At 50.7% G+C, this 61,169-nt stretch overlaps 1 protein-coding gene across 1 annotated transcript; it reads right to left on the bottom strand.

Annotated features, from left to right (window-relative positions):
• Positions 1 to 1,658: 1,658 nt before the first annotated feature.
• On the bottom strand, positions 1,659 to 56,073 carry slc2a2 (solute carrier family 2 member 2). Its single transcript, XM_038816589.1, has 11 exons — positions 55,891 to 56,073; positions 44,313 to 44,408; positions 40,230 to 40,423; positions 32,889 to 33,013; positions 31,451 to 31,566; positions 30,407 to 30,569; positions 17,021 to 17,208; positions 9,812 to 9,916; positions 7,206 to 7,307; positions 6,384 to 6,587; positions 1,659 to 3,366 (listed from the first exon to the last, which is right to left on the bottom strand). Exons 1-11 carry the CDS (start codon positions 55,924 to 55,926, stop codon positions 3,166 to 3,168), a joined length of 1,530 nt encoding a protein of 509 aa, XP_038672517.1. The 5' UTR covers positions 55,927 to 56,073; the 3' UTR covers positions 1,659 to 3,165.
• Positions 56,074 to 61,169: the final 5,096 nt, after the last annotated feature.

Raw genomic sequence — 61,169 nt, 5'->3', positions numbered from 1 at the left:
GCACCGACATGGAAAAAAACTAAAGGCCATCTAACCTACACTATGCCCTTATCATCCATATGCTTATCCAATAAACTTTTAAATGCCCTCAATGTTGGCGAGTTCACTACTGTTGCAGGTAGGGCATTCCACGGCCTCACCACTCTTTGCGTAAAAAACCCACCTCTGACCTCTGTCCTATATCTATTACCCCTCAATTTCAGGCTATGTCCCCTCGTGCTAGCCACCTCCATCCGCGGGAGAAGGCTCTCGCTGTCCACCCTATCTAACCCTCTGATCATTTTGTATGCCTCTATTAAGTCACCTCTTAACCTTCTTCTCTCTAACGAAAACAACCTCAAGTCCATCAGCCTTTCCTCATAAGATTTTCCCTCCATACCAGGCAACATCGTAAATCTCCTCTGCACCCGTGATGACTGATTAAAATACTTCCAAGAAGGTCTCACCTTTGTTACTGGGCAGGATCAAGTGTAACAAGTATTGAAATATCATGTATGTCACAATCTGTACAGATTCTAGCTGACAAAACACACAGCGATAAAAAAAAAGTGATTTAATGATAATGTCAACAATTTCATTTTTAAAAATTGTGCAGAGACCTGTTGATGGGATTTAAGTCCATCCTTGCATGATACAAATCAGCAGATGACATTGATTGGGAAGCAGGTAGTGACCAATATGTTCCTCTGTGGATTGGTTTCCATGAATTGTTTGTTTGCATTAATATTGGATCCCAGAATTCTCCGACCATTGTGATTCAAATTTTTTGCCGTCAGCGCACCTCCGCCCACGGCTTTCTCTGCGGCGAGCAGCGGCTTCAATGGGCATTTCCATTGACAAGCGACAGCAAGACAGAATCCCGCTGCCAGCGAATGGTGCGCCACTGGGAAACACACAGCTGGGGAACGGAGAATCCCGCCCTGGTCACAAGCGCCAAGGAACCCGGATCTAACTCTTTAAACACCCACCTTGCCATCCGTTCCCTAACCCAATTCCCTGCCACGTTCCCGACCAGTGTAGCTCTTGGGACTAGAAATGGGGAGTTGCCCAAATTAACCCGAAACCTCCCAAGATGGCTTTCAGAGTCAAAGAATTGGATGTGAGCAGTGACTGATAATTAACACAACCATCATCAATCAAGTCTCAATGAAATGCCTCTTTCATTCCTTCCATGCAACCTGGAATCCCAGGACGTCACTGGAGGGAAAATCCAATCAAATCCCCAATTTACCATTTGCAGTGTTTCAGCTGTCAGGCAAAAAAACCATTGCAAGAAAGTTTATTTAATTCAGAAATATCGCAAGAGTGATTCTCCACCATTGACCTCCTCCAGAAACGTGCTGTGTTCCATTCCCTCCCTTTCAAACCACAACAGCAGCAGCTGAATAATCTCAGGCGGGGGGGGGGGGGGGGGGGGGGGGGGGAGGGTCAGGTAGAAGCAGTTCAATGCTCAAAATGGCCCCCGCCAACGGTGAAGCAATGGTGCTCACCAAGGACCTCGAAGAAAACTGCTCACAAAGGTCCAGCAATATCTTTGACATGGATTTCCCCTTTCCCAACGTTAATTAAAAGTTGGCACTCAGTCTAAGGGATCATTTCGCACCCAGCAAAATGATATTATCAACCGGTGGTAAGCAACCAATAACATTGAAATATTCTCACAGAAAGCAAACCAGGAAGTTTAATGCACTGATTCTTTCACTTTTAAAAATATGATATTAAATTATATTAAAATATTACATTGAAAACTATGGAATTTTTATCATATGGAAACAAATGATCTTACACAAATATAAAACTAGTTTTCCAGGTTGTCCAGCAGTAGTTGTGACTTGCAACACTGTTAAAAATTCATTAACAAGTGTTATTTTCTTTGTCGGTTTGTAACATCATGATTACAGCTTAAAAAGTGCACCTTTCATCAATTCAGTGATTTCTAAAGATGACCATTCAGTGCGCCCTGTGGAGGAGCAGAGAATCACCGAAAGCAACTTCGAGAATTCCACCTTTAACTCTTGTGCATGAGCGAATGGTGGATGTTTGTGCCAGATCCATGGGTTAATGACACCATAAAAACCCCAAAGTTTCTGCCCGTGTGAATCATAGATTTTAGAACAATACTGTTGGGTAGATAATGTTGACTTTGAAATTATGTGGTAATAATGCGCGGAAGGGAATTAAATTCAATTTGGGTGACGGGGAGGGGCAAACAAGATTCGGATGGCAGTGAAACCTGTGCCCGTTCTACACGATGCCAGCATTAGCCAGTGCATGTAAATGAATGAAAAAATAAATCAGGTATATTGTTCAACAGATGCTAATGCTCATTTTTACACTCCCCTTCCCCAAAAGATGATTTCCATCCCAAAACCATTAACAGCGCATCTGAAATTATTCTTTTATTCCAGCAGTGATCCGTTCAACTTAAAGGGGTTAATTTCTCCTTTTCGTTCAATGGGATAATTAACTTGATTCAAACAAGTTAAATATTCATTCACTAATTCCGCACAGAGTAATCTCTCGGCTGTAGCTCATAAGCACCGTTAATATTACCTCCTCATTTCCTGAATGTTTGTCAGTAATGAATTGGTAACTGACTGGATTATTGACGACCGTCGCTCAGAAGGACGCATTGTTTTTTCCCACCCTCTCCACTGCCTTTAAGTGAAAGTGTTCAAAGAATACAGAAAAAAAAGAGGTTGATGATGTTCCTCCCAAACAATTCACAGTAATGAGCAGAAGATTATTCTTCGATTCCTGGAGACCCCAGAGCAATCATGGAAGATTGGCAAAATTTCCTCAGTCTTCCATCTCTGAGAATGTAGGATGGGACAAAAAAGGTAATCTAGACCACATCGGGATCCTGATTACACTGAGATCCAGCCCACACTGGGATCTAGCCCACACTGGGATCCAGCCCACACTGGGATCCAGCCCACAGCAGGATCTAGTCCATATTGGGACTCAGTCCATAACGGGATCCAGCCCACTTCGGGAAATCCCCCCCGTAAGTGAGGAACACAGGAAAGCGGTTTTCCAACAATGCATGTTCCCTTAGGTAGGTCATTACACATGGGTCCAGTTCCAGTCTTAGTTTGAATACTTTCACCTCAATATGCAAAGCAGCAGGGCTCAGCATCACCTCTTTCCCCCTCATCCCCCGAGTTACGCCTCTGTGGTACCCAAATATTCAAGTTCAGTAGCAGAGGCTTTCAGGGGCTGAGATGAGGACTTCTTGCTTCGGAACCCTTGCACAATCTGTTCGAACGTCTTGCCTTTTGTCTCGGGCACCTTGAAGTACGTGAACAAGGTGAATCCAAAGAGCAGCACGGCAAAAATGACAAAGACGTAAGGGCCGCACAATTCCTGTGGAATGAATGTGCAGAGAATGTCTTAAAAAGAAGGAGTGGTCAATCACCTCAATAGTATCAAGTCAAACACGATTCCAATTTTGTACTTCTGTCGCACACTCATAGGAGTTTCCAGCACAGTAGAGGCCATTTAGCTTATGTCTATCCCAACTCTTTGCTGGAGGAATCTACTATTAATCCCTCTGCCCATCCCTCTCCCCATAGCACTGCAACAATCCCCAACCATTGTCCCGAAACCCTTCTCACTCCATTGCCCCATATGTTAATGATTAACGATCTGGAAGAAGGAACTGAAGGCACTGTTGCTCAGTTTGCAGATGATACAAAGATCTGTAGAGGGTCAGATAGTATTGAGGATGTGGGGGGGAGGGGGGGGGGGGGGGGGCTGCAGAAGGATTTTGACAGGCTAGGATAGCGGGCAAAGAAGTGGCAGATGGAATGCAATGTGGAAAAGTGTGAGGTTATGCACTTTGGAAGAGGAATGGAGACATAAACTATTTCCAGAGGGGGTTCACAAGAATGATCCCTGAAATGAAGAGCTTGTCGTATGAGGAACGGTTGAGGAATCTGGGTCTGTACTGGTTGGTGTTTAAAAGGATGAGGGGGGATCTTACTAAAGTTTACAAGATACTGTGTGGCCTGGATAAAGTGGACATGGGGAGGATATTTCCATTTGTAGGAAAAACTAGAAACGGAGGACACAATCTCAGGCTAAAAGGACGATCCTTTAAAACAGAGATGAGGAGGAATTTCTTCAGCCAGACAGTGGTGAATCTGTGGAACTCTTTGCCGCAGAAGGCTGTGGAGGCCAAATCACTGAGTATTTTTGAGACAGAGATAGATAGGTTCTTGATTTATAAGAAGATCAGGGGTTATGGGGGAGAAGGCAGGAGAATGGGGATGAGAAAAATATCAGCCATGATTGAATGGCGGAGCAGACTCGATGGGCCGAGTGGCCTAATTCTGCTCCTATATCTTATGGTCTTAAATTCCTATGTTTCAAATATTAATCCAATTTTTCTTTAAAAGATGCAATAGTTTCTGCTTCAACCGCCTACTGTGGCACCTGAAGAGGAATATTTTCAGGGCCACAGGGTAAGGACAGGGGAGTGGGGTGAGCGGAGAGCTGGTTCAGGTTTGACGGGGCGAGAGGCCTTCTTCAATGCTGCAATCATTCCATGATTCTAAAGTTTTCCATGCTCCAAAAACTCTCTGTGTAACGAAATGTCTTAACTCCCGCCTCACACTGCGACAGAGAATTTAGAGTTGACGACCCCTGGCCGCTGAGGCTTTAACACAGAGAAGTGTTTTTTTAACCCTTTACAACCTGTGACAATCCTTTACCATTCTCAAAGATTCGCTTGCTTCCCCTGCCAACCCTCTGCTCCAGAGGAAATAATCCTACAGTCATAAGTCTTTTGACATTGCAAGTTTCCTATCAGTGGATCATTCCGTTAATCCTATGTTCTAGTTTTTAATTGGGTTCTAATTGATTTGTGATGATGGAGAGTCTAGAACCGGGGATTGGGATGGTTCCATCGTGGCCGATCACACCCATTTTCTCATTCATCAGAATTTCCTGCCCAATTGAGCTAAGATAGAACCATATTGTCCCTGTCCAATATGGATCAAAGTGATACGCTGGAATTCCCACATTTGGGATGAGTGATGTCTGCTGAAGGCCTTACAGACTCTTAGGGCATAATTTCCACTTAATGTTTCTGGTGGGTAAGCTGATAGAATTCGATGTACTAAAGAGTGTGTTTCCTTTCCACAGAACTGAGTGGAAAGTAAAACTCAATCTGATTGTGTCACACTCTAGCCCAGAAGATAGATTCAAATTGTGTCCTCACTAATCTCAGTCTTGGCAAATCTGGCCACTGTGGTTCTTGATTTTCACCCTGTCCCCATTTTCACCCTGTCCCCATTTTCACCCTGTCCCCATTTTCACCCTGTCCCCATTTTCACCCTGTCCCCATTTTCACCCTGTCCCCATTTTCACCCTGTCCCCATTTTCACCCTGTCCCCATTTTCACCCTGTCCCCATCAACTTATCCCCACCAATCTACTCTGGCTCCTTGATTTGAAAATTCTCATCTGACTTTTCCAATTCCTTCATGGTCTCTCTACTCCCTGCCTCTGTAACCTCCTCCAGTCCCATATCCCGCTCAGATAGCTTTGCTTTTCCGGTTCTGGCCTCTTGCCCATCCCTGATTTTAACGTCTTCAGCCACCTGGACCCTAAACTCTGAAGTTCCCTCTGTAAAGGTCTCTGCTTCTCCATCTCCTTAAGATGCTCCTCAAAGCTACCTCTCTGACTAAGTTTTGTACATCTGATCTAATATCTCCTTAAGTTGCTCATTTCAAATTATGGCGGCACAGTGGTTAGCACTGCTGCCTCACAGCGCCAGAGACCCGGGACGGCACGGTGGCACAGTGGTTAGCACTGCTGCCTCACAGCGCCAGGGTCCCGGGTTAAATTCCGGCCTTGAGTGACTGTCCGTACGGAGTCTGCACGTTCTCCCAGGATCTGCATGGGTTTCCTCCGGCTGCTCCGGTTTCCTCCCACAGTCCAAAAGATGTGCAGGCTAGGTGGATTGAGCATGCTAAATTGCCCCTTAGCATCCAGCGATGCGCAGGTTAGGTTACGGGGATAAGGCAGGGTGGGCCGGGAAGTGGATCTGGGTAAAATGCTCTTTCAGAGGGTCGGCGCAGACTCGATGGGCCGAATGGCCTCCTTCTGCACTGGAGTGATTCTATGATTCTAGTTCTAGTAGCACTTTGAAGCACTTTGGGACATTTTTGCTCTGTTTAAAGTGTTAAATAAATGAAAGTTGTGTTTGAGTTTAGAAGTGCCAGATTTTATCGTGGCCTTCAGTGTCTAAAAAGCCTGCTGTGTGGAAGTGATGATTGGAGAACCCACCCTGGTGGACAAAGGCACCTTAAGGTGCCAGTCTGGATTATTCTTTAGAAGATGACATTTGGTAAAATAGTGGGTTATAAATCCTCTTACCGCGATGTAAGGGAAGCACATTCCCACGATGAAGTTACAGCTCCAGTTGCAGAAGCCTGCAATGGTTATAGCAGCTGGTCGTGCTCCCTGACTGAATAATTCAGCTACGATGAACCAGGGGATTGGGCCCGGCCCAATCTCAAAGAAGGCTACGAAGAGAAATATGGCCGACATGCTCAGGTAGCTCATCCACGTGAATGAATGCTGAGGACAGAGATAAAGACACAGATTATTCAGGAGGTAATAAATGGTGCATCAAAATGAATCAAATCAGAACTGAGAGATTGAAATTCACTGGACAGACCGAACAGATTGAGCTCTTTTTTTCTCAAAAGGTAGAAGGCTGAGGTGCGATTACATCAAGATGCATGCCCGACAAGAGGCTGCATGGTAGCACAGTGGTTAGCACAGTTGCTTCACAGCTCCAGGGTCCCAGGTTTGATTCCCGGCTTGGGTCACTGGCTGTGCGGAGTCTGCACGTTCTCCCCGTGTCTGCGTGGGTTTCCTCCGGGTGCTCCGGTTTCCTCCCACAAGTCCCGAAAGATGTGCTGTTAGGTGAATTGGACATTCTGAATTCTCCCTCTGTGTACCCGAACAGGCGCCGGAGTGTGGCGACTGGGGCATTTCACAGTAACTTCATTACAGTGTTAATGTGACACTAATATAGGTTATTATTATCTCCTTACGTGATTTTACAAGCTTCGGGCCCGGCACGTACTAAAATTTTATACGGAGAATCCAGGCCAATGTTTTTGGCTGCCCGGCGTTGGGAAGTTTCTGTCTCACGTTGCCGGATGTCTTGTGTGCTCCAATCCCACTCACCTGGAAAGCCAGCCCGACCGTCATTACAACTGCACAGCAGCACATCCCTGCCAGACCCGTGATGTACAGGGACCGACGGCCAGTATGTTCTACCAGGAAGACCTAAAGAGACACACATGTCAGAGGAAGGAGAATACATCCAATCTACAAATCCCCAGAAATGTAGCTGCTTCTCTCACGCCACACCTCCAGCTACGTCTTGGCTGGTGAATGTGGATCCTCTTTGTCTACCTTGTCCATATAGCTTGCAGATTTCCTTCTTTTTCTCTTTTTCAGTCCCCTGGTCCCACTCAATCGATTGGTTCAAGCTGAGGGGTGTCCCCAGATAGACCAACATCTGATAAATCTGAGGGACATGGAAACAGTCGGAGCCCATTCGGCCCCTCAAACTCCGCTGTTCAATTATCCTGCCCAATCTATTCCTCAACTCCACTTCACTGCCTTTGCTCCATATCTCTGGGTAGCCAACAAAAATCCATCGGTCTCTGTCTTAAAATCTCCAATTTTCTCTCCACAGCCGCAGCCATTTTGGGTGACAGTTCCTGAATGCTGCTACTCTGTGTGTGAAGAGCTACTTCCTGATTTCACTGCTACACATTTTAATGTGACATTCACACATTCTTCATTTCCCGATCGGAGGCAAAGGTTTCTCTATCTACCCTTGAGGATCCTTTAACCCTTGACATGTGATGAGCCATCAATCGAACGCGAGACGAGTTGCTGTACAAAAGTTAGGCTTTAATAAGCTAGAAGTTAGCCCTGTGGTCGACTACAGTAAATGGACGACCGCCGGGCCTTCTGGGTATTTATACCTCGCTCTGAGGCGGGGTTAACTCTGCCTCTCGACCAATCGGGGAGCCGTCACATGACTGGTCTCAACCAATCGGTCGAGAGGCACATGACCGACCAGGGCCAATGGCAAGCCAGTGTTCTGCACCAATGGCAGACAGCTATGCAAATCATACCACCACATTATGCGAGTCCAGTTGGTTGATGTCAGCAAGCTTTTTATCTCTTTATCTATTCTTTGTACCTATTTTTTTTGTGATATGTCAGTGTTGCTGATAATTTCAGCCGTTATTATTCTTTAATAATTGTTCTTGAGAAGTTGGTGGTGAGCTGCCTTCTTGAAGCACTGCAGAAGCATCACAGCAGAACCAGCTGTTGGCTATATTTTCTAGAAGGGCTAGCCCTGTACCAAATAGGGATAAGGGCCCTGGCTGATGTTCCCTTTTCAGGTATCAGGGCTAATAATAATATTATTTCCATTTTAGATCTGTTGGACTGATGTTGTTGTAGAAATGCATGCACTTTTTCTCATTCCTCCTAATACTTCGAACTGTTGCTGACTGATTGTAAAAGACTGTTTGTTCAATTCAGCATTGACAAAGTGTTCCAATCTGAAACACTAAGTGATCAGAATAAACAAGCGATCGGAAATCATTAACTAGCTCCACCCTGGGAGCTGAAAACCGAATTGCAAAATACCACTGATGCTGCAAATTTGAAATGAAATGAGAAAATGCGGAGAAATGCTCAGAATGTTGGCGGCATCTGCAGAGAGGGGAGGGAGGTGGGTTAAATGTTTCAGTTCAAACTGGCTGCTGGTCTCATCCGATGTCCACTTTCTAAAAGGGGCCTTTGATCAGTGTTCACTGGAGAGAGCCTTGTCTGATTGTTTTCCTCAGGGTCACCGAGATTAGCTGTGGATAATCAACATTGCTCACACCAGTCACCTCTACAGTCACAAACAACGAAACCTTGGACATTCCTGACCTGTGCTGGCTCCCACAGAGCTTTTTGATGGTGTTTTTTGATGCACTAAGATATTGGCCCAATGAGGAGAGTCTGAGTCTGATGGATGGTTAATAAACTGGAATCCAAACAGACGATAGTTCAACTTATGGAAACTTCTAACATTTTCAGAGGGTTTGATAGGGAAGCTACAAAGAGCCCCTTTCCCCAGGCTGGAATGTTGAGAGCCCGCGGGGGAGGGGTGGGAGTGGGGGTCACAGCTTTAGGATAATGGGTCAGCCATTCCTGACTAAGTTGAGGAGAAATTTCTTCACGTGACAGGGTGCAAATTTGTGACAATTTCCCACCCCAGGCAGCTGCAGATGCTCAGTCGATGAGAAAGCTAGGCTGGTGCCCCAATGAAGTACCATAGGGGTGCTGCAGTATCAGAGGTGCTGTCTATCAGGTGGAATATGAAACCGAGGCCCCGGCCTATTTCAAAGAAGAGGGGAGTCATAGAACATAGAACAGTACAGCACAGAACAGGCCCTTCGGCCCTCAATGTTGTGCCGACCCATGATCACCCTACTCAAACCCACGTATCCACCCTATAAACCGTAACCCAACAACCCCCCCTTAACCTTACTTTTCCTCTAATATTAATCCCTCGATCAAAATCACAAAATACGGTTTATTTGGCTATTATCACATTGCTGTTGGTGGACGTTTTCTGCGCGCAAATTGCCTGTCACGTTTCCTACATTAACATGATGATGGCATTTCACAAGTACCTCACTAACCGTGAAGCCTTTGACGGTAATAAGAAATCCACATCTCTCTTTTATTCATCGAGAAAGATTCTGACTACTTACGGAGATCACAGTGAAGATAATGTTGACCACTCCAACGCCGATCGTGGCATAGACTGGCTCCGTTAGCCCAGCCTGTTTAAAAATCGCTGTGGAATAGTAGAATATCTAAAACAAAAAGAATAGAGAATGCTCATAATTGTGTAATGACAGCCCATCATGCCTGTACCTGCTCTCTAAAAGGCCTAACCGTTTAGTCCCACCTCCCTTTCCTTTCCCTGTAGTCCTGCAAACCTTTCCCTTTCAAATATCTATCTAATTCTCCTCTGAAAGTTACAGTCGAATCGCTTTCCTCCATCCTTTCAGGTAGTGTATTCTGGTTTATAACAACTTGGCAAAATAAAATCTCCTTCTTTGCCTGTTGGAACTATTGAGGAGATGCTGAGATAAGAGTTGTCTCAAAGAGCAAAGAACAATACAGCACAGGAACAGGCCCTTCGGCCCTCCAAGCCTGTATCGGTCATGATACCACCCTTGGCCTAAACCCTCAGCACCTCCTTGTGCCGTATCCCTCTATCCCCATCCTATCCATGTATTTGTCAAGATGCCTTTTGAACGCCGTTAATGTATCTGCTTCCACAACCTCCCCTGGCGCGCGGTCCAGGCACTCACCACCCTCTGCGTAAAATACCTGCCTCGCACATCTCCTCTAAACTTTGTCCCACCGAACTTAAACCTATGTCCCCTGGTGACTGACCTCTCCACCCTGGGAACGAGTGCCTGCCCATCCACTCTATCCATGCCCCTCTTAATAGAGTAGACCTCGGCTTTGACAGGGCCAGGGAAAGACACAGGTATGCAGGAATTAAACTGCTCCTATCTAACTGCGTCGATCCAATCCAATCCAATCAAGAAGCCCAAAAGGAGAATAAGAGAAAGCAAAATGTAATTCGGTCAAAAGTTTGACCAGGAAAGATTGATTGTGTGGATTGTTGTGCATTTAAATTAAAGTTGATAATAAACCAGACAGAGAAGGTGATGCTGACAGAGTATGATGGAATGGAGAAGGAGGTGATGAGATGAGCAGAAATAAAGTGTCATTTTAATAGAAAATATTAACTTCAGGCAACTTCAGGGGCTGATTTAGCTCACTGGGCTAAATCGCTGGCTTTTAAAGCAGGCCAGCAGCACGGTTCAATTCCCGTACCAGCCTCCCCGGACAGGCGCCGGAATGTGGCGACTAGGGGCTTCTCACAGTAACTTTTTTCATTTCATATTACTGTATTGAAAAAATATCCAAAATTTGACTAACTTCCATGTCACATTATTGCTTATTTCAACGTCAGTATGATTCAAGATGTGAGTTTCAGCCATGGTTCAGTCTTGCCTGAGAAAAACAGGCCACTCCCGAGATGTGATTCAGAATTCAGCTGATACACCTGGCGCATTACTGAGGACCGAGCATTTAATATGGCAGCTAGTTGCCTTCTTGAACCGCTGCAGTCCGCATGCAGAAACATCCACATTGTTGGGCCTAAATCAATGCTGGATGACCCGTCCACTTTTCATTTGTTGCTGCTTGCTGGGTCATTCCAAAGCAACCCACGTTGCTGGCGGCCTGAAGTCAGTTATCGGCCAGACCAAGTAAGCATAAAGGGCATCAGAGAATCTATCAGCACTGGTCTTCCGGTCACAATTTTAATTCCAGATTTATTAGAATAAATTCCACCAGCAGTGCCCAGGTGCCAGGTTACCCATTCTAGAGATCAGGCCCCGGGGGAGTGGGGGGTGAGGGGAGGCTTTCCCATTAGAGGTGGGGTGAGAGGGTATTGAGGATGCCGGAGGAGGTAGGTTGGATGAAGTCGGGTGGTCCTAGGGCTGTGGCGTGGGCGCAGAGGCGGGTGGGCGACAGGGGTGGAGCAACACCCGCTAAACGCGCCATTTAGTGGGCATTATCTCAAGTCTGCTGAACAGAACCCCATGATTGAAGAGTCGCGCACAGTCTGTGTGAGGAGCAGGCTTGAGGGAACCATTATAATAAAAGCAGAATATAGTGCCAGAAATCTTAAAAACCAAATGGTGGGAAACCTCAGCAGGTCTGACAGCATCTGGGGAGAGAGAAGCAGAGTTAACAATTGGAGCCCGACAAGCCTCCTCTTTGGAACAGCATTGATAACACAAACGCTCCTTTCTCATTGAAACCTTGTGAGTTTACATTGAGTCAGCAATAAATTGGATCAGGAATTCAGGAGAAACGTCTTCACAGAGAGAGTGGTGAGGATGTGGAATTAGTTATGACAGGCAGTAGTTGAGGTGAATAGTATCACCACATTGAGGGAGAATCTGTCTAAATGCCAGAAGGAGAACAGAAGGGATGAACAGAGCAGCAAGGAGAGTAGAGAGGATGAAGCTTGAATATCAGCCCTGGCCAGCAGAGCTAAATGGACTCTTATCGGTGCTGCAAATTCTATGTAATACTAGAAGACGGAAGCTGACATAACCAATGGGGTCAGGGAGACACACGTTTCTGTGGAATGGCCAATGGCTCAAATGTTAATTGTGCCAGACAGGCATGGCAGCTGTGAGACAGTGTAATGGCCCCAGTACAAGACTGAATTGTGGGCATCAGAGGCAATTTCTACACTGCTCAGTCACACACAGCGACAATCACTGATCCCTGCTTCAAATCAACAGGTGGGTTTTGCGACAAAATAAAGAAAGGTAACGTCAGTGTGCATGCACAGCTATTATAGACATCAACAATCAGGTTGAATCGAGTAGCAATCGTTAACACATTAGGGCGCAAGGTATCATTTGTCCTTTTCATTACAAAAGCAAGACTAAAGGAAGAGTATTAATGCACCAGTAATCCAGGAGTGTAGTGGTTATATTACTGGACCAGTAATCCAGGAAGATACAGGAGTGTAGTGGTTTGTTTTTTGTCTGTATTCATTGATAAGATATGGTCTTTAATCTGTATCTAACCCCGTGCTGTACCTGTCCTAGGAGTGTTTAATGGGGATAGTGTAGAGTGAGCTTTAATCTGTATCTAACCCCGTGCTGTACCTGTCCTGGGAGTGTTTGATGGGGACAGTGTAGAGGGAGCTTTACTCTGCATCTAATCCAGTGCTGTACCTGTCCTGGGAGTGTTTGATGGGGACAGTGTATAGAGAGCTTTACTCTGTACCTAACCCCGTGCTGTACCTGTCCTGGGAGTGTTTGATGTGGACAGTGTAGAGGGAGCTTTACTCTGTATCTAACCCCGTGCTGTACCTGTCCTGGGAGTGTTTGATGTGGACAGTGTAGAGGGAGCTTTACTCTGCATCTAATCCCGTGCTGTACCTGTCCTGGGAGTGTTTGATGGGGACAGTGTAGAGGGAGCTTTACTCTGTATCAAATCCCGTGCTGTACCTGTCCTGGGAGTGTTTGATGGGGACAGTGTATAGAGAGCTTTACTCTGTACCTAACCCCGTGCTGTACCTGTCCTGGGAGTGTTTGATGTGGACAGTGTAGAGGGAGCTTTACTCTGTATCTAACCCCGTGCTGTACCTGTCCTGGGAGTGTTGATATGGACAGTGTAGAGTGAGCTTTACTCTGAATCTAACCCCGTGCTGTACCTGTCCTGGGGGTGTTTGATGGGGACACTGTGGCGGGAGCTTTACTCTGTATTTAACCCCATGCTGTACCTGTCCTGGGAGTGTTTGATGGGGAACGTGTAGAGGGAGCTTTACACTGCATCTAACCCCGTGCTGTACCTGTCCTGGGAGTGTTCCATGGGGACAGTGTAGAGCAAGTTTTACTCTGTATCTAACCCCGTGCTGTACCTGTCCTGGGAGTGTTTGATGTGGACAGCGTAGAGGGAGCTTTACTCTGTATCTAACCCCATGCTGTACCTGTCCTGGGAGAGTTTGATGGGGACAGTGTAGAGGGAGCTTTACCCTGTATCTAACCCCGTGCTGTACCTGTCCTGGGAGTGTTTGATGGGGACAGTGTACAGGGAGCTTTACTCTGTATCTAACCCCGTGCTGTACCTGTCCTGGGAGTGTTTGATGGGGACAGTGTAGAGGGAGCTTTACTCTGTATCTAACCCCATGATGTCCTGTCCTGGTAGTGTTTGATGGGGACAGTGTAGAGACAGCTTTACTCTGTACCTAACCCCGTGCTGTACCTGTCCTGGGAGTGTTTGATAGGGACAGTGTAGAGGGAGCTTTACTATGTATCTAACCCCGTGTTGTACCTGTCCTGGGAGTGTTTGATGGGGACAGTGTAGAGGGAGCTTTACTCTGTACCTAACCCCGTGCTGTACCTGTCCTGGGAGTGTTTGATGGTGATAGGGTAGAGGGAGCTTTACTCTGTATCTAATCCCATGCTGTACCTGTCCTGGGAGTGTTTGATGGGGACAGTGTAGAGGGAGCTTTACTCTGTATCTAACCCCGTGCTGTACCTGTCCTGGGAGTGTTGATATGGACAGTGTAGAGTGAGCTTTATACTGAATCTAACCCCGTGCTGTACCTGTCCTGGGGTTGTCTGATGGGGACACTGTGGCGGGAGCTTTACTCTGTATTTAACCCCATGCTGTACCTGTCCTGGGAGTGTTTGATGGGGAACGTGTAGAGGGAGCTTTACTCTGTTCTAACCCCGTGCTGTACCTGTCCTGGGAGTGTTTGATGGTGATAGTGTATAGAGAGCTTTACTCTGTATCTAATCCCGTGCTGTACCTGTCCTGGGAGTGTTTGATGGGGACAGTGTAGAGGGAGCTTTACTCTGTATCTAACCCCGTGCTGTACCTGTCCTGGGAGTGTTTGATGGGGAGAGTGTATAGAGAGCTTTACTCTGTACCTAACCCCGTGCTGTACCTGTCCTGGGAGTATTTGATGTGGACAGTGGAGAGGGAGCTTTACTCTGTATCTAACCCCGTGCTGTACCTGTCCTGGGAGTGTTGATATGGACAGTGTAGAGTGAGCTTTACTCTGAATCTAACCCCGTGCTGTACCTGTCCTGGGGGTGTTTGATGGGGACACTGTGGCGGGAGCTTTACTATGTATTTAACCCCATGCTGTACCTGTCCTGGGAGTGTTTGATGGGGAACGTGTAGAGGGAGCTTTACTCTGCATCTAACCCCGTGCTGTACCTGTCCTGGGAGTGTTCCATGGGGACAGTGTAGAGGGAGCTTTACTCTGTATCTAACCCCGTGCTGTACCTGTCCTGGGAGTGTTTGATGGGGACAGTGTAGAGCAAGTTTTACTCTGTATCTAACCCCGTGCTGTACCTGTCCTGGGAGTGTTTGATGGGGACAGTGTAGAGGGAGCTTTACTCTGTATCTATCCCGGTGCTATACCTGTCCTGGGAGAGTTTGATGGGGACAGTGTAGAGGGAGCTTTACCCTGTATCTAACCCCGTGCTGTACCTGTCCTGGGAGTGTTTGATGGGGACAGCGTACAGGGAGCTTTACTCTGTATCTAACCCCGTGCTGTACCTGTCCTGGGAGTGTTTGATGGGGACAGTGTAGAGGGAGCTTTACTCTGTATCTAACCCCATGATGTCCTGTCCTGGTAGTGTTTGATGGGGACAGTGTAGAGAGAGCTTTACTCTGTACCTAACCCCGTGTTGTACCTGTCCTGGGAGTGTTTGATGGGGACAGTGTAGAGGGAGCTTTACTATGTATCTAACCCCGTGTTGTACCTGTCCTGGGAGTGTTTGATGTTGATAGTGTAGAGGGAGCTTTACTCTGTATCTAACCCCGTGCTGTATCTGTCCTGGGAGTGTTTGATGGGGACAGTGTAGAGGGAGCTTTACTCTGTATCTAACCCCGTGCTGTACCTGTCCTGGGAGTGTTTGATGGGGACAGTGTGGATGGAGCTTTACTCTGTATCTAACCCCGTGCTGTACCTGTCCTGGGAGTGTTTGATGGGGACAGTGTGGATGGAGCTTTACTCTGTATCTATCCCTGTGCTGTACCTGTCCTGGGAGTGTTTGATGGGGACAGTGTAGAGGGAGCTTACTCTGTATCTAATCCCGTGCTGTAACTATCCTGGGAGTGTTTGATGGGGACAGTGTAGAGTGAGCATTACTCTGTATCTAATCCCGTGCTGTACCTGTCCTGGGAGTGTTTGATAGGGACAGTGTAGAGGGAGCTTTACTCTGTGTCTAACCCTGTGCTGTACCTGTCCTGGGAGTGTTTGATGGGGACAGTGTAGAGGGAGCTTTACTCTGTATCTAACACCGTGCTGTACCTGTCCTGAGAGTATTTGATGTGGACAGTGTAGAGGGAGCTTTACTCTGTATCTAACCCCGTGCTGTACCTGTCCTGGGAGTGTTGATATGGACAGTGTAGAGTGAGCTTTACTCTGTATCTAACCCCGTGCTGTACCTGTCCTGGGAGTGTTTGATGGGGACAGTGTAGAGAGAGCTTTACCCTGTATCTAACCCCGTGCTGTACCTGTCCTGGCAGTGTTTGATGGGGACAGTGTAGAGGGAGCTTTACTCTGTATCTAACCCCTTGTACCTGTCCTGGTAGAGTTTGATGTGGACAGTGTAGAGGGAGCTTTACTCTGTATCTAACCCCGTGCTATACCTGTCCTGGGAGTGTTTGATGGGGACAGTGTAGAGGGAGCTTTACTCTGTATCTAACCCCGTGCTGTACCTGTCCTGGGAGTGTTTGCTGGGGACAGTGTAGAGGGAGCTTTACTCTGTATCTAACCCCGTGCTGTACCTGTCCTGGGAGTGTTGATATGGACAGTGTAGAGTGAGCTTTACTCTGAATCTAACCCCGTAATGTATCTGTTCTGGGGGTGTTTGATGGGGACACTGTGGTGGGAGCTTTACTCTCTATCTAACCCCGTGCTGTACCTGTCCTGGGAGTGTTTGATGGGGACAGTGTGGATGGAGCTTTACTCTGTATCTATCCCCGTGCTGTACCTGTCCTGGGAGAGTTTGATGGGGACAGTGTAGAGAGAGCTTTACCCTGTATCTAACCCCGTGCTGTACCTGTCCTGGCAGTGTTTGATGGGGACAGTGTAGAGGGAGCTTTACTCTGTATCTAACTCCTTGTACCTGTCCTGGTAGAGTTTGATGTGGACAGTGTAGAGGGAGCTTTATTCTGTATCTAACCCCGTGCTGTACCTGTTCTGGGGGCGTTTGATAGGGACAGTGTAGACGGAGCTTTACTCTGTATCTAACCCCTGCCCTACTCTGCCCTTGGAGCAATATGTTTCAATCTTAGCTTCAATTTGAGAAGCTGCCATTTGCCCGCGGTGATGCTGCGTCACTCACTGCATTGATCCCGGAGAATTGCTGGGACAGGTGCATCATCAAGGCAATGATGATGGGCTGTCGGCAGCTGGGTGTGCGAAACAACTCCATCACAGTGATCTTCTTCTGTTTCTGGATATCCTCTTTCTCCTTCTTCATCTCTTCAATCTGTTGGTCCGTGTCAGATGTCCCTCGTAATCGTTCCAAACCTGATGAGAGCCAAATTAATTCATCAGCGAGATCATTGCAGAACAGACCTGCAAAACTATATTGGCCTGAGGGCAGCCCTCTGTTCTTACTCGGAAATGGCCTTGGGATCTTTACATCCAAATTTCTGGGTTGCTGGAACCTCTGATTAACATCTCTCCCTAAAAATGGCACCTTTGACAGTTTGCGTACTCTGGGTGTTGACATGGAGTGTGTCAGTCTAGATTGTGTGCTCAAGCATCTGGAGTGGGACCTGGACCCCAGGCCCTCTGGTTCCGAGTCAAGAGATAACATGACAGGGAGAAGAGTAGGGAAACTCCCTCCTGTGTCCTGAGCCTACCCTCACGTTAAACTGATGTTACCCGATCATGGTTACAGCACTGCTCGGGGGCGCTTGCTCTGTGCAAATTGGATGCTGTGTTTTTTTTTTGTTTTTTTTTTTACATAGAATTTACAGTGCAGAAGGAGGCCATTCGGCCCATCGAGTCTGCACCGGCTCTTGGAAAGAGCACCCTACCCAAGGTTAACACCTCCACCCTGTCCCCATAACCCAGTACCCCACCCAACACTAAGGGCAATTTTGGACACTAAGGGCTATTTATCATGTCCAATCCACCTAACCTGCACATCTTTGGACTGTGGGAGGAAACCGGAGCACCCGCAGGAAACCCACGCACACACGGGGAGGATGTGCAGACTCCACACAGACAGCGACCCAAGCCGGAATCGAACCTGGGACCCTGGAGCTGTGAAGCGATTGTGCTATCCACAATGTTAGAGGGACTATGCTTCAAATGTGGTTGAGTGGCTGCAACATGCACTGAGAGATGCTGGTCTTGTGCAAGGCACTATTGTAATGCAAGCCCCTCCATATTTTATTTTGTGACTCAAGGCTCAAGAAAGTGCCTCAATCAGAACTCAGATTCCATTTTATAACTGTTTTCCATGTTTTGATGTTTGAAGATGCTTCTAAGATGTTAGTCATGGAGCTAAGAAAGGGGGCGGGATCCTCTCACCCCGGGGCCGGACCGGAGAATCGGCGCGACCGGCGCGAATCGCGCCACTCCACCCCGACACCGGGACGCGATTCTCCGGAGTGCGGAGAATAGGAGCCGGCGCGGCGCCGGTAGGGGGCCGCTCTACGGGCCCCCCCCCCCAGCGATTCTCCGCCCGGGATGGGCCAAGCGGCCATACAAAACAAACACGAGTCCCGCGGAACCTCAGCGTGGAAGGATCCGGGGGTGGCCTGTGAGGGGGAGAGGGGTGTGATCCCGGAAGTGGGGCCTCTGCCGTGGCCTGGCCCGCGATCGGGGCCCACTGATTGGCCGGCTGGCCTCTCGGGCTGGGGGCCTCCTTTGTTCTGCGCCGGCCCCTGTAGCCCTAGGCCACGTTGTGTTGGGGGCCGGCGCGGAGAAGGGAGACACCGCGCATACGTGGAAATCACGCCCGGTCCCTCTGCACATGCGCAGACCCACGGCGCCCAGCTGACGCCTGGATTGGCAGCTGGAGCGGTGAGACTTGCTCCAGTGCCCTGCTGGCCCCCTGAAGGGGTTAGAATTGCTGCTCCTGAGGCCATGTTAATGCCATCGGGAAATGCGTCGGCGTTTACGACGGCGTCAACACTTAGCCTCAGGACCAGAGAATCCCGCACGGGATTTCTTCAGAGCTGTGGTACACCCACCCGTGACTTTGCTGAGGAGCTCAGTGAACCAAACTGTGGCTGTGTTTTGCCTCCTACGAAGTGAGTAGGTCATGAAAAAAGGTACAACTTGCTTCACACAAAGCTAACGTTGCACTGGCAGTAGTTTATTGTAGGCATCTACGTCAGAGTGACCCGCCTTGCTTGTTTAAATACAAATGAGGGTTGGTAACGCAGCATCTGGAAAGATAAAAACCAGGCAACGCTGTGTGACATTAGAAAAGTGCTACACACCCAAAAAAATGAAGCTCAGTTTTGGCTCGACGAGTGCCATTTCCTGCTTCTGAGTTAGCAAGCTTGGAATCCCTGATTAACATCGAGAGGAATAGTTGGCATGCAATGGATGCGGGTCAATCCCATCCCTCTCATTGTACAGGGTCCAGGAGTGCATACTACCCCCCCCGCGCCAACGCTCCCTGGGAGAAAGATGGTCTCGGTCATGGACAAAATATTCTGTTACCCACCCTCCCATTGCTTCCATCATCCTCGAAGGGGAGATGATCAAGGTGTGAATAGGCCCCAGTGAGAGTGTGCTGCGCATTCAGAGTTGCTGCCTCTAGGATGAGCTGTTAAAGCAAGGCCATATTTGAAGAGCAAGAAGTCTTACAACACCAGGTTAAAGTCCAACAGGTTTGATTCAAACACGAGCTTTCAGAGCGCAGCTCCTTCCTGAGGAAGGAGCTGCGCTCCGAAAGCTCGTGTTTGAATCAAACCTGTTGGACTTTAACCTGGTGTTGTAAGACTTCTTACTGTGCTCACCCCAGTCCAACGCCGGCATCTCCACATCATATTTGAAGAGCAGGAGAGTTCCCCTCAGCACCTTGATGGATATCTGTCCTCCAATCAGCACTCACAAAGAAACAGATGACCCGTTCATTATCCCATTGCTGTTCTAATGAGCTCGCTGTACACATACTGCCTGCTGCATTTGCTACATTCCAATCACTTCATTGATGGCAAAGTGCTCTTGGGCTATCCTGAGTTTACAAAAGATGTCATTATAATTACACGTTACGTTATCACAAATGCACAGGCCTGTGGGGGTGCACAAACATGCCAAAATCTGTCCACACACACAATAAAGCGAAACCAAATATCAGGAACACTCATTCGCCACACCCTCTGCTCTGCCTTTGACAAGCCTCCATGCTCAGCCAATCAGAGCTCAGAACACGTCGGTGACCAAACACTGACAGATTATCCTTAATAAACTCACTCAACCCGGATTTTTGTTAGCGCCATGGGAACCATTCGCAGCCCGGATATAAAGTCACAAAATAAAACTTGTTTCTGGAAGGATATCCTGAGTTTCTAGATTGCCATTAATCAATGCTCAGACAATGCACTGAGCTGTTTCTCGGTATATTCAAGGCCTCTTGTCCCCTCGCTCTGGCCCCAACCGGTTTGTTCCTCCCTCATCTCTCCTTTCTCTCGAGGCAGCTGACTCACAATGCCACAATTCTGTGGGAGGCTGCAGTGCTCTGTCACCTGACTGAAATACCTATTGTCAGGAAGCTCCGCAGGATATTCCACCATATGGGGCATCACATCGGAGTCAGACTCTAAATCACCCGCCCTCCCTCGTCGCCACCCACACCTAACATTCCTGCACCATTCCCACCCTTCCCAGCTTGACCGAGAGTGGGGAACCCTGCCTGAATTACCATTTCCCTATTCCCGATCCTGAAGCCAAGTATTTTACGCCCTCCATCATCAACAATATGAGGGCAGTTCTGGGGTTGGTAGCTGGGTGTGTCCTGCGCTACGTAACTGAGAGACTCCATTTAGTGAACCTAAACCCTGAGTCAGTGGGCAATTGGAATCCTCCACCTTCTGCTCTCTGCTTCGTCCCTCCTCCAATAAAATCACATCATGAAACCCCAGGCAATTCCACGAGAGTTGTGGACAGCCTGGATATGGATGCAAACTCTAAGCAACAACAACATCTTGCATTTACCCAGCGCCTTTAATGTAGCCAATCGTCCTCAAGCATTTCACAGACGTGAGATCAGAATCTGACACCAAACTACATAAGGAGATAAGGGGTAAAATTCTTAAAGGGGTGCAGCAGCAGAGGTACTTGGGCGTATCTGTGTGCAGACCATTGAAGGTGACAGGACAGGTGGAGAGAGCAGTTAATAAAGCAGAGAGTATCCTGGGATTTATTAATAGGGGATTTGAGTACAAGAATAAGGTTACTCTGCATGATATCAAGAAAGGACTGGAGACAGTGGATACTGCAAAGGCTCTGGGCCCTGACAATATTCCAGCACTAGTACTGAAGACCTGTGCCCCAGAACTTGCCGCCCCCCTAGCCAAACTGTTCCAGTACAGCTACAACACTGGCATCTACCCGGCAATGTGGCAAATTGCCCAGGTGGATCCTGTACACAAGGAGCAGGACAAATCCAACCCAGCCAATTACCACTCCTTCAGCCCACTCGCCATCATCAATAAAGTGATCGACGGGTTCGTCAAATGGCACGTAAACAGAAATAGCCTGCTTATGGACGCTCAATTTGGGTTCCGCCAGGGTCACTCAGCTCCTGACCTCATTACAGCCTTGAGGGGGAAAAGTTTAAGGGAGATATGCGTGAAAAGTTCTTTACGCAGAGGGTGGTGGATGCCTGGAACGCATTGCCGGCGGAGGTGGTAGAGGCGGGCACGATAGCGTCATTTAAGATGTATCACAGATACATGAATGGGCAGGGAGCAGAGGAACACAGATCCTTAGAAAATAGGCGACAGTTTTAGTTAGAGGATCTGGATCGGCGCAGGCTTGGAGGGTCGAAGGGCCTGTTCCTGTGCTGTAATTTTTTTGTCCTTTGTATGGACAAAGGAACTGAATGCCAGAGGTGAGGTGAGAGTGACTGCCCTTGACTGCCTTTGACCGCGTGTGGCATCCAGGAGCCATAGGAAAACTAGAGTTAATGGGAATCAGGGGGGAAACTCTCCGCTGGGTGGAGTCATACCCGGCACAGAGGAAGATGGTTGTGGTGGTTGGAGGTCATTCATCTCAGCTCCAGGACATCACTGCAGGAGTTCCTCAGGGTAGTGTCCTGGGCCTAACCATCTTCAGCTGCTTTATCAATGACCTTCCTTCCATCATAGGGTCAGAAGTGGAGATGTTTGCGGATGTGCCCCTGTTCAAAAAAGGGAATAGGGATAACCCTGGGAATTACAGGCCAGTTAGTCTTACTTCGGTGGTAGGCAAAGTAATGGAAAGGGTACTGAGGGATAGGATTTCTGAGCATCTGGAAAGGCATTGCTTGATTAGGGATAGTCAGCACGGATTTGTGAGGGGTAGGTCTTGCCTTACAAGTCTTATTGAATTCTTTGAGGAGGTGACCAAGCATGTGGATGAAGGTAAAGCAGTGGATGTAGTGTACATGGATTTTAGTAAGGCATTTGATAAGGTTCCCCATGGTAGGCTTATGCAGAAAGTAAGGAGGCATGGGATAGTGGGAAATTTGGCCAGTTGGATAACAAACTGGCTAACCGATAGAAGACAGAGAGTTGTGGTGGATGGCAAATATTCAGCCTGGAGCCCAGTTATCAGTGGCGTACCGCAGGGATCAGTTCTGGGTCCTCTGCTGTTTGTGATTTTCATTAACGACTTGGATGAGGGAGTTGAAGGGTGGGTCAGTAAATTTGCAGATGATACGAAGATTGGTGGAGTTGTGGATAGTGAGGAGGGCTGTTGTCGGCTTCAAAGAGACATAGATAGAATGCAGAGCTGGGCTGAGAAGTGGCAGATGGAGTTTAACCCTGACAAGTGTGAGGTTGTCCATTTTGGAAGGACAAATCTGAATGCGGAATACAGGGTTAATGGTAGGGTTCTTGGCAATGTGGAGGAGCAGAGAGATCTTGGGGTCTATGTTCATAGTTCTTTGAAAGTTGCCACTCAAGTGGATAGAGCTGTGAAGAAGGCCTATGGTGTACTAGCGTTCATTAGCAGAGGGATTGAATTTAAGAGCCGTGAGGTGATGATGCAGCTGTACAAAACCTTGGTCAGGCCACATTTGGAGTACTGTGTGCAGTTCTGGTCACCTCATTTTAGGAAGGATGTGGAAGCTTTGGAAAAGGTGCAAAGGAGATTTACCAGGATGTTGCCTGGAATGGAGAGTAGGTCATACGAGGAAAGGTTGAGGGTGCTAGGCCTTTTCTCATTAGAACGGAGAAGGATGAGGGGCGACTTGATAGAGGTTTATAAGATGATCAGGGGAATAGATAGAGTAGACAGTCAGAGACTTTTTCCCCGGGTGGAACACACCATTACAAGGGGACATAAATTTAAGATAAATGGTGGAAGATATAGAGGGGATGTCAGAGGTAGGTTCTTTACCCAGAGAGTAGTGGGGGCATGGAATGCACTGCCTGTGGTAGTAGTTGAGTCGGAAAATTTATGGACCTTCAAGCGGCTATTGGATAGGTACTTGGATTAGGGTAGAATAATGGAGTGTAGGTTAACTTCTTAAGGGCAGCACGGTAGCATTGTGGATAGCACAATTGCTTCACAGCTCCAGGGTCCCAAGTTCGATTTCGACTTGGGTCACTGTCTGTGTGGAGTCTGCACATCCTCCCCGTGACTGCGTGGGTTTCCTCCGGGTGCTCCGGTTTCCTCCCACAGTCCAAAGATGTGCAGGTTGGGTGGATTGGCCATGAAAAATTGTCCAAAATTCTATGATTAACCTAGGACAAAAGTTCGGCGCAACATCGTGGGCCGAAGGGCCTGTTCTGTGCTGTATTTCTCTATATGACTGCACAATGTTCAGCACCATTTATGACTGCTGAGCTTCTGGAACAGTCCATGTCCAAATGCAGCGAGTTCTGCACAATATCCAGGTTTGGGCTGACAAGTGGCAAGTTACATTCATGCTACACAAGTGCCAGGCAATGAACATCTCAGCGTCAGCCCATGACATTCAATTGCATTACCGTTGCTGAATTCCCCATAATCAACATCCTTGGGATTGCCATTGACCAGACACTGAACTGGACTAGCCATATAAACACTGTGGCTACCACAGCAGGTCAAAGGCTAGGAATCCTGCGGCAAGCAGCTCCCCGTCTGACTCCCCAAAGCCTGTCCATCATCTACAAGGCAATGGAATACTCTCCACTTGCCTGGATGATGCCTTAGGGGTGGTTTAGCACACGGCTAAATCGCTGGCTTTGAAAGCAGACCAAGGCAGGCCAGCAGCATGGTTCAATTCCCGTACCAGCCTCCCCGAACAGGGGCCGGAATGTGGCAACTAGGGGCTTTTCACAGTAACTTCATTTGAAGCCTACTTGTGACAATAAGCGGTTTTCATTGCATTTCATGAGTACAGCTCCAACAACACTCAAGAAGCTCAACACCATCCAGGTCAAAGCAGCCCGCAGGTGGTGCTGCCAGTGTGCCAAGCTGACATTGCCAGGCTGCCCAGGTGCCACCAGCAGCGCCAGGGAACCATCCTGCCCAAAGGGCATGCAATTGGGGGCCTCCAATCTCCTGGGAGACCCCCACAAGTGCCATTCCACCTGCTTCCCGTTCATGGGGACCACTGCTAAACAATGCTGGCCGAGATCTCCGAGGGGAAGGGGATGAATCCCAAAGCTTCAGGAACCTCGGGAATCAGCACATTACAATAAGGCTAGCTGTCTCACTCTAAGGTGATCCCGCCCACAATGGGTGCGATTTACATCGCAATGTCTCTCGAAATCCCGTTGGATCTGGCGACACGTGGCGAGCCGGGTAGATCCTGAGAGCGGGTTTCCCGGCTTTTACGTTTTTCAGGACTTGTGGGAGGAAACCGGAGCACCCAGAGGAAACCCACACAGACACGGGGAGAACGTGCAGACACAGGCACAGACAGTGACCCAAGCCGGGATTCTAACCAAGGATCCTGGAGCTACAGCGATTTGAAATCATTAGGAAAAGATCTGAAGGGAAGATTAGTAACTTATTTTCACTCAAGAATTGTGAGGTTATGGGAAACTCTGCCTAAAGCTAATTGAGGACGATTCCATAAATAATTTTCAAAGGTCAGGAAGTTGGGTATGTCAATGGACAAAGATCAAAGGGGGCAGCACGGTAGCATGGTGGTTAGCATAAATGCTTCACAGCTCCAGGGTCCCAGGTTCGATTCCCGGCTGGGTCACTGTCTGTGTGGAGTCTGCACGTCCTCCCCGTGTGTGCGTGGGTTTCCTCCGGGTGCTCCGGTTTCCTCCCACAGTCCAAAGATGTGCGGGTTAGGTGGATTGGCCGTGCTAAATTGCCCGTAGCGTCTTAAAAAGTAAGGTTAAGGGGGGGGGTTGTTGGGTTACGGGTATAGGGTGGATACGTGGGTTTGAGTAGGGTGATCATTGCTCGGCACAACATCGAGGGCCGAAGGGCCTGTTCTGTGCTGTACTGTTCTATGTTCTATGTGTGGTATTAAATTCAGCTGCTCTTTCAAAGGGCCAACACTGACACGAAGGGCCAAATGGTTTCCTTCTGTGCTGTACATTTTTACTTTACAAATCCAGACAGATTGAAAAACTCAGCCCATGCTTGTCTTTAATCCACACAGAATGTCCATCTGAATTACTGATCCATCATTAGAGGCTTCAAACTATGAATGCGGATTCATAAAGGAAAGATCAAGGGCCAACTTTGACATGACACCATAACCCGATGGAACTGGTGGAAACGCACTTTAGGATTGAGACCAGGGGTTGGCAGGAAACAAACAGACTCCCGCTTAGATCCCCCTCCCCCAGCACCCCCAGGCAACAGCTGCCTATGGTGGGTCAGCTGAGTTGGGGGTAATGGGGTAACCTCTGAACGCCACAACCATTCTATTCTAAGGATCGTTTTGTGCTATTAGTAAAACAAAAGTCTGATGTTGTCTGCACACACACAAATACTTTCACACAATAACCGGAACTAAATGCCAGATGAAACAGCTGTTGCCCCACCTCTGCCGTGCCTTTAGCAAGCTCCTGTGCTGAGGCATTCAGAGCCGGGAACATGGCTTGTCAAACATGTTGGTGTGAATTACAAACAATCCTTTTACTGTGACGCACAGTGAAAGCTTTACACTAACCCAATTTCAACCCGGAACCATGTCGTCACCAAAACAGATCTAAAGTTTCAAAGTTACACCCATTTGTAAAATATTTTGTGTTGGGGATTGATTTGTTAGGTGCTTGTTAGGTGAATTGGACATTCTAAATTCTCCCTCTGTGTAGTCAAACAGGTGCCGGAATGTGGTGACTAGGGGCTTTTCACAGTAACTTCATTGCAGTGTTAATGTAAGCCTACTTGTGACAATAATAAAGATTATTATTATTAGACTTTCATTAAGAAAGTCCCCTCACACTGGTCAGTTGGTGCTGTGACCTATTCCTCTGTGTGTTCAAGACCTCGGGTGGGATTCTCCCCTACCCGGCAGGGCGGGGGGTCCCGGCGGGATGGAGTGGCGTGAACCACTCCGGCATTGGGCCGCCCGAAAGGTGCGGATTTCTCCACGCCTTTAGGGGCCAAGCCCTAACCTTGAGGGGCTAGGCCCGCGCCGGAGTAGTTGGCGCCCCGCCGGCTGGCGGGAAAGGCCTTTGGCGCCACGCCAGCAGGGACCGAAGGGACTTCGCCGGCCGGCGGAGGTCCGCGCATGCGCCGGAGCGTCAGCGGCTGCTGACGTCATCCCCGCGCATGTGCAGGGGAGGGGGTCACTTCCGCATCGGCCATCGTGAAGGCTATGGCAGAAGGAAAAGAGTGCCCCCATGGCACAGGCCCGTCCGCCGATCGGTGGGCCTAGATCGTGGGCCAGGCCACCGTGGGGCACACCCCGGGGCCAGATCGCCCCACGCCCCCCCCCCCCCCCCCAGGACCCCAGAGCCCGCCCATGCTGCCAGTCCCGCCGGTAAGGGAGGTGATTTGATTCACGCCGGCGGGACCAGCATTACAGCAGCCGGACTTCGGCCCATCGCGGGTGGAGAATCGCCGGGGGGGGGGAGGGGGCCGCCGACAGACACAGCGCGGTTCCCACCCCCGCCGAATCTCTGGTGCCAGGGACTTCGGGAGATAGCGGGGCGGGATTCACACCGCCAACCCAGCGATTCTCTGACCCGGCGGGGGGTCGGAGAATCCAGCCCCTCCTGTTCCCTCTCACTGGTCAGTTTGTTCCTCCCCTCTCTCCTCCCCCCCCCCCCCCCCCCCCCCAGGGCCCTGACTCGCAATGCCAAACAATTCCAGCAGGCCTCTGCAACTCCACCCTGTGCTGGTTTAGCACATTGGGCTAAACAGCTGGCTTGCAATGCAGAACAATGCCAGCAGTGCGGGTTCGATTCCCGTCCCAGCCTCCCCGACAGGCGCCGGAATGTGGGGACTAGGGGCTTATCACAGTAACTTCATTGAAGCCTACTCGTGACAATGAGTGATTATTATCATTAAACAGCCAATTTTCTGATATCTTTAGAGAATACAGAAGCATCCTTCATATGCGGCATCGCATGAGAAACTGATTCTAAATCCTTCTCCCCCTTGCCCCTCCCACGCCTTCCAGCACTTTCCAGCAGGAACGTGATCAAATTCAATGCATTTAGATTGGGAAATGTCGCTTTTTTCTTCACTGGACATGCAATCCAGAGGCTCAGGTTAATGCCAGCGGGTGGAATTTAATTCAATTAACAAATCAGGAATGAGCCAAACTAGTCTGAGTAATGGTGACCATGAAACAGTGGCACTTGCTCAGCAATAACCCGTTTACTGACACTCAGCTTGGGTTCCTACAGGCCCACCCATCACAGCCTTGGTACAAACGTGGACAGTGTAGACTGGCTGCCCTTGGCATCAGGGCAGCATTTGATCAGGTATGGCATCAAGCAGCCCGAGCAAAACTGGAATCAATGAGGGTCAGTGGGAAAACTGGCCACTGGTTTGAGTTATATCTGGCACAAAGGATGAAGGTTGTGGTTAACGGAGGTCAGTCATCTCATTCCGAGGACATCCCTACAGGTGTCCCTCAGCGTTGTGTCCAAGAGCCAATCACCTTCAGCTGCTTCACTCAATGACTTTCCCTCCATCACAAGTCCGCTGATGATTGCGCAGTGTTCAGCACCAATCCTGAGCTTCTGGAACAGTCCATGTCCAAATGCAGCAAGACCTGGACAATATCCATGTTTGGGCTGATTACATTTGTGCCACACAAGTGCCAGGCAATGACCATCTCCAACAAGAAAGGATCTAACCATCTCCCCCTTGACATTCAACGGCATTACCGTCACTGAATTCCCCCATTATCAACACCCTGGGGGTTACCATTGACCAGCAGCTCAACTGGATTAGCCACATTAATACTGTGGCTACCAGAGCAGGTCAGAGGCTAGGAATCCTGAAGCGTGTTACTCACCTCCTGACTCCCAAAGCCTGTCCACCATCTACGAGGTACAAGGAAGGTGATGGAATACTCTCCACTTACTTGGATGAGTGCAGCTCCAACAACACTCAATAAGCTCAACATCATCCAGGACAAAGTAGCCCACTTGACTGGCACCAAATCTACAAATATTGGCGGGGGTTTTCTAAAAATGTGGCTAAATGTTGACGCCGGCGTAAACACTGGAGTGTTTCACACTGGCGTCAATGGGCCTCTTGGCCCAGCGATTCTGGAGCCCACAGGGGGCCAGCACGGCGCCGGAGTGCTCCGCGTTGCTCCAGCTGCCGTACACGGCCCTGCACTGCTCGCCGCGGGTCCGCGCATGCGCATGACGGCCGCTTCCGCGCCAGCGCCAAGCAGCATGGTGCAGCCTCACAGCGGGCCAGCGCGGAAGAAGGTAGGACCCCCCCAGATTGCGTGCGCCTGCCGATCAGTGGCCCCCGATCGCAGGCCTGGCCATTGTGCAGACCCCCCCCCCCCACCAGAGACTGATCCCCTGCCCCCACCAGGACGGCCACCTCTTTCAACGGCCCCCGACCAGCGCCGTTTCTCCTGTCTGCGTTGGACCCGATCACGGGTCTGAGGCCATGTTCTCCGCCCCCACGCAGAGCGCCATTTCAGCGGGGAGAATCCCGCCCATTGAATCCCTCCACAACATTCACTGCCGCTGGGTCAAATTTCCTCCCGAACAGTGGGTGTAACTACACCACATGGAGTGCAGCAGTGCAAGAAATCAGCTCACCACCACCTTCTCAAAGGCAAATAGATCCATAGATTGTACATTGCAGAAGGAGGCCATTCGGAAAGAACACCCTACCTAGGCTCACCCCCCCCCCACCCTATCGCCATAACCCAGCAACCCCACCTAACATGTTTAAACACTACAGGGCAATTTAGCACATCCAATCCACCTAACCCGCACATCTTTTAGGACTTGTGGGGGGAAACCGGAGCACCCGGAGGAAACCCACGCAGACACGGGGAGAACGTGCAGACTCCACACAGACAGTGACCCCAGCCGGGAATCGAACCCAAGTCCCTGCCACTGTGCAACTGTGCTAACCACTGTGCTGCTGTGTCGCCCAATTAGGGATGAGGAATAAATGCAGCCAAGACAAGTAAATTCCCGTAAAAGAATTAAAAAATAAAGCACCACCCGCCCATCCCCTACCAAAGCTATCTCATAATTCAAACACATAGTCTGATCATAAAAATCAACTGAAATGGTGGGGTCAAGTGTCCAGCATGGGTACGATGGGCTGAATGGCTTTCTTCAGGCATTGGAGATGGCACATGAGGTTGGTAGATGTGTACAAAATGGGAAAAAGAGTAACATACACTCTCAATACTGTTCCCGCAACAGTGTAATACGCAATCAGCACTGTCCCTCTGACAGTTCAGCGCTCCCTCAGTACTGACCCTCTGACAGTGCAGCACTCCCTCAGTACTGACCCTCTGACAGTGCAGCACTCCCTCAGTACTGACCCTCTGACAGTGCGGCACTCCCTCAGTACTGACCCTCTGATAGTGCGGCACTCCCTCAGTACTGACCCTCTGACAGTGCAGCACTCCCTCAGTACTGACCCTCTGACAGTGCGGCACTCCCTCAGTACTAACCCTCTGACAGTGCAGCACTCCCTCAGTACTGACCCTCTGACAGTGCAGCACTCCCTCAGTACGGACCCTCTGACAGTTTAGCACTCCCTCAGTACTGACCCTCTGACAGTGCAGCACTCCCTCAGTACTGACCCTCTGACAGTTTAGCACTCCCTCAGTACTGACCCTCTGACAGTGCGGCACTCCCTCAGTACTGACCCTCTGACAGTGCGGCACTCCCTCAGTACTGACCCTCTGACAGTGCAGCACTCCCTCAGTACTGACCCTCTGACAGTGCAGCACTCCCTCAGTACTGACCCTCTGACAGTGCAGCACTCCCTCAGTACTGACCCTCTGACAGTGCAGCACTCCCTCAGTACTGACCCTCTGACAGTGCAGCACTCCCTCAGTACTGACCCTCTAATAGTGCAGCACTCCCTCAGTACTGACCCTCTGACAGTGCGGCCCTCCCTCAGTACTGCCCTGTCCTTGCTGTTCACTCACTCTTCCTCGCAGCTTCTTCTCTGCCGAGTTTAATGTAGAGGTAACGAGGACTCTCAGGGCAGAAGGGCAGCAGGATGGTTTGTAGAATGGCCGGCAGGCCGGACACGCCCAGAATCACAGGCCACAATCGGTCATTCCCCAGCAGGAAATCCAAGCCAAGCACCTAGCAGAAGAAAAAGACAGAGAAGAAAAGAACTGTCATTTCCACTGCACCTTTCACAATCACAGGGTGTCTGAAAGTGTCTCACAGACGGTCAATTACTTACAAAGAACATAAGAATTAGGAGCTGGAAGAGGGCATTCAGCTTCTTGAACCTGCTCCACCCTTCCACACGATGATGGCTGATTTTCCAGCTCAACCCCAGCTCACTGTCGTATCCCGATGTCCCCTAATCTTAGAAAATAGACCCATCTCAGTCTTGAACATGCTCAATGACTGATATTCCCCAGGTCTCTGAGCTGGAGCATTCACAAACTTCCGAGTGAAAACTTCTCCTCTCAGCCCTCGAAGCTCGACCCATTACTCTGAGACTGACCCATTTCATTTCTGGTTCTGGTCTCCCAGGATACCCAGGTTTCTGTCGATTCTAGTCTCTCACCATTCAATCAAGTATTCTGCTCTTTGACTGTTCCTCCTAAAGTGGGCAACTTCACACTTTGCCGTACTGGGACATAACTTCCTTGGAGTGGCATTCAGCGGTGGAATCACATCCGGTACCGACGTACTTGCGCTAAAATTCCGAAGAGTCTGCCTCGCCCGACCGTTCTGATTCTGGCCGGGTGAGATTGCGTCTACGCAGTAATGGCCTCGACTCCACCATAGAGTGTAAAAGGAATGGAGTGAAGGAGGACGCGCCCCTTTTTATGGTACAAGCTATCAGAAAGCAGGTGAGTTTAAATGTCCCATTGAAAATAACTAGCCAGGGGGAAGCTTGAGGTTTCCAGCACCTGCCCGCACTTTATTTCTACGTAAACAATCTTGATGATGTTTGCTGCTCCTGTTCAAATCCCATTGTGGGCGCAAGATTTATTGCAATACTGTACCTGGCTAAGGAGGATGCCAATGACGATGGCTAATTGGTGCATGGAACCCAGTGCCCCTCGCAAACTGGTGGGTGAAATCTCCCCGACATACATGGGCACCAATCCTGTCGATATCCCTAGAAAGCGATTGAAAGAGAGCTTGGTTGGTTTGCCATGAAGCATTCAAAGAATAATTCAAATCCACAAGTTAAAGGATCCTTTTAATGAATCTCGTGCCAAAGTCGACATCAATGTGACGACAGGATCCAGTGTCAACTCATTGCCATAGCTGTAATATCCAAGCCAATTACATCGATAGATTGCCAAACGATGTTTAAGAGAAATTTACTCTTTTTATAAAGCTCTTTCATCCCCATTTCCCAGACCACACAATGAGGTATGTTTTCAATCTAATGGTCAGGATATAATCAGGCATTGCATCTCATCCCTCTACTCCCTGGATTTCATTTCTATTCAGGTAGAAAGAACTGAACTCCTGAGGTTTAGGAAAATGGGAAACATCCTGATGTACCATCAATTCGACTCAAGACACATTTAGGATCCGAACTGTGGCTTTTATCAGCTAGTTGTTAGCCCGGTGGTCGACTACAGAGAATGATCGACCGCCGGGAACTCTGGGTACTTATACCCCGCCGCCTACTTGCCTCTCGACCAATTGGAGAGCAGTCACATGACTAGTCCCAACCAATCGGACGAGAAGCACATGACCAGCCACGGCCAATGGGAAGCCAGTGCTCTGCACCAATGGCAGTGCTCATATCCATACCACCACACATCTCAGCTGGAATTCTCTGGCCATAGGGATTTTCTGTTGCCACTGGCAGTGGACCCCGACCAGTAGGTTTCCTGGCGATGTGGGGTGAATTCTATGGGATGTCCTGTTGAGAGTGGTGGGAACAGGGGCTGTTGCCGCCAGCGAATGGCCCGCCATCACACACGGCTAGGGGGGCGGAGATTCCAGCCGCACATTTCTTACTGAAGCAAATTGAATTTGCTTCTGTTATGGATGTAGATTGTTGTAATTGTGTGCCATGGTTCTTTGAGCCAGGCCGTAGCATCATCGGCTACTTCGCAGGCTTTTACCCTAAGTCTGGTACCGGCCTTTGTACTGGGAACATCCATCTCATAAACCTCTGTTGATTATTGCATTGACTTTATGCTGTCAGTACAAAGATACAACATTAATGTCCGCTAACCATCAGCCTCTGGGAACCAGAAGATGAGAACATTTCCTCTTCCACCTCCGTCTCACCCTACAGCCTCTGACACAGTTCATGCCCAATCTTGTCACCTTCATAAGTTTAAGATACAAAGCAACGTCACTGGACCCGCAGCAAGTTCTCTTGACGCCCAACTGGAATTGTGTGGAGATTAGAAGGAAACCTTCAAAGGTGGGGCTGAAGCTACTGGTCATGGAAGAGAAGTGTTTATACTTTACCACAATAAATGCCAGTGATGGCCCGCCCTGCGATGATGAAGATGTGCGATGGGCCCATTTTGGCCAGTCCCATCAGGAGGGCACCAACTATTGCAAAGATGTTTACAACTAACATGGCCCTCAGCCTGGGAAGAGAAACAAACGTTAAAGTTATTTCTTTCAATGTAATCCCATTCAAATAGCTCCTTTACAAAGAGAATATTACACTCCCATTAGAGTGATCGGATTGGGTTCCCTTGGTTTTTTTTTTAATTTGCAAAAGTGGGTGAAAGGTCAAGTTCAAATGCAAGTCACAAGTGAGGTTTGCCTGCCCCGAGGGGGTGGGATTCTCTGCCGGCGTGGTTCTCCGGTTTGCCTGCGCCCGGGGGTTACCTGCCTGCGTGGGCTAGGACCACAATGGGAAACCCCATTGGCCGGCCGGCGTAACGGAGAATCCCGCCAGTGGGTCAGGGCAGAAATGTGGTGTGGTGTGGCAGAGACGGGTTTTACATGGACCATGCTTGGCAGAAGGCGGCTGTTTGGTCCATTGTACCTTTGCAATGGGATTATTTCCAAACATCTTTGACAAAACCCTACAAAGCTTTCCCATTGAAACTGCTCACTGGCCATTCAGAAAGCGCATTCCAAATCAAAACAAGTCAACATACAAAAAAAACTGTTCAAATTCCCCCTTCCGTTTGCCTCTTATCGTTTTTTTAAACAGAGTTTTTTTTTAAATTTAGAGTACCCAATTCATTTTTTTTTCCAATTAAGGGGCAATTTAGCCTGGCCAATCCACCTACCCTGCACAGCTTTGGGTTGTGGGGGCGAAACCCACGCAGACATGGGGAGAATGTGCAAACTCCACACGGACAGTGACCCGGAGCCGGGATCGAACCTGGGACCTCGGCGCCGTAAGGCAGCAGTGCTAACCCACTGCGCCAACATGCTGCCCTACCTATTCTCTTAAACCTGTGTCTGCCGCTAACTCTCTTACCGATAGAAGCAGCACCATTAAAACCCTCATAATTTATTTCCTTTATTAATTTAGAATGCCCAATTCTTTTTTTCCAAATAAAGGGTAATTTAGCGTGGCTAATCCACCTACCCTGCACACCTTTGGGTTGTGGGGGCGAAACCCACGCAGACACGGGGAGAATGTGCAAACTCCACACGGACAGTGACCCAGAGCCGGGATCGAACCTGGGACCTCAGCGCCGTGAGGCTGCAGGGCTAACCCACTGCGCCACCGTGCTGCCCCGAATCTTCATAATTTTTTACACCTTTGCGAAATCTTTCTTCAGACAGCAACCAAAGGTTAGATAAGACAAGATAATAAGACAGGCTGAACAGGAACTAGCTGTGAGTTGACACCAACGGCCTGATTCTCCTGTCCCCTGGTGCGTATTTCTAGACAGCGCACCATTTACTGGCGGTAGCATCCTCTACTCCTGCCGCCTGCCAATGGGATTGTCCAGGGAGAGGCAAGAATAGTTTCTGAGGGTCTCAGGAGAAATATGAGGGAGATTTTCAGATCAGTGTTGGCCACCCTGATATCAAACAACAGAGAAAGGGGTCCTCAGGCGGATCGCAAACTCTGTGAGATGTTCCCCTTCTTGTTGCCTACATCCATTTCAGCCCCCCCCACACCCCACCTCACATGGGCAGGGAACCCCCAGGCCTGATCCCCTTCATGGGAAAAATGCCAGTCTGCTGCCATGCCAGTACCACCTGGACACCCTGACAGTGCCACCTGGGCACCCTGACAGTGCCACCTGGACATCACTGACAGTGCCACCTGGAACCCCTGGCAGTACCACCTGGGCACCCTGACAGTGCCACCTGGGCACCACTGACAGTGCCACCTGGACACCCTGACAGTGCCACCTGGGCACCCTGACAGTGCCACCTGGACACCCCTGACAGTACCACCTGGAACCCCTGACAGTGCCACCTGGACATCACTGACAGTGCCACCTGGAACCCCTGGCAGTACCACCTGGACACCCCTGGCAGTACCACCTGGAACCCTGACAGTGCCACCTGGAACCCCTGGCAGTGCCACCTGGACACCCTGACAGTGCCACCAGGACACCCTGACAGTGCCACCTGGACACCCTGACAGTGCCACCTGGACACCCTGGCAGTGCCACCTGGACATCACTGACAGTGCCACCTGGAACCCTGACAGTGCCACCTGGAACCCCTGACAGTGCCACCTGGGCACCCTGACAGTGCCACCTGGACACCCCTGACAGTGCCACCTGGAACCCCTGACAGTACCACCTGGGCACCCGGGCAGTGCCACCTGGACACTCCTGGCAGTGCCACCTGGGCACCCTGACAGTGCCACCTGGACACCCTGACAGTGCCACCTGGGCACCCTGACAGTGCCACCTGGGCACCCTGACAGTGCCACCTGGGCACCACTGACAGTGCCACCTGGACACCCTGACAGTGCCACCTGGACACCCCTGACAGTGCCACCTGGGCACCCTGACAGTGCCACCTGGGCACCCTGACAGTGCCACCTGGGCACCCTGACAGTGCCACCTGGACATCACTGACAGTGCCACCTGGGCACCCTGACAGTGCCACCTGGAACCCTGACAGTGCCACCTGGGCACCCTGACAGTGCCACCTGGAACCCTGACAGTGCCACCTGGAACCCCTGACAGTGCCACCTGGACACCACTGACAGTGCCACCTGGAACCCTGACAGTGCCACCTGGGTACCTGACAGTACCACCTGGGCACCCTGATAGTGCCACCTGGAACCCCTGACAGTGCCACCTGGAACCCCTGACAGTGCCACCTGGACACTCCTGGCAGTGCCACCTGGGCACCCTGACAGTGCCACTTGGGCATCACTGACAGTGCCACCTGGGCACCCTGACAGTGCCACCTGGACACCACTGACAGTGCCACCTGGGCATCGCTGACAGTGCCACCAGGACACTCCTGGCAGTGCCACCTGGACACCCTGACAGTGCCACCTGGACACTCCTGGCAGTGCCACCTGGACACCCTGACAGTGCCACCTGGACACCCTGACAGTACCACCTGGACACTCCTGGCAGTGCCACCTGGACACTCCTGGCAGTGCCACCTGGACACCCTGACAGTGCCACCTGGACACCCTGACAGTGCCACCTGGACACCCTGACAGTCCACCTGGACACCCCTGACAATGCCACCTGGACACCCTGACAGTGCCACCTGGGCATCGCTGACAGTGCCACCAGGACACTCCTGACAGTGCCACCTGGACACCCTGACAGTGCCACCTGGGCATCGCTGACAGTGCCACCTGGACACCCCTGACAATGCCACCTGGACACCCTGACAGTGCCACCTGGGCATCGCTGACAGTGCCACCAGGACACTCCTGACAGTGCCACCTGGACACCCCTGACAGTGCCACCTGGACATCACTGACAGTGCCACCTGGACACCCTGACAGTGCCACCTGGACACCCCTGACAGTGCCACCTGGGCATCGCTGACAGTGCCACCTGGGCACCCTGACAGTGCCACCAGGACACTCCTGGCAGTGCCACCTGGGCACCCTGACAGTGCCACCTGGGCACCCTGACAGTACCACCTGGACACCCTGACAGTGCCACCTGGACACCCTGACAGTGCCACCTGGACATCACTGACAGTGCCACCTGGACACCCTGACAGTACCACCTGGACACTCCTGGCAGTGCCACCTGGGCACAACTGACAGTGCCACCTGGACACCCTGACAGTGCCACCTGGACACCCTGACAGTGCCACCTGGACACCACTGACAGTGCCACCTGGACACACTGACAGTGCCACCAGGACACTCCTGGCAGTACCACCTGGACACTCCTGGCAGTGCCACCTGGGCATCGCTGACAGTGCCACCTGGGCACCCTGACAGTGCCACCTGGACACCCTGACAGTGCCACCTGGACACCCTGACAGTGCCACCTGGACACCACTGACAGTGCCACCTGGACACACTGACAGTGCCACCTGGGCACCCTGACAGTGCCACCTGGACACCACTGACAGTGCCACCTGGGCACCCTGACAGTACCACCTGGGCACCCTGACAGTGCCACCTGGACACCACTGACAGTGCCACCTGGACACACTGACAGTGCCACCTGGGCACCCTGGCAGTGCCACCTGGACACCCTGACAGTGCCACCTGGACACCCTGACAGTGCCACCTGGACACCACTGACAGTGCCACCTGGACACACTGACAGTGCCACCTGGGCACCCTGACAGTGCCACCTGGACACACTGACAGTGCCACCTGGGCACCCTGACAGTACCACCTGGGCACCCTGACAGTGCCACCTGGACACACCTGACAGTGCTACCTGGACACCCTGGCAGTGCCACCTGGGCACCCTGACAGTACCACCTGGGCACCCTGACAGTGCCACCTGGACACACTGACAGTGCCACCTGGGCACCCTGACAGTGCCACCTGGACACACTGACAGTGCCACCTGGGCACCCTGACAGTACCACCTGGGCACCCTGACAGTGCCACCTGGACACACCTGACAGTGCTACCTGGACACCCTGGCAGTGCCACCTGGGCACCCTGACAGTACCACCTGGGCACCCTGACAGTGCCACCTGGACACACCTGACAGTGCCACCTGGGCACCCTGACAGTACCACCTGGACACCCTGACAGTGCCACCTGGACACCCCTGGCAGTGCCACCTGGACACCCTGACAGTGCCACCTGGGCACCCTGACAGTGCCACCTGGGCACCCTGACAGTGCCACCTGGACACCCCTGGCAGTGCCACCTGGGCACCCTGACAGTGCCACCTGGGCACCCTGACAGTGCCACCTGGGCACCCTGACAGTGCCACCTGGACACCCCCTGGCAGTGCCACCTGGGCACCCTGACAGTGCCACCTGGACACCCCTGACAGTACCACCTGGACACCCCTGACAGTGCCATCTGGGCACCCTGGCAGTGCCGGGCTGGCACTCAGGCAGCACTGCTACGGTGCTGGTTGACAGTACCATGGTGCCAGTTGGCACCAGCCATGCCAGGGTGCCACCCTTCCCGGTGTTTGACACCCCGAGGGGCCTCCAATTACCTGGGAGACCCCCCTCACTGGCTTTTCACCTGGTCCCTGCTTGTGGCGGCCAGCAGAGAACGTCTCCTGGCTGGAGTCTCCTCAGCCAGGCTGGTAGATACCGAGTGGCCATTCGATGCGGTGTCAGCGCGGCCATTTGGGTTCTTAAACTGACTTAACCGTGTGAGTCTGAGTCCCACTAATTGTGGTCAATGCCACGTGAGATCTGGTTAGATCTCGCCAAGGAGAACGGCTGTCAGGAATCCTGAAGGGAGGTTTTTCCCTGGACCTAGCGGCCATATCGTGCCCCGATTCCGGCGGGATGCGGCGATAGAGCGCACCCAACATTTATCAGACATGGAGACAGAAGAGATGCTGAAGAAAAAGACTTTTGAAAGAAAGCATTTCTATAGCACCTTCCATGATAGAAATATTGGTGAAGGGGTAATCCCTGGAGAAGTCAGTGGATTAGTAATCCAGTAGCTCTGGGCCAAGGACATGGGTTCCAGCGGCAGTGGGAGGGATTTAGATTCAAGTAATTAATCCAAAGAATCCGGATTTAAAAGCAAGTCTCAGTAATGGTGGCCGTGAAACTATCATCGATTGAATAAAAACCCATCTGATTCACTACTGTCCATAAGGGAAGGAAATCTGCCATCCTTACCCGGCCTGATCTACAGGTGACTCCAGACCGATACAGTATAGGTATTTTTAACTGCCTCTGAAATGGCTCAGCGAGCACCTCAGTGGGCGTACCGGCACCACATGGACTACAGTGGGTCACGTAGATAGCTCAAAGGGCGGCATGTGGCGCAGTGGTTAGCACCGGGACTACGGCGCCGAGGACCCGGGTTCGAATCCCGGCCCTGGGTCACTGACGGTGTGGAGTTTGCACATTCTCCCCGTGTCTGCGTGCGTTTCGTCCCCACTAACCCAAAGGTTAGGTGGATTGGCCACGCTAAATTGCCGCTTAATTGGGGAAAAAAAAATAATTGGGTGCTCTAAATTTATTTTAAAAAAGGTACCTCAATATTATCTTCTCAAGGGGAGTTAGGGACGGGCACTAAATACCAGCTTAGCCAGCGACACCCATATTCCAAGTAACAATATTTTAACATTTTAGTGTGCCCCAATGTGCTTCACAGTCAATGGAGCCTCTTTAAAGTGGAATCACTGATGGAATGTCGGAAATAAAACATAAAAGTTGCAATCGCAAACTCCCCACACAGCACTGAAAACAATGGCAGACAGAATTACGAAGAAGGCCAGTCAGCCCATTGTCGCTTGGTCACCTTTTGGAAAGCATTCCATTCCAGTCCCTGCTGCCTTCTTGTGGCTCTGCAAAAGCTTCCTTTACTGCACAAGGCTCAGTGATGTTGGTTGAGCATAAACATTGGGCAGCACATCAGGAGAAATAATTCTGTGGGATCTCTTCCATTCACCAAGCAGGGCAGAGGGTTTAAGAGGCGACCCATGGCCCAGCATGTCTAATACTGTGGCTTTCCTGAGCCAGGAGTGCCGGCCTAGCTTGTGGGAGCAAACCCCGGGAGTGGGGCTTGAACCTACAACCCCTGACTCACTGGCAAAAGGTGCCATGAACTGAACCACATCGGAAACCCGAATATAATCAACCAAACTTGTTGGGGAGGCTTTAGTAGGCGTGGCTATCAGGCGCTGCCACTTGATATCTAACACTAGTGGTGCCCAATCCTGTGGGAACATTGATTGATCTCCACGCTATCTCGTTTGACACATATTGTGCCTTCAAGACCCATATGTACTTGTGTTGGCAGCTGTAATTTATGGCCGCAGCACTTTCTTTTCGGTGATCATTGATGTGGTGAAAAAGATTGAAAACAAATGTTTCCAACAGTCCACTTTTCATTCCCCTTTCTGTGACCTGGATCACGTTTCTCCTTCTTCTCTGCCAACCTCAGATTTTTCGCAGAGTAACCAAGGCAACGGCTGTCGGTTATTTAACCACAGAAGCATCCACCTAAATCCGACCTTTGACATGCTCACTTTCCAGAAGGAACTATGTCACCTCCCCCCCCCCCCCCCCCCCCCCCCTTACTCAGATGTACTCAGGACAATGAAAATCCACTTTGAAGTACACTAAATGGTTTTGAGTGATGCCATCTCTGGGGAGTAGTCAAGGGTCATTTCAGAAAGAGGGTCAAAATTATAATTAATTCAATCTGGTTCTGTTCTCCAAATTGACCTGATTTTCTTCTCTGCCTTTGTAGCTCAGTCCAATGGTGACTTGATTCCGTACCTTCCCAGCTTGTCCGCTAGATATGCAATAAAGAAAGAGGAAAACATTCCTCCGATGCAGAAGATGGAGACGGATAAAGTCCAGTAAACGGTGACGCTGCGATGTTTGGGTGGTTTGGTTGCTTGCGTGAGATTCCCAACCATTGTCTTGTTCTGGACAATATTGAGGACATGGCCATAATGATTCTCAATGACCTGGAGAGGATGACAAAGCCACATTGATATTGCCTTTTCCATTTACATCTCCTCTTTGCCTGTCTCATTACTTTTCTCTTCAACATCTCTGTGGTGAATGTAACTCCGTAATTCACACTGTATTGTATATACATGAGACCATGCATTTGTAAGCGCAGTTGCGTTGCCCGACCACTAGGGGGAGTAGCGCCGGGAATGCTTAGGAGTTTGTACAGGGCTCCACCCTTGGCTCCGCCCACGACTCCTCCCCCTGGACTGCTGTATAAATACCAATGCTCAGAGCCAGTCGTTCAGTTCATCGAGAGTTCAACGCGGAACAGGCTGGCTCTGTTGTAAGTAGATTAAAACCACTGTTCATATCTTAAAGCACGTGTCTAGTGAATTCATGGTTCCATCAATCTCCCTTTGTTTTGTGTCATCATTTAATCTCTCTTGCCTTCACCCTATCACATATCTGTGCTTTTCTCATTACCCCCCCCCCCCTCCCCCCTCCTTTTGTTTGCTTGAAATCTCTAACTTTACCCAGTTTGGACGGGAAATCGTCAACGTGAAACATTCGGCAGGATTTTCCGCATAATCCTCCCGGTGTTTCATGGCAGCGGATGCAGCCATTTGCCAGTGGTGGGACCTTGTAATTATCAACGGGGTTTCCCATTGAATGGACCGCTTGCCACCGCGAAACCCATGGGGAGGGTGCGCTGTCGATGGGCCGGACCAGAAGATCCCACTAACATGAGCGACTGAACAGTTCTGGCCATTAACTCTGCTTCTCTCTCCTCAGATATTTCCTGACCTACTGATGATTTCCAGAATGATCTGTTTATACCTTACCTGAAAGAGCCACAATTAACCTTTCGAGTACAGAGGGTTGGGATTCTCCGTATCGCCGCGCCAGATTTCTGGTTCAGCCCGCCGGCGGGATTCTCCGTTTCGCCGGGCGGTCAATGGGGTTTCCCATTGTCGGGCAGCCCCACGCTTTCGGGAAACCCCCGGGCTGCTGGCAGAACAGAGCATCCCTCCGGCGGAGAATCCAGACCAGAATCTCCTCAATCATCAGGTCTTCTTATTTTCTGATCTGATGGGGATATTTGTGCTATTTCTTTTCACAAAGTTATTTTGCTGATTTTCTTGATTGTATTTGCATCTTGATTAATGCAAACACTTTCTCAGGTACACCTCCCAAACCCACAACTTCCACTAACCCAGGTGGACAAATGGCATCGGAAATACCATCACTTCTAAGCTCCCCTCCAAACCAAACACGCCATTCCAATTTGGGCATTCTTGTCGATTCCTTCAGTGTCACTCAGTGAACATCGGGGAACTCCCTCGCTAGCAGAACTGTTCGAGATCCCCCCTACCCCAGGCAATCTCTTTCCACCCCAGCAAACTTCCCACCGTCCCACCCAATCTCCCCCCTCACCGCACCCTATCTCACTCCCCCTCCCCCCGCCCCTCCCAGCCAACTCGCCCCACTCCACACAACTCACCACCCGTCCGACTCCCACGCACAAACTGCAACGGTTCAGGTACTAGATCCACCACCGTTTCAGGAGAACCAGGATGGAGAACAATTGCTGGTCTTACAGGAAAAGCCGACATATCGAACAACCCTGCCGTTTTATTTTGGTTAGAGTGCGCTTTGTGTACCACAGACATAATTCAAGAAAGAAAGTATTTGTATTTATATCACGCCTTTTGCCACCTCACCACCTTACAGCCAGTGAATTGTGTTTGGAATGTGGTAGTGCAGGAAATGCAGCAGCTAATTTGTGCACAGCAAGCTCCCACAACCAGCAATAATCACCGGACAGTCAATGTTCTTGGTTTCTGTATTTGATTGAGCTTTGGGTACTGACCCAGGGCATCGAGATGATGCCCCCCCCCCCTCCCTCCCTCCCTCTTGCTCCTCCAAAGGGGTGGGCTCGTTTCAGCAAACCCTCCTGAATGTCTCACACTTTCACCCTCGGTTATTTCAGCATCAGTGACAAAGTATTGTTTCTCCCTGCGTGGTGTACCTTACACAATCTGAACAAGTGTAAATTCCTGTGGAAGAGCGGAGGTGCCACGTGTCACAGGAAGCTATCTGATTGCTCAATCTAATTTGAGCTACTTTGCTGCGAGCAATTAAACCCAACTCATTACTACTGCCCTTGTGTGAATCAGCTGGTGATTAAAGGAGTTTCTGACAACAATGGAGTGTCTTTCAGTAACTCCCAGCTCCTAGAACTGGAATGGCCAGTGGAAGAGGTGATATTGACGGAGGCTGAACAACATTTAAACTAATTACACTTACAAAAAATAACCCTGAATGAAATCCGTCAGCCACCTACAAAACTACCTTCCTTTTCACTGTACCTCACTACACACGAAAAATTAAATGAAAATCGCTTATTGTCACGAGTAGGCTTCAATGAAGTTACTGTGAAAAGCTCCTAGTTGCCACATTCCGGCGCCTGTTCGGGGAGGCTGGTACGGGAATTGAACCGTGCTACTGGCCTGCCTTGGTCTGCTTTAAAAGACAATAAACCAATCCAAATCTTTTATAATAATCTTCATTGTCACAGGTAGGCTTACATTAACACTGCAATGAAGTTACTGTGAAAAGCCCCTAGTCGCCACATTCCAGCGTCTGTTCGGTACACAGAGGGAGAATTCAGAATGTCCAATTCACCTCACAGCACGTCTTTCGGGACTTGTGGGAGGAAACCGGAGCACCCGGAGGAAACCCACACACACACGGGGAGGATGTGCAGACTCCACACAGGCAGTGACCCAGCCGGGAATCGAACCTGGGACCCTGGAGCTGTGAAGCATTTATGCTAACCACCATGCTACCTTGCTGCCCCATACTGCTCGAAGAGATTGAAGGACCTATCTCTGATCCAAATGCTTATGCTTTTCTTTCCTGCGTTTTCCCCATAGCCCCTTCAAGTATTTAGCCAATATGATTAATCAGTGGATAATTCAGCCCTGAATGAGGCCATTGGGCCCATTGTGGCTATGATGGTCAAGCCAGCATCCCCACCATTGTCCTGAGGGAGTGTTGAACTATCAGAGGTGCAGCCTTTCTGTTGAAATATGATAGTGAAAGCTCCCCTCTGCCCTCGCAGCGACTGTGCAAGATTCCACAAGACTGTTCAAAGGAGAACGAGGCAATGCCCCCAGTTTGGCAAGAGCCCAGCTCTGTAACCCCTGCCAGCCCAACAACCCTCCGAGGTCTAATAGAAGCGGAACTCTGTGGGTGCTGGAACTCTGGAATATAAAGTACTGGATGAGCACAACCAGTCTGGCCGCCTCTGTGGAAAGGAAGAGTTAACCTTCCGAGTCCGTGCGAGCCTGCCACAGAACCAGGTTGGTGTGCTCCTCCGCTTCTGCCCCTCTTCAACATCCCTCCATCTTAACCCCTCCACCAGCCACTCCTGTGTCTCCAGTTCCCTGTTCTTGAAGCTCTGGAATTCCTTTCCTGAACCTCTTCACAAGTCCAGCTGACCGGCTTTATCAAACTCCTTCAGACCTTCCACAGAGCCCAAACATTCTGTCCCCATACCTTCGCTTAGCCTCAAAAGTTTTACGATGTTAACGGCACTTTGTAAATTGTTGTTGTTTGCGTCCTGGTCAATATTTAGCCCTGAACGAAACTTTAAAAAGAGGCAGATTCCCTGGTCATGATCTCATTACTGTTTCTGGGATCCTGCTGTGCATGAATCGGCTGCCAAGATTCCTCCAGTACAAAAGGCCCATTTCACTGGCTGTAAAGTGCTCTGGGAGAGTCTGAGGTTTTGGAGAGTACTACAGGAATGCACGACTCTGTTTCTGTAAACCAATCGGCCGAGGAGGACATGGTGAGACCGTCATTATCGACAGTAGGTTTAAGTGATGATCTTACCTCCTGCGGTGCATTGATAACACCGAGCCCATAACCAAACTGTACGGAGCCGAGCACGGCTGTGAAGACAGAGAGGACCAGCAGCCCCGTCACTTCCTGGATAAAGAATACAGAAGGCCAGAAATTAGGCACCCCCTCTGCTGATGAGAATCCATCACCAACATTGGTGATCACTGAACACCCTCGTACAGGAGGCTGGCGAGGAGAGAGGAGGGGAAAGAGTGAGGAGGGAAATTGGGAAAGGAGGTCAGGCATGAGGGGAGGGATTGGGAGATGGGAAATCTGAGGTGGGATTGGGAAGTGCCGAATTCGAGGAGGGATTGGGAGAGGATGTGAGGCATTCAGTGAGAGGCAGAAATGGGAGAAAATGGGAAACGGGCAGGAGATGAAGGGAGTGGAGATGGGAATGGGGAGGCGATGGGAGGGAAAGGAAAGGGGTTGAGGGTGAAGAGTGGGTGACGGGTGTGGTTTTGGCGATAGGAGGTGGATGGAGAAGCTGGTCTCCAATGGAAATCAGCACGATGTCCCAGTCACTGGGAATAGACAGGCAGTGTCGCCAGTTAATCCCGGAAATTCCAACACGTGATGCAGTGCCAAATCCAAAAACAAGTCCTGTTATTTAGGCTGACTCCTTGACAGGCTACTGAGAGGGTACTGAGCTCCTTCCCGCTGGACATAACTTTTCCAATGACCCAATAAACATTCCTCCCTCTAGCAATACTGGGTTAATTGGTTCTGCCTCCCATGATGATAATAACATTTACAAGGCCCAAGGTGGATACACCTTCACACCATCACACCGGTGACTGACCTAGGAGGCCCAAGAAGGTAAGTAAACAGGGTAGCTTGTGTTCCACGAGTCCCATGGAGAGATCGATTAATGTATCTCCATGGGCCTAGTAAGCGTTATTACAATGAGCATTCATGGGAACTTGCCGTGCACTTCATTTCACAATGCAACAACAAACAGAAAAGTTACTGAAAAGTGCCGTGGGGCAGTTTGCTGGGTGAGCGGGGCAATATAAATGCATGTTGTTGTTGTTGTAGTGTGGCATTATCAAATTATTCCATATGGTTTCACCAAATAGCAGATGTGGCATCGATACTTCACGATACCAGCCTCTGTTGATATAAATCTGGTTAAGCAGGAAGCTGAATTTTTTGCCAATGGCCTAAATCAACAGTTAGATTACAGGAGGAGTATTGCCTGTCAGCAGAATCCATCCAGTACTTACTTTAAGTCCAGGAACACTGAGAAAGGTTCACCTGCAGTGTCTCACTCTAACTAACAGTGGGGTGATTGGCACAGCCACGGACCGCAGGAAGGGCCAAGGTGTTGAACTGACAGGATCTCAGGCAACACTTCCTCGCCACTGGGCCAGTGGAAATGATCAGACCTCCCTCAGCCACTGCACCCTGGCCCAAGCCGGGCCTGTGGTGACAGCGCAACCCAGCCAAATGAACCCTTCGCACCCCACTGCCCACCATTACTGTCCAGCTGGGTAAAGAATCATACAGGGTACTGCGAGGCCTGGATAGAGTGGATGTGAAGAGGATGTTTCCACTTGTAGGAAAAACTAGAAGCAGAGGACACTATCTCAGACTAAAGGGACGATCCTGTAAAACAGAGATGAGAAGGAATTTCTTCAGCTAGAGGGTGGTGAATCTGTGGAACCCTTTGCCGCAGAAGGCTGTGGAGGCCAAATCACTGAGTGTCTTTAAGACCGAGATAGATAGGTTCTTGATTAATAAGGGGATCAGGGGTTATGGGGAGAAGGCAGGAGAATGGGGATGAGAAAATATCAGCCATGATTGAATGGCGGAGCAGACTCGATGGGCCGAGTGGCCTAATTCTGCTCCTATGTCCTGTGGTCTTATGGATGGAGACTGGGACACTTAACAGAAAATTGGATGAGTACTAAAATAAATGAGCAAACTTTAAACCAGGACAATGACACCATGGACAGTTAACAATGAAGTCAGAAACATGGTGTAAAGTGAACAAATCCCAGGACCATCTGTAAACACTGACACACTCCCTGGGACCATCTGTAAACACTGACACACTCCCTGGGACCATCTGTAAACACTGACACACTCCCTGGACCCTCTGTAAATTCTGACACACTCCCTGGGACCCTCTTTAAATACTGACACACTCCCCGGACCCTCTGTGAACTCTGACACACTCCCCGGGATCCACCTGTAAATGCTGACACACTCCCCGAGACCCTCTTTAAATACTGACACTCTCCCCGGGACCGTCTTTAAATACTGACACACTCCCCGGGACCCTCTTTAAATACTGGCACACTCCCCGAGGACCCTCTTTAAATTATGACACACTCCCTGGGGACCCTTCTGTAAATACTGACACACTCCCTGGGGACCCCCTGTAAATACTGACACACTCCCCGGGGACCCCCTGTAAATACTGACACACTCCCCGGGGACCCCCTGTAAATACTGACACACTCCCCGGGGTCCCTCTGGAAATACTGACACACTCCCCGGGATCCTCTTTAAATACTGACACACTCCCTGGGGACCCCTCTGTAAATACTGACACACTCCCTGGGGACCCCCCTGTAAATACTGACACACTCCCCGGGGTCCCCCCTGTAAATACTGACACCATTCCCTGGGGACCCCTCTGTAAATACTGACACACTCCCTGGGGACCCCTCTGTAAATACTGACACACTCCCTGGGGACCCCTCTGTAAATACTGACACACTCCCTGGGGACCCCCCTGTAAATACTGACACAATCCCCGGGGTCTCCCTGTAAATACTGACACACTCCCTGGGGAGCCCCTGTAAATACTGACACACTCCCTGGGACCCTCTGTAAATACTGACACACTCCCTGGGGCCCCCCCTGTAAATACTGACACACTCCCCGGGGACCCCCTGTAAATACTGACACACTCCCTGGGACCCTCTGTAAAGACTGACACACTCCCCGGGGACCCCCTGTAAATACTGACACACTCCCCCGGGGACCTCCCTGTAAATACTGACACACTCCCCGGGACCCCCTGTAAATACCGACACACACCCCGGGACCCCCTGTAAATACTGACACACTCCCCGGGATCCCCCTGTAAATACTGACACACTCCCCGGGACCCCCTGTAAATACCGACACACACCCCGGGACCCCCTGTAAATACTGACACACTCCCCGGGACCCTCTGTAAATACTGACACACTCCCCGGGGACTCCCTGTAAATACTGACCCACTCCCCGGGACACCCTGTAAATACTGACACACTCCCCGGGGACCCCCTGTAAATACTGACACACTCCCCGGGACCCTCTGTAAATACTGACACACTCCCCGGGGACCCCCTGTAAATACTGACACACTCCCCGGGGACCCCCTGTAAATACTGACACACTACCCAGGGACCCCCTGTAAATACTGACACACTCCCCAGGGACCCCCTGTAAATACTGACACACTCCCCGGGATCCCCCTGTAAATACTGACACACTCCCCGGGACCCTCTTTAAAACTGACACACTCCCAGGGACCCTCTTCTAAATACTGACACACTCCCCGGGGTCCTCTTTAAATTATGACACACTCCCTGGGACCGTCTTTAAATACTGACACACTCCCCGGGATCCTCTTTAACTACTGACACACTCCCCGGGGACCCTCTGTAAATACTGACACACTCCCTGGGGAGCCCCTGTAAATACTGACACACTCCCCAGGGACCCTCTGTAAATACTGACACACACCCTGGGGAGCCCCTGTAAATACTGACACACTCCCCGGGGTCCCTCTGTAAATACTGACACACTCCCTGGGGACCCCCTGTAAATACTGACACACACCCTGGGGTCTCCCTGTAAATACTGACACACTCCCCGGGGACCATCCTGTAAATACTGACGCACTCCCCGGGGACCCCCTGTAAATACTGACACTCTCCCTGGGGACCCCCCTGTAAATACTGACACACTCCCCGGGGACCCTCTGTAAATACTGACACACTCCCTGGGGAGCCCCTGTAAATACTGACACACTCCCCAGGGACCCTCTGTAAATACTGACACACACCCTGGGGAGCCCCTGTAAATACTGACACACTCCCCGGGGTCCCTCTGTAAATACTGACACACTCCCTGGGGACCCCCTGTAAATACTGACACACACCCTGGGGTCTCCCTGTAAATACTGACACACTCCCCGGGGACCATCCTGTAAATACTGACGCACTCCCCGGGGACCCCCTGTAAATACTGACACTCTCCCTGGGGACCCCCTGTAAATACTGACACACTCCCCGGGGTCCCCCCTGTAAATACTGACACACTCCCTGGGGTCTCCCTGTAAATACTGACACACTCCCCGGGGACCATCCTGTAAATACTGACGCACTCCCCGGGGACCCTCCTGTAAATACTGACACACTCCCCGGGACCCTCTTTAAATACTGACACACTCCCCGGGGACCCCCTGTAAAATACTGACACACTCCCCGGGGACCCCCTGTAAATACTGACACACTCCCCGGGGACCATCCTGTAAATACTGACACACTCCCCGGGACCCTCTTTAAATACTGACACACTCCCTGGGGACCCCCCTGTAAATACAGACACACTCCCCGGGGACCCCGTGTAAATACTGACACACTCCCCGGGGACCCCGTGTAAATACTGACACACTCCCCCGGGGACACCCTGTAAATACTGACACACTCCCCGGGGACACCCTGTAAATACTGACACCCTCCCCGGGGACACCCTGTAAATACTGACACACTCCCCGGGGACCCCCTGTAAATACTGACACACTCCCCGGCGACCCCCTGTAAATACTGACACACTCCCCGGGGACCCCCTGTAAATACTGACACACTCCCCGGGGACCCCCTGTAAATACTGACACACTCCCTGGGACCCTCTGTAAATACTGACACACTCCCTGGGGCCCCCCCTGTAAATACTGACACACTCCCCGGGGACCCCCTGTAAATACTGACACACTCCCTGGGACCCTCTGCAAAGACTGACACACTCCCCGGGGACCCCCTGTAAATACTGACACACTCCCCCGGGGACCTCCCTGTAAATACTGACACACTCCCCGGGATCCCCCTGTAAATACTGACACACTCCCCGGGACCCCCTGTAAATACCGACACACACCCCGGGACCCCCTGTAAATACTGACACACTCCCCGGGACCCTCTGTAAATACTGACACACTCCCCGGGGACTCCCTGTAAATACTGACCCACTCCCCGGGACACCCTGTAAATACTGACACACTCCCCGGGGACCCCCTGTAAATACTGACACACTCCCCGGGACCCTCTGTAAATACTGACACACTCCCCGGGGACCCCCTGTAAATACTGACACACTCCCCGGGGACTCCCTGTAAATACTGACACACTACCCAGGGACCCCCTGTAAATACTGACACACTCCCCAGGGACCCCCTGTAAATACTGACACACTCCCCGGGATCCCCCTGTAAATACTGACACACTCCCCGGGACCCTCTTTAAAACTGACACACTCCCAGGGACCCTCTTCTAAATACTGACACACTCCCCGGGGTCCTCTTTAAATTATGACTCACTCCCTGGGACCGTCTTTAAATACTGACACACTCCCCGGGATCCTCTTTAACTACTGACACACTCCCCGGGGACCCTCTGTAAATACTGACACACTCCCTGGGGAGCCCCTGTAAATACTGACACACTCCCCAGGGACCCTCTGTAAATACTGACACACACCCTGGGGAGCCCCTGTAAATACTGACACACTCCCCGGGGTCCCTCTGTAAATACTGACACACTCCCTGGGGACCCCTTTAAATACTGGCACACTCCCCGGGGTCCCTCTGTAAATACAGACACACTCCCCGGGGTCCCCCCTGTAAATACTGACACACTCCCCGGGGTCCCTCTGTAAATACTGACACACTCCCCGGGGTCCCTCTGTAAATACTGACACACTCCCCGGGGACCCCCTGTAAATACTGACACACTCCCCCCGGGGACCCCCTGTAAATACTGACACACTCCCCGGGGACCCCCTGTAAATACTGACACACTCCCCGGGGTCCCTCTGTAAATACTGACACACTCCCTGGGACCCTCTGTAAATACTGACACACTCCCTGGGGCCCCCCCCTGTAAATACTGACACACTCCCCGGGGACCCCCTGTAAATACTGACACACTCCCTGGGACCCTCTGTAAAGACTGACACACTCCCCGGGGACCCCCTGTAAATACTGACACACTCCCCCGGGGACCTCCCTGTAAATACTGACACACTCCCCGGGATCCCCCTGTAAATACTGACACACTCCCCGGGACCCCCTGTAAATACCGACACACACCCCGGGACCCCCTGTAAATACTGACACACTCCCCGGGACCCTCTGTAAATACTGACACACTCCCCGGGGACTCCCTGTAAATACTGACCCACTCCCCGGGACACCCTGTAAATACTGACACACTCCCCGGGGACCCCCTGTAAATACTGACACACTCCCCGGGACCCTCTGTAAATACTGACACACTCCCCGGGGACCCCCTGTAAATACTGACACACTCCCCGGGGACTCCCTGTAAATACTGACACACTACCCAGGGACCCCCTGTAAATACTGACACACTCCCCAGGGACCCCCTGTAAATACTGACACACTCCCAGGGACCCCCTGTAAATACTGACACACTCCCCGGGATCCCCCTGTAAATACTGACACACTCCCCGGGACCCTCTTTAAAACTGACACACTCCCAGGGACCCTCTTCTAAATACTGACACACTCCCCGGGGTCCTCTTTAAATTATGACACACTCCCTGGGACCGTCTTTAAATACTGACACACTCCCCGGGATCCTCTTTAACTACTGACACACTCCCCGGGGACCCTCTGTAAATACTGACACACTCCCTGGGGAGCCCCTGTAAATACTGACACACTCCCCAGGGACCCTCTGTAAATACTGACACACACCCTGGGGAGCCCCTGTAAATACTGACACACTCCCCGGGGTCCCTCTGTAAATACTGACACACTCCCTGGGGACCCCCTTTAAATACTGACACACACCCTGGGGAGCCCCTGTAAATACTGACACACTCCCCGGGGACCCCCTGTAAATACTGACACACTCCCCGGGGTCCCCCCTGTAAATACTGACACACTCCCCGGGGTCCCTCTGTAAATACTGACACACTCCCCGGGGTCCCTCTGTAAATACTGACACACTCCCCGGGGACCCCCTGTAAATACTGACACACTCCCCGGGGTCCCCCCTGTAAATACTGACACACTCCCCGGGGTCCCTCTGTAAATACTGACACACTCCCCGGGGTCCCTCTGTAAATACTGACACACTCCCCGGGGTCCCTCTGTAAATACTGACACACTCCCCGGGGACCCTCTGTAAATACTGACACACTCCCCGGGGACCCTCTGTAAATACTGACACACTCCCCGGGGACCCTCTGTAAATACTGACACACTCCCCGGGGACCCCCCTGTAAATACTGACACACTCCCTGGGGTCTCCCTGTAAATACTGACACACTCCCCGGGGACCATCCTGTAAATACTGACGCACTCCCCGGGGACCCTCCTGTAAATACTGACACACTCCCCGGGACCCTCTTTAAATACTGACACACTCCCCGGGGACCCCCTGTAAAATACTGACACACTCCCCGGGGACCCTCTGTAAATACTGACACACTCCCCGGGGACCATCCTGTAAATACTGACACACTCCCTGGGGACCCCCCTGTAAATACTGACACACTCCCCGGGGTCTCCCTGTAAATACTGACACACTCCCCGGGGACCATCCTGTAAATACTGACACACTCCCCGGGACCCTCTTTAAATACTGACACACTCCCTGGGGACCCCCCCTGTAAATACAGACACACTCCCCGGGGACCCCGTGTAAATACTGACACACTCCCCGGGGACACCCTGTAAATACTGACACACTCCCCGGAGACCCCCCTGTAAATACTGACACACTCCCCGGGGTCTCCCTGTAAATACTGACACACTCCCCGGGGACCCCCTGTAAATACTGACACACTCCCCGGGGACCCCCTGTAAATACTGACACACTCCCCGGGGACCCCCTGTAAATACTGACACACTCCCTGGGACCCTCTGTAAATACTGACACACTCCCTGGGGCCCCCCCTGTAAATACTGACACACTCCCCGGGGACCCCCTGTAAATACTGACACACTCCCTGGGACCCTCTGTAAAGACTGACACACTCCCCGGGGACCCCCTGTAAATACTGACACACTCCCCCGGGGACCTCCCTGTAAATACTGACACACTCCCCGGGATCCCCCTGTAAATACTGACACACTCCCCGGGACCCCCTGTAAATACCGACACACACCCCGGGACCCCCTGTAAATACTGACACACTCCCCGGGACCCTCTGTAAATACTGACACACTCCCCGGGGACTCCCTGTAAATACTGACCCACTCCCCGGGACACCCTGTAAATACTGACACACTCCCCGGGGACCCCCTGTAAATACTGACACACTCCCCGGGACCCTCTGTAAATACTGACACACTCCCCGGGGACCCCCTGTAAATACTGACACACTCCCCGGGGACTCCCTGTAAATACTGACACACTACCCAGGGACCCCCTGTAAATACTGACACACTCCCCAGGGACCCCCTGTAAATACTGACACACTCCCCGGGACCCTCTTTAAAACTGACACACTCCCAGGGACCCTCTTCTAAATACTGACACACTCCCCGGGGTCCTCTTTAAATTATGACTCACTCCCTGGGACCGTCTTTAAATACTGACACACTCCCCGGGATCCTCTTTAACTACTGACACACTCCCCGGGGACCCTCTGTAAATACTGACACACTCCCTGGGGACCCCCTGTAAATACTGACACACACCCTGGGGAGCCCCTGTAAATACTGACACACTCCCCGGGGACCCCCTGTAAATACTGACACACTCCCCGGGGTCCCCCCTGTAAATACTGACACACTCCCCGGGGTCCCTCTGTAAATACTGACACACTCCCTGGGACCCTCTGTAAATACTGACACACTCCCTGGGGCCCCCCCTGTAAATACTGACACACTCCCCGGGGACCCCCTGTAAATACTGACACACTCCCTGGGACCCTCTGTAAAGACTGACACACTCCCCGGGGACCCCCTGTAAATACTGACACACTCCCCCGGGGACCTCCCTGTAAATACTGACACACTCCCCGGGATCCCCCTGTAAATACTGACACACTCCCCGGGACCCCCTGTAAATACCGACACACACCCGGGACCCCCTGTAAATACTGACACACTCCCCGGGACCCTCTGTAAATACTGACACACTCCCCGGGGACTCCCTGTAAATACTGACCCACTCCCCGGGACACCCTGTAAATACTGACACACTCCCCGGGGACCCCCTGTAAATACTGACACACTCCCCGGGACCCTCTGTAAATGCTGACACACTCCCCGGGGACCCCCTGTAAATACTGACACACTCCCCGGGGACTCCCTGTAAATACTGACACACTACCCAGGGACCCCCTGTAAATACTGACACACTCCCCAGGGACCCCCTGTAAATACTGACACACTCCCCGGGATCCCCCTGTAAATACTGACACACTCCCCGGGACCCTCTTTAAAACTGACACACTCCCAGGGACCCTCTTCTAAATACTGACACACTCCCCGGGGTCCTCTTTAAATTATGACACACTCCCTGGGACCGTCTTTAAATACTGACACACTCCCCGGGATCCTCTTTAACTACTGACACACTCCCCGGGGACCCTCTGTAAATACTGACACACTCCCTGGGGAGCCCCTGTAAATACTGACACACTCCCCAGGGACCCTCTGTAAATACTGACACACACCCTGGGGAGCCCCTGTAAATACTGACACACTCCCCGGGGTCCCTCTGTAAATACTGACACACTCCCTGGGGACCCCCTTTAAATACTGGCACACTCCCCGGGGTCCCTCTGTAAATACTGACACACTCCCCGGGGTCCCTCTGTAAATACTGACACACTCCCCGGGGACCCCCTGTAAATACTGACACACTCCCTGGGGACCCCCTGTAAATACTGACACACACCCTGGGGAGCCCCTGTAAATACTGACACACTCCCCGGGGACCCCCTGTAAATACTGACACACTCCCCGGGGTCCCCCCTGTAAATACTGACACACTCCCCGGGGTCCCTCTGTAAATACTGACACACTCCCCGGGGTCCCTCTGTAAATACTGACACACTCCCTGGGGACCCTCTGTAAATACTGACACACTCCCCGGGGTCCCTCTGTAAATACTGACACACTCCCCGGGGACCCCCTGTAAATACTGACACACTCCCTGGGGACCCCCTGTAAATACTGACACACTCCCCGGGGTCCCTCTGTAAATACTGACACACTCCCCGGGGACCCTCTGTAAATACTGACACACTCCCCGGGGACCCTCTGTAAATACTGACACACTCCCCGGGGACCCTCTGTAAATACTGACACACTCCCCGGGGACCCTCTGTAAATACTGACACACTCCCCGGGGACCCTCTGAAAATACTGACACACTCTCCGTGGACCCTCTGTAAATACTGATACACTGCACAGGGACCCTCTGGAATGGTCAGGAAGAAGTTAATATTTTCTGGGAACTATAAGAATTTGTCAATATTTACAAGTGATGCCCCGAGGCAAACTTGCCGAAATCCACTCGTCACGACCGGAATCTCCAAACCTCCCTTGATGAACATCCAAATGCAGGAAGGCTTTCCTTGTTGCGGTGGTGAAATGAAATGAAAATGTAAATCGCTTATTGTCACGAGTAGGCTTCAATGAAGCTAATGTGAAAAGCCCCTAGTCGCCACATTCCGGCGCCTGTCCGGGGAGGCTGGTGGGACTGGCTCAGGTTAGCAGTCTGGGCTCCAGGTTAAACCATTGAGGAACTCACAGGGAATAGCTGATTCTCTCTCTGTCTCTCTGCTAATCCATTCAGGATTTTTACACCCGGACTGTCTCTGGGTTTTGCTCCTGCACCCCTCTGCCAGTCACTGTGCTGTGGGTCAGACTGTGTGAGGGAGGGATTGGTCCCCCCCCCCCCCCCCACACTCCGGGCCAGGCTGAGGGCTGTGCTGAGGAGGGGGAGTGCTGCATTGTTGCAGGAGCAGCGTCCACCAATTCAAGCTGTGTGGGATCTTCCTCTGCGCAAATTGGCTGCTGAGTTAGCTCCATTGCAACAGGTGAAAGCACTCACACCTCCCTGGGGGTGTTGTGAAGACCCCCCGAGAAGGTGTTGAAGCCAGGGTGGGGTTGCCAGGCAGACTGCCAGCAGCCAGGTCTCTCCTGTCACTCACACCTGGTCAGTTTCACTGGTCAGTTTCACTGGCTCCCCGGTGAAATGTCACAGCAGAGGCGGTGGGGAAGGGTCCTGGGACCCCGGGGTGGTCGCTGCTGTGACAGACCCTCTCCCTCCCTCACACACACTCACTCTCACACACTCACCTTGTCCCGTCCCCCCTCCGCACCCAGCTTCCCCATCGCGATGCTCAGGAATCCCAAATGCTGAAGGTGCCAGAGGCTGTCACTGACACCCGGAGCCTCCCTTTTAACTGACGTGCGGCTTTAAAGCTTAAAGGAGCCGACCCCACACGGATTGGCGCGCTCTTATCAAGCCAGAGATATCGATTAACTCGATTTGATCGGTTGGTGATACAGGAATGAATCCATCCCCCTCTCGTCTGGATATGAATGTGGGCGAGAGAATCCAGAATGGGTGTTCCTGAGAATGTGTGCGGGGGTGAATTATTGGTGAATCAGTGTGTGTTCGTGAATCTGAGTGTGTGTTAGTGAATCACTGAGTGTGTGAGTGAATCTGTGTGTGTGTCAGTGAATCAGTGTGTGTTAGTGAATGAGTGAGTGTGTTAATGAATTACTGAGTGTGTTAGTGAATCTGTGTGTGTGTCAGTGAATCAGTGTGTGTTAGTGAATGAGTGAGTGTGTTAATGAATTACTGAGTGTGTTAGTGAATAAGTGTGTGTGTTAATGAGTCTGACTGTTAGTGAATCACTGAGTATTAGTGAATCACTAGGTGTGTGTTAGTGAATCACTGAGTGTGTTAGTGAATGAGTGATTGTGTTAGTGAATCAGTGTGGGTGTGATAGTGACTCAGTGTGTGTGTTAGTGAATCACTGAGTGTGTGTTAGTGAATCACTGAGTGTGTTAGTGAATCACTGAGTGTGTTAGTGAATCACTAGGTGTGTGTGTTAGTGAATCACTAGGTGTGTGTGTTAGTGAATCACTGAGTGTGTTAGTGAATCACTGAGTGTGTTAGTGAATGAGTGAGCGTGTGTTAGTGAATGAGTGAGCGTGTGTTAGTGAATCACTGAGTGTGTGTTAGTGAATGAGTGAGTGTGTGTTAGTGAATTACTGAGTGTGTTAGTTTATCGCTGTGTTTGCGAATGACAGAGTGTGTGTTAGTGAGTGAGTGTGTTAGTGAATCAGTGTGTGTGTTAGTGAATCACAGAGTGTGTGTTAGTGAATCACAGAGTGTGTGCTAGTGAATGAGTGAGTATGTTAGTGAGTCAGTGTGTGTGATAGTGAATGTGTGTGTGTTAGTGAAGCAGTGTGTGTGTTTGTGAATTACTGAGTGTGTTAGTGAATCACTGAGTGTGTTACTGAATCAGCGTGTGTTAGTGAATCACTAGGTGTGCATTAGTGAATCACTGAGTGTGTTAGTGAATCACCAAGTGTGAGTGAGTGCATCAGTCTTTATGCTAACAAGTGTGTGGTCGTGAGCCAGTGAGTGTGTTAGTGAACCACTGAGTGTGTGTTGGTGAATAACTAGGTGTGTGTTAGTGAGTCACTGAGTGTGTGTTAGTGAATCACTAGGTGTGCATTAGTGAATCACAGTATGTTAGTGAATTACTAGGTGTGTGTTAGTGAATCACTGAGTGTGTTAGTGAATCACTGAGTGTGTGTTAGTGAATCAGTGTTTGTGCAAATAAGTATGTGGTAGTGAGTCGGTGAGTGTGTTATTGGATCATGGAGTGTGTGTTAGTGAATCATTGAGTGTGTTAGTGAGTCACTGAGTTTGTGTTAGTGAATCAGTGAGTGTGTTAGTGAATCACAAAGTGTGTGTTAGTGAATCACTGAGCTTGTATTAGTGAATCATTGAGTGTGTGCCAGTGAATTGTTGAGTGTGTTCGCGAATCACTGAGTGTATGTTAGTGAATCAGTGAGTGTGTGTTAGTGAATCAGTGAGTGTGTGTTAGTGAATAAGTATATGTGTGTTAGTGAATCGCTGAGTGTGTTAGTGAATCACTGAGTGTGTTAATGAATCACTGAGTTTGTCTTAGTGACTCAGTGTGCATGTTAATGAATCACTGAGTGTGTGTTAGTGAATCAGTGCCTGGTAGTGAATCAGTGAGTGTGTTAGTGAATCACTGAGTGTGTTAGTGAATCAGTGTGTGTGTGCGATAGTGAACCAGTATGTGTGTTAGTGAAGTAGTGTGTGTTCATGAATTACTGAGTGTGTTAGTGAAACAGTGAGTGTGTGTGTTAGTGAATCAGTGTGTGTGTTTTAGTGAATCAGTGGTTTAGTGAATCACTGAGCATGTGTTAGCGACTCAGTGTGTTAGTGAATAACTGAGTGTGTGTTCGTGAATCAGTGTATGTTTTAGTGAATCGCTGAGCATGTGTTAGTGAATCACTGAGAGTGTGTTAGTGAATCATTGAGTGTGTGTTAGTGAATCACTGAGCATGTGTTAGTCAATTAGTGTGTGTTAGTCAATTAGTGTGTGTTAGTGAATCAGTGTGTGTTAGTGAATCACTGTGTGTGTGTTCGTGAATTAGTGTGCGTATTACTAAATCACTGAGTTTGTGTTAGTGAATCACTGAGTGTACTAGTGAGTCAGTGAGCATCTGGTAGTGAATCAGTGTGTGTTAGTGAATCAATGTGTATGTGTTAGTGAATCTGTGTGTGTGTGTGTTAGTGAGCCACTGAGTGTGTGTTAGTGAATCAGTGAGTGTGTGTTCGTGAATTAGTGTGTGTTAATAACGATCATAAAACAGGAAAAGATGAGATAAATGGGGAAGTGGATACTGAGGGATATGGGGCAGTGGATACTGAGGGATATGGGGCAGTGGATACTGAGGGATATGGGGTAGTGGATACTGAGGGATATGGGACAGTGGATACTGAGGGATATGGGGTAGTGGATACTGAGGGATATGGGACAGTGGATACTGAGGGATATGGGGTAGTGGATACTGAGGGATATGGGGCAGTGGATACTGAGGGATATGGGATGGTGTATGTTGAGGGATATGGGGCAGTGAATACTGAGGGATATGGGGCAGTGGACACTGAGGGATATGGGGCAGTGGATATTGAGGGATATGGGGCAGTGGATATTGAGGGATATGGGGCAGTGGATACTGAGGGATATGGGGCAGTGGACACTGAGGGATATGGGGCAGTGGATACGGAGGGATATGGGGCAGTGGATATTGAGGGATATGGGGCAGTGGATATTGAGGGATATGGGGCAGTGGATACTGAGGGATATGGGGCAGTGGACACTGAGGGATATGGGGCAGTGGATACTGAGGGATATGGGGCAGTGGATACTGAGGGATATGGGGCAGTGGATATTGAGGGATATGGGGCAGTGGATACTGAGGGATATGGGACAGTGGATACTGAGGGATATGGGGCAGTGGATACTGAGGGATATGGGGCAATGGATACTGAGGGATATGGGGCAGTGGATATTGAGGGATATGGGGCAGTGGATATTGAGGGATATGGGGCAGTGGATACTGAGGGATATGGGACAGTGGATACTGAGGGATATGGGGCAGTGGATACTGAGGGATATGGGGCAATGGATACTGAGGGATATGGGGCAGTGGATATTGAGGGATATGGGGCAGTGGATATTGAGGGATATGGGGCAGTGGATACTGAGGGATATGGGGCAGTGGACACTGAGGGATATGGGGCAGTGGATACTGAGGGATATGGAATAGTGGACACTGAGCGATATGGGGCAGTGGATACTGAGGTATATGGGGCAGTGGATACTGAGGGATATGGGGCAGTGGATACTGAGGGATATGGGGCAGTGGATACTGAGGGATATGGGACAGTGGATACTGAGGGATATGGGGCAGTGGATACTGAGGGATATGGGACAGTGGATACTGAGGGATATGGGGCAGTGGATACTGAGGGATATGGGACAGTGGATACTGAGGGATATGGGGCAGTGGATACTGAGGGATATGGGCCAGTGGATACTGAGGGATATGGGGCAGTGGATACTGAGGGATATGGGACAGTGGATACTGAGGGATATGGGGCAGTGGATACTGAGGGATATGGGACAGTGGATACTGAGGGATATGGGGCAGTGGATACTGAGGAATATGGGGCAGTGGATACTGAGGGATATGGGGCAGTGGATACTGAGGGATATATTGCAGTGGATACTGAGGGATATGGGGCAGTGGATACTGAGGGATATGGGACAGTGGATACTGAGGGATATGGGGCAGTGGATACTGAGGGATATGGGGCAGTGGATACTGAGGGATATGGGGCAGTGGATACTGAGGGATATGGAATAGTGGATACTGAGGGATATGGGACAGTGGATACTGAGGGATATGGGGCAGTGGACACTGAGGGATATGGGGCAGTGGATACTGAGGGATATGGGACAGTGGATACTGAGGGATATGGGACAGTGGATACTGAGGGATATGGGGCAGTGGACACTGAGGGATATGGGGCAGTGGATACTGAGGGATATGGGACAGTGGATACTGAGGAATATGGGATGGTGTATATTGAGGGAAATGGGAAAGGAAATAATGAGTAAAGAGAGTGGGTAGAATAGCATGCAAATGGACTGGTAGTAAAGAGAGGGAGCTGTCACAGGGAATATGAACTGTCCCTCACCCAATTTTCCTGAAAGCTCCCAACCCCGAGTCAAACATGTAAAAACCTCCCCGCTGTAGCAATGGTTTTCCTGTAGATAAAGGCATTGACTGGCCCTCCTCTTACATTCAAATTGCATCAAAATTGCTACTCCAGGATTGAAATGTGGGCTCAAAGTAAATCTTACGTTTCTATAGCGCCTTTCATCACCTTAGGACATCCCAAAGTGCGTTACAGCCATTGAAGGGTTTATGAAGAGCAGACCTTATTGTGGGAGGAGTTGCCAATTTGCAGAGAGAATCCACAAACAGAAATTAGTACCCAGATTGAAGCGTAAATATTGCACCGGCTCGGACATTAGCAAGAAATATTTTGCCTTTCTTTGAAAGAGCGGCTGTGCCCAGCTGGGTGCCAGTCAGATGCTGAGCCTCTGGAACAGGTTTACCCGGGCCTGATGGAGACGTTAGGGTGCGGCCGTGATATTCAGAGGGGGGGGGGGGGGGGGCGGGGGTGTCAGTGACACTCCAGCAGGCCAGCTCTCTGCGGGTAATCATCATCACCCCCCCCCCCTGCCGTGGACTGAGGCCTGCTGACGGTGCCAACGCAGTCCCGGCACCCTGGACTGATGTTACACAGGAGGGTGGGAAAGGGGGTGGGGAGGGAGGGGGGGAGGTAGTGATGAGTATGAAGCCCTCCCTGGGCCTCTGGGCTTGCCGGACCCTCGTCACTGCCGCCTGTCCTCCAGCTGGTCCTCCCGTTTCTCCCCGGAATCATCCTCCAGCACCTGCAGGTCCGGCGTCTCCTCGCTGTCCTCCTCCACCTCCTCGGTGGCCACATG

The sequence above is a fragment of the Scyliorhinus canicula genome, chromosome 13 (genome assembly GCF_902713615.1).
Source record: "Scyliorhinus canicula chromosome 13, sScyCan1.1, whole genome shotgun sequence".
Classification (NCBI taxonomy): domain Eukaryota; kingdom Metazoa; phylum Chordata; class Chondrichthyes; order Carcharhiniformes; family Scyliorhinidae; genus Scyliorhinus; species Scyliorhinus canicula.
The sequence above is the reverse complement of the archived record's forward strand: the minus strand, read 5'-3'. Positions and strand labels throughout refer to the sequence as shown.

What these genes read in the sequence shown, in the direction of transcription:
- slc2a2 (XM_038816589.1), bottom strand. Translation starts at nt 55,926, where the DNA reads ATGGGGAAGCTGGGTGCGGAGGGGGGACGGGACAAG. An exon ending in CTAGCGGACAAGCTGGGAAG is followed by an intron (nt 33,014 to 40,229) that starts GTACGGAATCAA and finishes TTCTCTTCCCAG; the next exon opens with GCTGAGGGCCATGTTAGTTG. An exon ending in TGTGCTTCCCTTACATCGCG is followed by an intron (nt 3,367 to 6,383) that starts GTAAGAGGATTT and finishes TTCATTCCACAG; the next exon opens with GAATTGTGCGGCCCTTACGT.